Here is a 60,948-nt window from a genome sequence, read left to right as displayed (position 1 = left end):
GCGGCCCACACAACAATTACACTGGGACGCTTCTAGTTGCGACGTCACCTGTCGGAAACACCTGAGTACTCACGAGTACTTTGTTTTCGGACGTCTCCGTAGCTGTTTGCTACGAATGCCGTATACTTTGAAACCGGTCACGGAAGTGCACAAAGTAATCAGGTGGATCATCGGATGGTCACTAACAGACTAAATCTAAATAGTTATGATTTTTGTGCGACATGTCCTTTAACTGGAGAAGCAAGTAATCTACCTCTCCCAAAACCAAAGTTAAAGTTCTGAGCTGTAGCTTTGTCTCCATCCATTTGATCAAAAATGTCCAAGAGTTCATTCAACCCCTTTTTCAGAAATATTCAGCAAGATAACAAAATGTCTCTTCCTCTTTAGTAGTACTTCTGCTTTTGAAACAGTTTTTTTTTTTAACATAAATTATTATAAACTTGCATACGACAGCAACTTCAGGTGACCAAACTGACACTGATCCACAACTCCAGGCACCAGGATGGCAATGACAGGGTGGTCTGAAGGAGCGTGGTCTGGATCACGGCACCACTGTAGCCTGTCTGGCCTGACACTATGACTACGTTTACATTCCGTTAATATTCGGGTTAAGGTCAATATTCAGGTTTCTGAATCATTAGGAATAACCTGTTTACATGCTTAAACAGACAGAGTTACTCCTGTCATTGGTATTATTTGGAATATCCCCATCTAAACAGCGACGCATGTCTTCCATTGGTGCTTGATTTGGTCTGGCGTTCATGCAAATCCTGCTTCGTGTAAAACCCCTCACTACACACTTTTCTCAAACAGGCATTAACATTTTCTCACTTTTCTCTCCTGCGGGCTGCCTCCGCAGCAAAGCAGCGAGCGTAGTCTCTGGACCTGTTGCCAGATTTGGCGCAGCTCTGCACAGCGGGTGTGTGTGTGTGTGTGAGTGGCCCGCTGCGGTGTTTACCGAGCCCGCAGACTCAGTAAGCGCATTGGAGGCAGTGAGAGCAATCGTGGTGATGCCGACCAGTGCCGCGACCGGCCCGCCTGATAAGGACGCAGAATACAATGCGCTGTTTATCTCTGCTTCTGTGGTGTCCGGTGGGCTGCGCACGCCACATACAAGTAGTTGCCGTACTCAAAAGACCAAGATTCCTTGCGGATAGGACATGTGCGGAACACAAAATAATGTTCCTTTCTATGGGGATATCCCGATGCACGTTTATATGACCTGATATTTGGGTTAGACAAGGAGTAACCCAGGGGTCTTATGCGGGTTTTTAAAAACCGGAATATGAGCATATTCGGGTTTTTGCGGGCGTTTACATGGCCGTGCGCAACCGGGTTATTGCTAATATTCCGGTTATGAAAGGGTTATTGGCTGCATGTAAACGTAGTCTATGTCTGCTGCTAAGATACTCTCTGTGCTTTGTGTTGTGTCGATGGATCAGACGGTAACCAGGGGGTTCTTGTCACTGGAGTAGGTTTATCTTGACAGCCAGTCTGCACAAAGTAAAACAATTTTCAGTACAGCAACTTCATGCATCAGCTCTACCTGTAAACCTCTCCTCATCACAGCCTCAGGGCTTCTGAGGAGGGTGGGGCAAAACCACAGGAAAAGACTCTCTTCATGTGACTGCCAAAATAAAACAAAAATAAAGAAATAAGTAAAAATATATGCAATATTAGTAGTCAAACACATACCAAAAATAATATAACATAACTAACAACTGAGGATGGACTTTTGGTGAATTATAAATCCACATTTTAACACACCCGTTACACACACACACACACACACACACACACACACACACACACATATATATATTTCATAAAGCGGTCTAATCTTTTAGTCTACTAAACTCACGTATTCGATTAAGGTTAGTTGCCCAACATTAGCCATCTAATCTCATCTAACTGACTGCTACATTTGTAGATTAGCCGTCTAACATTAGTCAACAATTTTCACGGGCATAAGCGGCCTCGCGAGTACACCTACAAAGAAAAATCCCCAATGTGTGGTGAGAGCTTAATTACTTCCGTGTTGGTCGTCTCCTACGAACATGTCTGAGTCCACCGCACCTGAGGAGATGCACCCGACCTCGCGGTGACCGTAACCATCTCAAATGCATTATTCCGGTCCTGGTACACCTGCTCTCGCTACAAGGCTCTCCTTCCTTCCTGCTCCATGGAGTGGTGGTACGTAATAACTGCCATAATTGAGGTCAGGCACTGAAGTTTTGTCGACTAAAATAAGATTAGCCTCATCTGTAGCAAGCTAAAAACTTTAGCCGACTAAGCGGTTTGTGCAACGACTAACATCAAAACATTACTTGACTGAGCTGAGTCGACTAAACAAGACTAGACCGCTTTATGAAACCGGGCCATGTGCGTGATGGTGGTTGCTGTAAATCCTCCGGTCCTGTAGGTGGCAGTAATGCATTAACCTGGATGTTCAGCTTTTGTTACCACGCACGCTGTGCATTTCTTGCTCATTGTAAGTTCTTTACATTAATAATAACTATTTTACCAGATAAATGATAGCTGTTTTTATTTGGTATGTGGAGTCGTATTTTGTTGTTATATGTCGGGATCTTGGACATTTTCAATGTGAAATGAATCAAAGCTACGAATTAGCAGAAAGCTAACATTAGCTTGACGAGTGACGGATTGATTGAACGATTTCTGTATAAACCATTTTATCTTAAACTAACATTTGTATAAAGTTGGAACGTCAAAATATGAAGGAAGCGGTTTAATGGGACGTTTGGTGGTCTCACATGTTCGTGTTGTGTTGGATAAATGGTTCCGTTTTGTTTGAGGCCTGCTGGTTTGGAGGCTAACTGTGCTAACCATCAGCACCAGCAGGCAGACGGTTTGGATCGGCGGCAGTGACTAATACGCAGTTGTCTAAAGTACGATTTCTTGACAAAACAGACTTTCACTGTAAACTAAATAAACATAAACGGATTCTGCCGCTTCACACGGCGTCCAATAAGAAACCGTCGTGAGCATCACGTGATGAAGACGGCGGACATTCTGCGGGGTTCGGGTTCGGTTGTGTGTGAACCCTGCCGTTGGGGTAGGTCACTGGGTGCCATACTAATAGTAAGTTGCGGTTTGCGTCGGATACCTTATCAATAAGAATGATATTCATGGATATGAGTCTGGATGGTGAAACAGATCTGGTGCTTAACATCATTTCAAGGAAGATTAGTTCTAGTTATTGTTACGACATGGGAGGTTCTGGTGCTGATTTTGGACTTTGAAGTGTGCTGTCCTCACCTTCTTACAGAGTTCCCAGTGATTCTGTTTATATGTGTAAAATGATTGGACATGATGCTGTCAGCGTGCACGTGTCTGTACACAGGACGCGATGTTCATGTTTGAGTGCATATGATGATGATGATCCTGCTGAAGTGAAGATGGTGTGTACCCCACCCCCGGAACCTGAATGTAACTTTAAATGATTTCAAACATTTTGCTGGTTTTGTTCCCGGACTACATTCAGATTAGAGTCCAGAGGAGGAACGTGCTCCAGCTGTAGGTCCACCATGGCGGACATCAAGAACTTTCTGTACGCATGGTGTGGGAAAAAGAAACTGACGCCCAACTACGACATTCGAACTGCAGGAAACAAGAACAGGCAGAAGTTCACGTGTGAGGTGAGTCGCATGTCAGAGTGTTCTCATTGGCTGACTGAAACCTGGACTTGCTGGAACATGTGGATGGTTGTCACACTTCTAAACTGGAGCTCGGCTCTTTGCAGGTCCGTGTTGATGGCTTCAACTACACAGGAATGGGCAACTCCACCAACAAAAAGGACGCCCAGAGCAACGCTGCCAGGGACTTTGTCAATTATCTAGTCCGACTTGGAGAGATGAACGCAGCTGAGGTCCCATCAGTTGGGGTTAGAAAACCACTCACCTTTCTTTCAAAAATGACAGTGCTGAATAAGATGCCGATTAGGCCTTCAGCTAGCAGTTAATGTTTTCAGAAATTGTAAAAAGAAAAAAAAAAAGGTACTGTTCCGTGTCTAAATTGGATATTTGTCACAGCATAGTAGAGTTAAAACAAACAAACACTTTTTCTTGTAGTTCAGTTTGCTGACTTTATTTTCAGGGTGATGAGAGCAAAGTTGTCATCCCTGTTTTTAAGTAACCAAACATAACTGACCAGTGGTCTGGTCAGATTTTTATTTTGTGAAGCTGCCTTTGTTCCACTCCGACATGAATCAGCATTTTATGTGCAGTTTTTCCAGTCACAGCCACTGAAGCTTGTAACACCTCCAGAGTTGTGTTGTGACATTTGTTTCCAGGTGAGTTTTCCAGCTGCGTCAGACCAGCCTGATGGCGAGGGAACAGGCAGAGACGAATTTGGAAACCTCCCTTCTGGCGGCCCTCTGCCGCCTCATCTGGTGGTCAAAGCGGAGAAAGGTGAGACTACAGGCGTCTTCATGTCAGGGTCGGCAGGCTTTTCAAAACTCCTTAAATTTGTTAAATTAAGAATTTTTGTTTTTCTCTTGAGCGATCTCCTGAGCTCAGCAGCAGGAATAGTTGTTTTCAGCAGCAGGAACTTCATCATTCTCATGTTTAGTGACATGCATCGGAACAAATATCAGATTAAACACACCAACACACGTCTGTTGAATATCCAAACTAAAACCACCGCAGAGCACCACAACACAGCTTTAACACATTGCTTTGTTTTTTTGTTGTTTTGTTCACTTTGCACTTTGGGCAGCACGGTGGCTTAGTGATTAGCACTGTTGCCTCACAGTAAGAAGGTCGTGGGTTCGATTCCATCCTGTGGAACTTGCATGTCTCCCTTCTTAAAGTTTTTGTACAAATTTACATTTTTACCCAAATGTTTGTATACATGTAGCTGCTTCAATGTTAAAAAATGATTCTGTATGACAGTTTTCATCAAATAATTTTAGTCACTCTGTCATTTTAAAAAACCTCTTCTTTTACGCTGAGGGGATGAAATGAATAAAGCGGACTGCTGACGATGTGTCTGTGCTTTGGTCGTTGGCAGAGGAGGAAAATGGGCTGGTTCCAGGAGTGACTGGACTGGGTTACTCAGGAAGAGCAAATGCTTCATGGGGCGGGAGAGGAGGAGGAGCAGCAGGAGCAGACTGGGACCGAGGGGCCAATCTGAAGGAGTACTACGCCAGGAGAGATGAGCAAGAAGCCCAGGCGGTAAGACGTAGGGGTTACACCTCCCAGAATCCAGTCTCGGGGTTCTGTTGAACTGCACAGGCTTGGGCCGTTTCAGCACATCCACAAAGAAAGCCATTAATGTTTGGGGAGAGGAAACTATAAACTGCAAATTCAGCTCAGTGGTCTGTTCTGCACCAAATATAATCGTAGTGAAATGTGATGCCTTCTGTGTGTGTGAGACGGCTCTGTGGACGGAGAAAATGACATCAGCTCCAGCAGCAGAGAAAAAACAAGCTGAAGTTATATTTGACTCTCTGGTCGTCCTCAGCGTGGTGATGGAGCGTGTGCTGCCAGTACCAACACCTCAAAAACCACCACTATCAGCCCTGATTCTCTTAAGGAATCAGAATTTGGCACGTGCCTAATGATTACTGGCAGATTGGAGCCCACGTGGGTCAAACCCACCTCAGATTTCTCAGGTCATCATGGCTTTGATTTAAAAAAAAAAAAAAGTACCAAGTACATGGGACCGTCCAAAATCCTCAAGCTGTATTCTAAATACTTTTTAAAACTTGCAGTTTGAATCAGAGTTAAACTTAATCTTTTTAAAAATCATTTATCTTAATTTATTTATTTTTTTCCAGAGGTGAAGTGTGACTTTTACCAAAACACAAAATAAGATCTCACTTTTTTTATTTCACAATGAAAAAAAAAAAAAATCTGATTCATTAATTATTATTATAATCATACTTTCACTGGATCCTCTTTCACATTTTGTCTTCTCATTTCAAAGGCAGGCATTTGTACTCTTGACTTCAAGGGTTTCTGTCTGAGATACTTTTGAACTTTTTTTTTCCCTTTCTTTAAATTATTAGGTTTAGGAATTTTGCAAGTAGGAGCTTGTACTGACGGGATGATGTTGGCATCTGTCAGGACAAAATATTAGGTCATTCGCTCAGTACACATCTTCTGGAATTTCCCACTTTCTTGAGTTAATTTCTGACATCAGTGAGCAGCATTAGTACAACAAACTCAACTAAAACAAGTCTGGGCTAATCCCACCTAGATTACACCATACCCACATCTTTTGTATCCAAAAGTTCAGTCAGCTCTCTGTCGTACAAAGCAAAGTGTGTGTTGTGATCTTCTGAAATGCGTTTTTGCATTATGTTGATGAGGCACAAGCACATACAGGAAGCACTGGGGCTCTAAAGACTTGGACATTCATTCTCTTGCAAAGATATTGGCATGAAGAAAAACCTTCCACCCATGACTCCATTAGATCTTCCCAGATGTTGCTCGGTTCATTGTGTTCCCAGGAGTGTATTTAACAATTCTGATTGATTAGCCACATGAAATTACATTGTGGTGGGAGCTGTTTTTTGTGATGTTGGCCCTTGAAGATAAAATAGGGTGCACATAAAGTACTAACATGCTTTTAAAAGTTGAATATTACACCCCTAGTAAAGACATACAAGAAAATTCAGTTTTTAAAGGAGAGTACCACATCATTTGACAGGTTACTATGGCGGCTAATTTATCATATTTGCAAGATATTCCATCAAGAATAAATAGACCTATTTTGGTGCCGCTAGCCACACTGGCGGAGTTGTTACAGGGGAACCCTATAATGGGCCGTGTCATTTTGGTGGACATTTTGAAAAAAGGCTGGCTAATTAATCAGATTTGCAAAGTATGCCTTAGACATCATTTATGCCACATTTGGCCCTTTAATCAAGATTTGCATGATTTTTCTGTTATCTACTGCACCAGATACACTTCTGAGGGACGAGTCCGGGAAGTTGTTAAAAGCCTAGATCTTAATGTGAATCCAAGACAACCTCAAACCCAGAAAGACTCACTCATCGTCCACAAAGTCATTAAGCCTTTCCTCACCAACAGTGCCCAAGTTGCTGATTTCTACAACCTGACCCAACAACACCCAGTCCAAGCAAGAACTGAACAGTGCAGAAGCCGGAACACCAGTTTTCACTGAATAAACTCTGTCTGCCTTTGTACATCACTCACAGTATCTGTGTCCAGGCTTGAATTTCCCTGAATAAACATGTCCTCCTCTTACGTGGATCCTTTCCTCCCTGTAGACTCTGGAGTCGGAGGAGGTTGACCTCAATGCCAATCTTCATGGTAACTGGACCCTCGAGAACGCCAAGGCTCGTCTGAACCAGTTCTTCCAGAAGGAGAAAACGAATGCTGAGTATAAATACAGCCAAGTGGGACCGGACCACAACAGGTCTGGATCAGGAGACCTGGAGGAGTTTAGGCTGACGGGAATCCAGTCTGACATGTTCACACTTCCAGAACGTGATAGACAGGGTGATGTCTTCCGGTCACTCTGGTCCCTTCTTCTGCTTTCAGCTCCATTATTCTCATTGTTAATTTTTTTTAATCATCTGAGAAAGATTGACAAGATGCATCTCACAGCTTCCAAGAATCCAAAATCCACATTTTAGTGACATGAATGTTTCAGAAGAAGTTGAACATGTCTGTCTGGATTTTGTGCACCTTTTAAAGTTGTGAACTCGGTCCTTAAAGCAGTGGTGTCACACAGACTGAGGGGGGTTTAGAGGGAGGATGATGTCACTGACAAACTCCTGGACTGATAAAGGTCCTGGTGGGTTCTGGGGCTGTATCAGTTTGAGTCACTGCCTTCAGGCCCATCGTTCTGCTGTTGGAGAGAGACACACACACACTCACTCTGTGTTCAGCATGTTTCCTCGTCATTGTGATCCTCTTTATGTTGTTACTGAGGTCTTGCGTTTGAGCCCAGATCCTCTTGGTTTGGCTCAAGTTTACCGTGCCCCTGGAAGTCGTGTTGCCAGATCTTTAGAGAAGCGACAGAGGCTGAATGTGAAACCAAAAGCTCAAAATCGGCACCAATCCTAAAACTGTTGAATTTGACTAATTTATTAATGTTTGTTTTTGTACGTACACATACTACTACTACTAATAATATGTTTTCTACAGTTACTGTTGAATTGGACTGGCCATGTGTTTCAGGTACAAATAATAAAATGGGGAGGGGGGATTACCCATCATGCTCTTACCACAGCAAAATTGACCAATCAGGACAGGAGACTAGCACAGCTGTTGAAGTGTTACAGTCACCATATTGTTGTTTGTCAGCACCGGCAGTGGTTCATCAGGTGTTTGGGGGCCTTTGAGAGTCTCTGAGGAAGCATGCAGGGGTTGGAGGGTTGTTGGTTGAGATCCCATGTTTTGAACGTTGCTGTATGTTTTTCTGCTGGACTGCTGTAAACGCAGAGACCTCCGAGGTGTGTTTGCTACACCATGGAGAACTCACAGTTCCAAAGGCTGACGTCTTCAAAAACTGATTAGACCACAGCAGGGAGGTGAGCGCGGACACCGGCTAAATCCTGGTTCCATATAAGGACTGACCATATTGTCCCAGAGTATAAATCACAGCTTTGTTTTTTTTTTTTTTTTTTTTTTTTTTTTTTTAAATTCTGATGGAGGTTTGTGCTCCTTGAAGGCACCTGCTCCTGTTAGGATGACTGAGAATAATGATCAGATTTTTCCTAAAATATGGAGTGAAGGTTGATTTAAAAACTGAAGAAGACCTCGACTTTATCTGGTTTGCTTTGGGACTGGGCCTTTGGAGGGGGAAAAAACAAAACTGATGGATCTAAGAATTTGGATCTAAGTTTTCCGCTCTCCAATCAACATTTTAATCAAACTACGCTGTTCTTCTGAACAATGTCTTGAACGTCCCATTTTCCTCAGGCTTTCAAAGAGAAAAGCATGTTCAACAGGTGCTGGCTTCATCCTTAAATAGGGGACACCTGATTCATACCTGTTTGTTCCACAAAATTGATGAACTCACTGACTGAATGCCACACTCCTATTATTGTGAACACCCCCTTTTCTACTTTTTTTTTTTTTACTAATAGCCCAATTTCATAGCCTTAAGAGTGTGCATATCATGAATGCTTGGTCTTGTTGGATTTGTGAGAATCTACTGACTCTACTGGTACCTTGTTTCCCATGTAACAATAAGAAATATACTCAAAACCTGGATTAATCTTTTTAGTCACATAGCACTACTATTATTCTGAACACTATATGAAATGATTTGAATAGAGTGATCAGTAATTGAGTGCAGTTGCTCTGCTGCTCTGCTCACATCCACTGCTGACAGCGCTGCAGATTATCTGCACTAAATTTTGATTTTAGCCTAAACGGTTTGCGCCCAAAATATGTGCTTTCATTTACGTGACACACAGCCAATTTTGAAATGACCTGTAGACATTTGACATCATACGGGCAAAGGTAGCTGACAGCTAGTGAGCTTGTTCAAAAATAAATAAATGAATATCAGGTTTAGTTGAGTCAGGATTTGGCCGGTGAAACGGGCCAACAGTAAATGTATCGTGGAACAATGAACCAATGCCAGAAGTCACAACCCGACTGAAGGACGACATGGGACCGGATTTAGGTGCACTAAAGCGGTCCCATGGGTGCAGGCTCAGGGCTCAGTGGGGTTTGGTTGTGATTTCTGGTGTTGCTGTTCCACCACAGGGCAGACAGCAGGTGTGAGGGTCCAGACTCACAGCTACTGATTGGTGTTTTTTAAGTCTGGCAGAAAAACATACAGGCTTCGCTGTGAGGACACAGCAGGTAAGCTCACGTCCACTCTGTGTTCTGGCTTTTATTCTGGAAGACGGGAGTGAAGCTGTTTGTTTGTGCCTGCAGGAGTTTCATCGCAGAGATGCAGCTGTTTGTGAAGCAGCTCGGCAGAAGTAAGACTCTTTAAAGTCACTTTAATCTGGAACAGAATAAACTCATGAACTAACTCGTCACCTGAGAAATCAGCTCCATGTTTCAAGTGAGGGCAAAGGTCACAGCTGGTCCTTATGTATGTGTGTGTCGCAGAGATCACGGCTCGCGAGCACGGCTCCAACAAGAAGCTGGCGGCTCAGTCCTGCGCGCTGTCTCTGATCCGGCAGCTGTACCACCTGGGTGTCATCGAGGCGTACTCTGGTGTCACCAAGAAGAAAGAAGGAGAAACCGTACGTTCACCACACTGCACTGGGCCATGGCCTCAGTCTGTCCGTGTCTGCGGCACCTCTGTAAACGCTCAGCTAGCTCACTTTGGATCAGCTCCGCCTGTTATCAGAAGACCATAAGTAACACCTTTAATAGTTAAAGTTGTCTGAAGTCTGACACCTTTAACATGCTCGCAGTTTTCTCAGGCCTGTTTTGGTTTTAGATTCAGTTTGTTTGTGGTGATTTTGTGTTTTGTTTCCAGCTGGAGGTGTTTGACGTGAACATTTCCCCAGACCTGCACCAGCAGGTAGCCAATGTGGTCCAGGAAATCAACGTCCACATCCCCCCACCCGTAAGTCCCCTGATGTTAGTCCTACCAGGGTTTATCAGCCACGCTGATGTCACTGCTCTCACTCTGCACCGCTGAACACAGACCGTCCATGTTGGTGGACGTTTGAAGACGCTGAGTCTTTGCTGCTCCATTCGGCTTGTAAAGCTTGAGATGTGTCTCTGTGCTCACACAGACTGATTTCTTCTGTAACACAGCATCAGTGCTACTTTCTGTCTCAACAAAAAAAATTTTTCTTTAAACGTTGGTTGATCCAGAACATTCTGCCATGTGACTGACAGCTGAGCAAAGATCTAAAGCTGTGAGGATGTTTGTCTTGTGCTTTGATTCTGTTGTGGTCACAGACCAATAGGACCATCAGTATCCACCACACTTTATGATGTCATAGAGCATGTACAGGAGTGGTGGCGGACGCCTCATCACCTTATCTCTCTGTGCGTGTGGACTGACTGTTGGTTTGTTTGGCTTCGCCCACAACGACCTCAACAAACCAGCTCTGTTCTCTTCATCGGTGGTTGACGCCCCCCAGTCCCTGATTGGTTGAACAGACATGACCCTGTTAACGAGTGCTCTAATCAGTGTCGTGAAAGAAAAAAGGCTTTGTGGTAAAAATCTGAGCTGAGAACTGAGAGGGTTTTTTTGTTTTGTTTGTTTTTTAAATGAGTGAATAATTAAGGTGTCTCTGAGTGGTGAGTAAAATGACTCGTCTTCTCTCCTCCAGCCTTTGGACCACAGCACCCCGGTGTCTCTGGTTCAAGGTAAGATGGCAGTGTTTGAGCCATCCCAGCGGCAGAGCGTTGCTGGCGTGGTTCCCTGGTCACCGCCTCAGGTCAACTGGAACCCCTGGACCAGCAGCAACATTGACGAGGGGCCGCTGGCCTACGTAAGTACTTCAGGGTCACGAGGGGCCAACAATAAGACTAGTAATTATTTTAATATAATTTTATATATAAAGTGCTGCACAAAATAAAATACAGCGAGTGGGCTTTATAGTAAAGAACACTGAATTTGGTTTTATTAAGTCATAAAAACATCTGTGTGTCTGTATTTTTGGAACTTCGGCTTTGAGTTTACAGACATGATTGACTGAAACTGTCGACAGAATTTTTTTTTTATGTCTAGTGACCTTGGCTTTGTGTTCGATGGGTTGTAGATTTTGACATCCGGTAACTCGGCTGTCATTAGATACAGGAGGAGTCAAAGACTCTAATCCATGCTTTGGAGATGACCTCCAGCACCAGTGGACTTCAGGACCAAGAGGATTTCCTTAAAATATTTAAGTTAACATTCATTTGTGATTATTACAGAAGAAAAATCAGATGAGTTTTTTTTTTTTTTTTTTTTTTTTATGAAGTGGAAACGTGTTTTTGATCTGGGGACAGTGTCCTGCTGGTGTGTTGTGTCTGATCTCACCGGCGGAGTTTGTGTTGCGTGTTTGTTTGCAGTGCACTCCGGAGCAGATCAGCGGGGACCTGAAGAACGAGCTGATGTACCAGCTGGATCATGATGAAAATCTGCAGAAGGTGAAGCTGCTCTTTATTGATGTTTGTGTTTGATAGACATTTTAAATATTTCACAAAATCCATTTCTCTAAAAATAAAATTAAAAGACCAAATGAATACAAACATGGTTTTGACTGATGTGTGTATTTATACTTTGTTTGGTTTCTGAACACTTTGTTTATGAGATTTAAATATTTTGTTCACAACTTGTGTTGAATTTTATTTCTTCAGTCCTGACTTGTAATGATTTAGAATTGAGTTGAGGCATGAGGGGACACTTGACCAATCAGTGGTCAGCGGTACTTTGTCACCTTTTGGTGTGGCCTCACCTCACCTGGAACCTTGATGGAGGTGATGCCTAATCAATATTACAGCTATCAGCTTTGCACAGTAGAAAACCAGGCCTTTGTGAAGGGCCATTACTGATCATCTGAAATAGACTTAGTGCGCATTTAAAGCGAAGCAGTGTGGTTATCTATTTTTTAAAAAACACACGGTCTGCTCTACGTGCAGAGGGACTATTGACCCGGTGGCCGGCTGCTGTCTCTCTCGCTCTGCTCACAGCTCTGTCCCCGGTTACATTGACAAACAGCAGAAGTCCACTCTTTCTTCTGTGTTTCCCTCAGACTCACACTGAGTGTTTTACTTTTTTAATTTTTGCTTTTTTGGGCAACACACAAGACACGATAACTTAAATAAAAAAAAACTGTGAGGCTGCATGTTCAACCTCCAGCTGAAATGCATCTGGTGAATTGCAGAGAAAGAGGAATTAAAAAAATCACGCAGGGACCCAGTCCATCAACCTTTATAAAAAAACAAACAAAAAAAACTTAAGAATGGTTGCATTTTACAAGTTGGAGAAAACAAAACAGAAAGCCACATCCAATTGCCATTTTAGCAAAATGTCAACACTTTGGCACAGAGACATTGTGCCATTGCTTAGGGAGAGCCCTGGAGTATTGATGTTGTTTAAAAACGCAGAAGTACTTTTTATCCGATTACTCGATTAATCGCCAGAATAATTGATAGAATACTTGATTACTGTTTTGGGGTTTTGGAGTGTTGAGTAACTGGTGGAACTTCTCCATCGTTCAGATGCTGTCGGAACGTGACCAGCTGCCTGTCAAACATTTTGAGGAGGAGATCATGGCGGCCATTGATCAAAGTCCGGTGGTGATCATCAGAGGAGCCACGGGCTGCGGCAAAACCACGCAGGTTCCTCAGTACATCTTGGACCGCTTCATCAAGGCCGGCCAGGCGTCTGACTGCAACATCGTGGTCACCCAGGTTTGTGCACTCAGACTGGTGTCCTGTAAGTCTGAGCCTGGTGGGGTGTTAGGGGGTCCCGCTCACTCTCCTCCTCCTCCTCCCAGCCCAGGCGGATCAGCGCTGTGTCCGTGGCTGAGCGAGTCGCCTTTGAGAGGGGAGAGGATATTGGAAAGAGCTGTGGCTACAGCGTGCGCTTCGAGTCCATCCTCCCTCGTCCCCACGCCAGCATCCTCTTCTGCACCGTCGGTATGTAAACGTCCTCGGCTGAGGGTGCAGTATTACCTCATCCTGTCCCAGTCTGGGACCCCTTCAGTGAGACAGCAGCCAAGACTTCAGTGACAAAGTTAACAGAGTGACTCAGCTCAACTTGCCAGAATAAAAAGTAGAATGATTTACCTGCCTGTTCTTCCAGTGGGAGGGGAAACAGTAACTGAGCCCTGATGGCATTCAGACCAAAAAGGTTATCTGATCAGTGGAGGATCTTTGGGTCCCGTTGGAATGACTGTATGTCAAATGAGCGGTTACTTAGTGAGACTTGGGTGAGGAGGATCACTGACACTGTGAGGGAACATTAGAGCCCACATTTAGTGAGTTTCTGTGGACATGGTCCTCCATACGGGTGTCTCAGTGTGGAGGACAGTAGATGGTTACTTTCAGTGGGTGGAGCTGAATCTGTCCATCTCCTGGATGGGTTACACCTCATGTCCACATAATGTATGTGTACGTATTCATGACAACCGTTGACTTCTTCATTTCTGTGGACAATAGCGTGCGAAGCTCCTTCCTTTCTTTCCTGGTCCAGGTCTTGCCTCGGGTGTGTAGAACATAAATCTTTGCTGTGGATGTTAGACTTGTTTGGCAGGAAGCTACCTTTGGACAGCTAACACGCTCCTTTGAGTGGTTTAACGTGGATGTTCAAAGTGTAGTTAAAAAGAAAATAGTTCAGCGACTTAATCTCCTTGTGAATGTTTGGTATTTTTGTGGCACTAAAAGGTGAATTTGTTGTCTCTTGTTTTTGTCTCTGGTGTTCTGTGCACAAATTGCAAAGTACCAGATGATGAAAACCGCTGCTCCTCCCTGCTGTGGCCTCTGTAATGAAATGTATTTCTGCATAGTAGAGAAGCTTGAATCTTCGACTGGACTGGGTTGCTTGATGTGAGACCCAGTCTCGCATCGAGCAACCCAGTCCAGTAGAAGAAAGCACCTGGACAACTGAGAACCTTCACAGCCGTATTTCTGCATGTTGGACACTAGATGGCAGCATTAGTGATAAGTCCTGACTTTGAATCCTGGTCAAAGCCGCCCGGGCTCCATTCTTCATAAAAATAAAAACACAAGATAACAAAGATAAGCAGCCGTGTTCACGTCCCGACTCATGGGTTGGTTGGTTGGTTTGTTTTTTCAGGTGTGCTGCTCAGGAAGCTGGAAGCCGGTATCAGAGGCATCAGTCATGTTATTGTTGATGAGATCCACGAGAGAGACATCAATGTGAGTTCATCACTTCCAGCTTCAAATTCATGCTTTCCTGTAGCGACTTTAATTCAAAGTCTAAATGAATCTGGACAGGAAGTGACTGTTCTACTGGACCCACCTTAAAGTGTCTTAAACTGAATTAATGAATTCACCCCCAGACAGTTAAACTAACTACAGAGACCAAAGCTGTCATACCTGCTCTAAACATCTTTATTTCCACTTAATGTTTGAGGACTTTAATAATGAGGGTGTATGTGGAGGGACTCTCATTTAGAGTCCCCCTCAAGTGGCCATTCAAGGTACTGCAGTTTTTTGTGCAAATTATAAGTGGGGCGGGGGAGGTGGTGACTGTTTGATTAAGGAAGCCAGATCTAAAATAAGGGAACATCAGCTATACCATACCATACCCTTTATATATAGCACATTTCACAAACATAGTTTCCAAAGTGCTGTACAAGAAAACACACAGACATTTTGTCCATGTGGTGTGTGTCTCTGGATGTGATTCAGCACATAGGTGTCTCAGTGAGGACGCCAGAGACTGGAGGAGGTTGAGGACACACCCATGTCTCACCTGGCTACAGCAGGTAGATGGTAATTTTAGAGAGGTGGGAATGGACCAGTTGTCTGCCTGGGTGGTTGCCATCCAGAGGTCAGGGTGGTTCTGTTGTATGGTGGATGCAGCACTGGCACATGATCCCAGACTTGACCTAAGACACCGATGATGTCATTCATGGATACATCAGTTAAACCAGTAAAGTGTGTTGGTGTTTTAAATCTCTGAGAGGGTTATTGACCTTTGACCTCTGAACCCTGCACCTGCTGGGAGGTTAGACCCCACAGTGTCCTGGTCATCTTGAAACCTTTAGCTGTGCAATCAGTTAATAAGTACATCGAAAGAAAACATCTGAATAATCATCATTTCTTAGAACAAAAAGTCAACAGCTTGTGTGACCTTTGACCTGCTGAGTGGTTGCAGTCCAGGACTTGAGATGGTTCAATTCTGTGGTGGATGTGTTGCATACAGATCTGATTAGAAGTTCTGATTCCACTTTTTGTTTTTGAGTGACATCACACGTGTGGCTGTTTAGGACGTGTTTGTCTCTTCAAAGAAAGAGGCGTGGTTTTGGACCCTGCTTTGTTGTGTGTGAACAGACGGACTTCCTGATGGTGGTTCTGAGAGACGTGGTCCAGGCCTACCCAGAGGTCCGTGTCATCCTGATGTCAGCTACCATCGACACCACCATGTTCAGAGAGTACTACTTCAACTGCCCCATCATCGAGGTCTACGGGCGAACCTTCCCCGTTGAAGGTACCGTCGTTCAGCACCTCCACTGACGGGTGTTTCACTGTGTGATGTTGAGGGAGGGGTCTTCTGTTGTCGTCGCCACAGCGACACAGTATGACGTTTGTGTTGTGGAGTGACATATCTGCTCTTCTCCCAGCAGTCCACTGTGACTGTCAAAGACACTTTTACGTTTACTGATTTCATCAAAGCGCTGATCTCTCTTTGTTTGCAGAATATTTCCTGGAAGACTGCATCCAGATGACTAACTTTGTCCCTCCACCGATGGACCGCAAGAGGAAAGACAAAGACGAGGAGGGAGGAGAGGAAGAGGTCAGGAACCAAAGCCCGACTTCAGCAGCTTTGGAAGCACAGGGGACTTGACGATGAGGATCTGGTTCTGTTCGGCTCCGCTGTGAGATTCTGGTGTTTTCTCTTTGCAGACAAACTGTAATGTGATCTGTGGCACCGAGTATACGGCGGAAACGAAGCGCTCCATGGCTCAGATCAACGAGAAGGAGACGTCCTTTGAGCTGGTGGAGGCTCTTCTGAAATACATCGAGACGCTGCAGGTGGCCGGTGCCGTGCTGGTCTTCCTGCCCGGCTGGAACCTGATCTACTCCATGCAGAGGCACCTGGAGTGTAACCCACATTTTGGTACGCATTGCACCATGCGTCCAGCATGAGTTAGGATTTTTCAGTACAGAAAAATCAAGCTGCCATCAAACATCTAAGCCACAAACGCCCTCTGGAGGCCAAAAGCTTTAAAACAAGCTGCTGCTGCGGTCTGCTACCTGCTCTGAAGTGTTGCGTAAAAGCTCACTTACTCGACCGTCACGTTACCTACAAATGAGGACAACATGGACGTGGTATTTGTTACTTGATGGCTGTGGTCAGGCTCGTGGTTACTCGGCATTAACATTCACAGTGGTGGATTATCAAGACGGGAAAATCAATCAATTTTATTTATATAGCGCCAGATCACAACAAACAGTTGCCCCAAGGCGCTTTATATTGTAAGGCAAGGCCATACAATAATTACGTAAAAACCCCAACAGTCAAAACGACCCCCTGTGAGCAAGCACTTGGCGACAGTGGGAAGGAAAAACTCCCTTTTAACAGGAAGAAACCTCCAGCAGAACCAGGCTCAGGGAGGGGCAGTCTTCTGCTGGGAGTGGTTGGGGCTGAGGGAGAGAACCAGGAAAAAGACATGCTGTGGAGGGGAGCAGAGATCAATCACTAATGATTAAATGCAGAGTAGTACATACAGAGCAAAAAGAGAAAGAAACAATCAGTGCATCATGGGAACCCCCCAGCAGTCTAAGTCTATAGCAGCATAACTAAGGGATGGTTCAGGGTCACCTGATCCAGCCCTAACTATAAGCTTTAGCAAAAAGGAAACCTTATACCTTATAAGTAAGAAGAAGAATTTTAAATTCTATTCTAGAATTAACAGGAAGCCAATGAAGAGAGGCCAGTTTAGCTAATTGGTGTGTGTCCTCTGGCTTCATGGATAGATAAAGCTGGGTATCATCTGCGTAACAATGAAAATTTAAGCAATGCCGTCTAATAATACTGCCTAAGGGAAGCATGTATAAAGTGAATAAAATTGGTCCTAGCACAGAACCTTGTGGAACTCCATAATTAACCTTAGTCTGTGAAGAAGATTCCCCATTTACATGAACAAATTGTAATCTATTAGATAAATATGATTCAAACCACCACAGCGCAGTGCCTTTAATACCTATGGCATGCTCTAATCTCTGTAATAAAATTTTATGGTCAACAGTATCAAAAGCAGCACTGAGGTCTAACAGAACAAGCACAGAGATGAGTCCACTGTCTGAGGCCATAAGAAGATCATTTGTAACCTTCACTAATGCTGTTTCTGTACTATGATTAATTCTAAAACCTGACTGAAACTCTTCAAATAGACCATTCCTCTGCAGATGATCAGTTAGCTGTTTTACAACTACCCTTTCAAGAATTTTTGAGAGAAAAGGAAGGTTGGAGATTGGCCTATAATTAGCTAAGATAGCTGGGTCAAGTGATGGCTTTTTAAGTAATGGTTTAATTACTGCCACCTTAAAAGCCGGTGTTACATAGCCAACTAATAAAGATAGATTGATCATATTTAAGATCGAAGCATTAAATAATGGTAGGGCTTCCTTGAGCAGCCTCGTAGGAATGGGGTCTAATAGACATGTTGATGGTTTGGATGAAGTAACTAATGAAAATAACTCAGACAGAACAATTGGAGAGAGAGAGTCTAACCAAATACCGGCATCACTGAAAGCAGCCAAAGATAACGATACGTCTTTGGGATGGTTATGAGTAAGTTTTTCTCTAATAGTTAAAATTTTATTAGCAAAGAAAAGTCATGAAGTCATTACTAGTTAAAGTTAAAGGAATACTCGGCTCAATAGAGCTCTGACTCTTTGTCAGCCTGGCTACAGTGCTGAAAAGAAACCTGGGGTTGTTCTTATTTTCTTCAATTAGTGATGAGTAGAAAGATGTCCTAGCTTTACGGAGGGCTTTTTTATAGAGCAACAGACTCTTTTTCCAGGCTAAGTAAAGATCTTCTAAATTAGTGAGATGCCATTTCCTCTCCAACTTACGGGTTATCTGCTTTAAGCTGCGAGTTTGTGAGTTATACCACAGAGTCAGGCACTTCTGATTTAAAGCTCTCTTTTTCAGAGGAGCTACAGCATCCAAAGTTGTCTTCAATGAGGATGTAAAACTATTGACGAGATACTCTATCTCACTTACAGAGTTTAGGTAGCTACTCTGCACTGTGTTGGTATATGGCATTAGAGAACATAAAGAAGGAACCATATCCTTAAACCTAGTTACAGTGCTTTCTGAAAGACTTCTAGTGTAATGAAACTTATTCCCCACTGCTGGGTAGTCCATCAGAGTAAATGTTAAGAAATGATCAGACAGAAGGGAGTTTTCATGGAATACTGTTAAGTCTTCAATTTCCATACCATAAGTCAGAACAAGATCTAAGATATGATTAAAGTGGTGGGTGGAGTCATTTACATTTTGAGCAAAGCCAATAGAGTCTAATAATAGATTAAATGCAGTGTTGAGGCTGTCATTCTCAGCATCTGTGTGGATGTTAAAATCGCCCACTATAATTATCTTATCTGAGCTAAGCACTAAGTCAGACAAAAGGTCTGAAAATTCACAGAGAAACTCACAGTAACGACCAGGTGGACGATAGATAATAACAAAACTGGTTTTTGGGACTTCCAATTTGGATGGACAAGACTAAGAGTCAAGCTTTCAAATGAATTAAAGCTCTGTCTGAGTTTTTGATTAATTAATAAGCTGGAGTGGAAGATTGCTGCTAATCCTCCGCCTCGGCCGAGCATTCTGACAGTTAGTGTGACTCGGGGGTGTTGACTCATTTAAACTAACATATTCATCCTGCTGTAACCAGGTGTCTGTAAGGCAGAATAAATCAATATGTTGATCAATTATTATATCATTTACTAACAGGGACTTAGAAGAGAGAGACCTAATGTTTAATAGACCACATTTAACTGTTTTAGTCTGTGGTGCAGTTGAAGGTGCTATATTATTTTTTCTTCTTGAATTTTTATGCTTAAATAGATTTTTGCTGGTTATTGGTAGTCTGGGAGCAGGCACCGTCTCTACGGGGATGGGGTAATGAGGGGATGGCAGGGGGAGAGAAGCTGCAGAGAGGTGTGTAAGACTACAACTCTGCTTCCTGGTCCCAACCCTGGATAGTCACGGTTTGGAGGGTTTAAGAAAATTGGCCAGATTTCTAGAAATGAGAGCTGCTCCATCCAAAGTGGGATGGATGCCGTCTCTCCTAACAAGACCAGGTTTTCCCCAGAAGCTTTGCCAATTATCTATGAAGCCCACCTCATTTTTTGGACACCACTCAGACAGCCAGCAATTCAAGGAGAACGTGTGGCTAAACATGTCACTCCCGGTCCGATTGGGGAGGGGCCCAGAGAAAACTACAGAGTCCGACATTGTTTTTGCACCCGATTGGCGTAACCGGGTGTCATTACTGCCGACGTGAATTACAATCTTACCAAATTTACGGTTAGCCTTAGCCAGCAGTTTCAAATTTCCTTCAGTGTTGCCTGCTCTGGCCCCCGGAAGACAATTGACTATGGTTGCTGGTGTCGCTAACTTCACATTTCTCAAAACAGAGTCGCCAATAACCAGAGTTTGATCCTCGGCAGGTGTGTCGTCGAGTGGGGAAAAACGGTTAGAAATGTGAACGGGTTTGCGGTGTACACGGGGCTTCTGTTTAGGACTACGATTCCTCCTCACAGTCACCCAGTCGGCCTGCTTTCCCGGCTGCTTGAGATCTGCCAGAGGGAAACTAACGGCGGCTAAGCTACCTTGGTCCGCACCGACTACAGGGGCCTGGCTAGCTGTAGAATTTTCCACGGTGCGGAACCGAGTCTCCAATTTGCCCAGCCTGGCCTCCAAAGCTACGAATAAGCTACACTTATTACAAGTACCATTACTGCTAAAGGAGGCCGAGGAATAACTAAACATTTCACACCCAGAGCAGAAAAGTGCGGGAGAGACAGGAGAAGCTGCCATGCTAAACCGGCTAAGAGCTAGTAGCTGCGCTAAGCTAGCGGATTCCTAAAAACACACAAAGTGAATAACGTGTAAATAATTTAGAGGTGATTCAGCAGAGGGAGTGCTTTAGTTAAGGCACGTGAAGATTACACTGTGAAACAAATCGTTATCTCGTTAACTAGATTAATCTAACTGCGCAGATTAAACAGCTAACAGATACAGAAAAACACCGCTGTGCTCCGGAACAGGAAGTGATACAATACCGTAGTGAGAGCCAACCACCAGTAGAGGCAAGCAAGAGAAAACCCGACGCTCACTGAGTTTCTACTTCATGTTTGACCTCTTAATGGAACCAAAGTTCATTTGACACTGTGATGTTCCTGTATTGCATGTTGGAGTGAAGACTGAAGTGATGGTTCTTGGTCCAGTGAGACATCAGCATCAGTTTGACCAGTTAACGCTTAAGCCTGGTTCACGTGGTAGGATTTTAAAATTATCTGTAGGTTTCCAAAACCTGAGACCACACACGTGGAGATAAAAAAAAAAAAAATAGATCCAACAGGTTTAGTGGTACAGTGTGTGGTGTTCAGTCACACGGTGAAAACAACACACCACACACGAACAGATAAGAAATCTCACAAAATCTCTTGAGATTAAACGTGACTTCAGAGTAAACAAACAAAGATACTTTGTGGACTATTTACAACAGAGGAAAAAACTATAGAAAAAGAAAAGGCGTTCTTTAAAGGAGTGGAGACAGCGTGACCACTGGACTTTCTGGTAAGTCAGAACAGCTGTTTTGATTTTAGATTTCGCTCCGTGTGTCCGTCACCTCGCTTTCTGATTGGCTGCACGTCACATTCAGCAGGCTGCGTGCTCGTTTTGGTCGGAGGACAAAACACGCGCTGCGATATCGGGCCAAGAAAATACATGTTGAATATCCCCGATTTGCGATCGGAGCGCTCCTGACGTCCTTCCGAGCAGATCAGAGTCCTCTTAGCACACCACACACGACAGGAATATCTGATAAGATTATCTTTAGTGTCATCACGATTGTCGGGGCGTGCTTAAGATTGTCGGAAGTGGAAGATCGAGTCCGATATCGGCCTAATTATCCTGCCGTGTGAACCCGGCCTTAGTGTGTGTGTGTGTGTGTGTGTGTGTGTGTGAGAGGCCGTAAATGCTGTGAGCTCAGCAGCAGCACACAGTCACAAAAGTGAGGTGCTCGGTGGCTGACAGTTTGTGACATCACAACTTTACACATGCGTTTATTGACAAATACCAAACACAAGGAGACAATTGGGGACCTGTTAAGAATCAGCAGCTATAGTTTCTCCATCAAGAAAAAACATTAATAATAGTAACAAAACATATTTGAATGTGCACGTCCAAATGTGCCCGCGCTGGTTTAATTCAGAACAGTTACACAAACTATTCACACAGCAAGCAGCAATCCATTGTGCGCCATGCCAGCCTCCAGCCTGATGGGCATTTGCACGTCACATATAATTTGAACGTTGATGAAATGAAAATGATTTCTATTAACAAAAACAAATTCATCATGTGATGGTGCCTTTATAGCAATATGTGTGCAGTCAATCGCTCCGGTTACATTCGGGAAACCAACTCTCACTGCAAATTGCACTTTAATGTTGGAATGTGATGTGTCTGGATGACATTAGGATAATTGTGTTCCACACAGCTGGCCTGGCTCAGCTCAAGGTCAACTGACACACTCCTGACTGATTGGCCGGCTAAAATGGTAAATGGACTGCATTTATATCACGCTTTTCCATCCTCATCAGACGCTCAAAGCGCTTTACAACAATAATGCCTCACATTCACCCCGATGTCAGGCTGCTGCTATACAAGGCACCCACTACACACTGGGAGCAACTAGGGGATTAAGGACCTTGCCCAAAGACCCTTAGTGATTTTCTTGTCAGGCTGGGATTTGAACTGAGGATCCTCTGGTCTCAAACCCAACACTTAACCACTAGACCATCATCTCCCCTCTGCTCCTGCTGCAATGTCTGCGTTGCCAGGAAGCCCAGTGTGGTCAGCATCTGTGTGGGCACAGACAACCCCTGGCTCCTCATCGTATTGTACTCTGGGGCAACTGCACTTCTGTGAGCAACTCCACTAACAGTGGTCTTGGTAATTGAAATCAGTTTGAGACAATTATTGTCATTTGCTAGTAAATGCAATACACGCTCACGACGGATTGCACCATTTGCAAGGTCCTCTAACAACACTAACGTAGCCACTGTTAGCACCATTTTACGCATCACTTTGCGCATGTGTTTATATCGACCCATATAATTACAGACGTGTGTGTGTGTGTGTTAGTTGTTCATCAGTGTGTCTCTGATGTGCTCATCACTCTGATGACTTCAGGTTTTCACATTAGTAAAGGTTCCCAGCATCACCTCTACGTGTCAGCAGAGGAACAATATCTGTAGAAACGTGCGTTTGCCAGCCATGAACTTGGCATGATCCACCGCACATTTCCACCCTCACGTCACCTATGATCCATCTGAACATTAACGTGGAGACGGACGTACGCCACATTTTTGTGTGTATGCAGTCTTTGTACATGAGGCCCCTGGCTTTTTTTTTTTGTTTTGTTTTTTTTTAGTCACACTTCAGATGAGCTCTGTGGTCCGAGGGCATTTTTTGGGCAGCTCACTCGCCTGGCATAAATGTTTTATTATTGCTGTTAACAGCTCTCCCTGCATCCCACAATCAAGTTTTATGTCTCTTTTTTTCAGGACAACCTGTGCTTTCAGAATATATATGTTTTTGTTGTGTTTTATAAGTGTAATAAAGGTTTACAATCAAAAATAGGGAAGGAAAAAATAAAGCGAAAAATAATTTTCCACACATTTATTCAAAACACACAGGAAACTATAATAAACTGTTTTGACACTTTAGAAAGATAATTTGAGGACTTGTGTGAAAGACTGTACAACAAAAAGGTTCAAATAAACAAATGCACGTTTTGAACAATATATACAAAATGGTCCATGCGTTTTGTTGTCCACTGATATGGTAAACCGTGCTTTACGCAAAGAAAGCAACAGAGTTATCCAGTAACATTCACATGCAAACTAGTGGAGCAATCCTGATAGTTACATACTCTTTGTTTGAGCACGTGAGATTGTCATCAGAGGCTCTCTGTCTGCTCCTGCTTTCACTGATCGTTGTGCGTAATGGCGCAGGGCGCACTGACTATGTACTAATAGTATGTACTCATTGGAGCACCCAGGGGGCTATTCAGACGGGCCAACTAGTAACATAGCACTCCTGAAAACGATCTTTGGTTTTTCACGTGAGGTAAATCTGCCCTACGATTGGATTTTGGAAAACCATGTGATAGTGAACCAATTCCGATTGGACACTCACATTGTGCACGTCATCACACAGCTTCTATGAGGAGTACAAAGATGGCCGATGGCTGGCTCGAACGTCCGCAGAGTTAACTTTTCAGCAAAAAAAGTAAGTTTCTATCTCATATCATTCAAAAGTTAATTATAATTTAGTAAAGCTTGGTTTTAGCCGTTGTATACGACGGCGTCGGCCGCAGGGGGTTAATGTTCTTTAGGTCAGCAGTGGGTTTATTTTTTTTGTCTTCACTTCTGGCACTGATCCCGAATCGGCAGCTATCGAACAGCACCACAGCTTGTGTTCTACTGCATGAGGTTTTGTGGAGATGCTGTTAAAACATGTCAGACTAAAAGAATGTTAATTTTTCAGGATGAGCTGTAACTTGTGACAGATCTGCAGTAGTTTCATGATACTCTGAAATCTGCTGTGATGGGGTTTTTTTTCTGTCTTCTTTCCAGGAAGTAATCGGTACAGGATCCTGCCACTCCACTCCCAGATTCCCAGAGAGGAGCAGAGAAGAGTTTTTGAACCCGTTCCTGAAAACATTATCAAGGTCAGTGATGCTGGAACAAAATAAATAAGATTATCTGCAAAGTGGAGCCACAACCCCCATCTGGAGATGCTCATCTCAGGATGGGATCTGAGGTGTGGCACTGTGGATCTGGGTTGGACCTTCTCTGGACCCGTTGTTGATATGCAGTGTGAGCGTATTCCACACAGCTGGATTTCCATGTTTAGAGGAAATCTGGAGTTTTTGTGTGTGTGTCTTTTGTTGTAAAACTTATAAAATGTAAAACAGCTGTTGACTTGATGTGAGTTTATTTGTTTGACGTCCGGCTGATGTTTACATCTGTCCCTGCGGTGCCACGCCCCGACAGTCGCCCACACGTTGCGCCCCCTTCTGTGCTCATTGTGTTAAGTTGGTGTGTGAATTCATTGTCCTCAGCGTGTTCGTTGATGTTTCAGGTGATTTTGTCCACAAACATCGCAGAGACGAGCATCACCATCAATGACGTCGTCTATGTCATCGACTCCTGCAAGTACGTGGAAATGGTCCTTTTCTTGCATGCGTCATGTGACTGAACACTTGTTGCTGTTGTGGGATCTGTTCTGATCACACTGCGTGTGTTTATTGTCCTGGCAGGCAGAAGGTGAAGCTTTTCACCTCCCACAACAACATGACCAACTACGCCACTGTCTGGGCCTCCAAGACCAACCTGGAGCAGAGGAAAGGGCGAGCGGGTCGGGTGCGACCTGGGTTCTGTTTCCACCTCTGCAGTCGTGCCAGATTCGACAGGTACGATGTCACAGCTGCTTGGACTCCGTTGGAAATCCCCGAAAATATACTGAAAATACACATAATACATTAATGAAGTGTATATCAACCAGTCAACATTTATTTATAAAGCACCTTACAGCACTGACTGGTGTCCAAAGTGCTTAACATTAAAAACACAAATTCACAAAAATAAAACACATAGAATAAAATTTTAAAACAACACAAAAAAGAACATAAAAATAACAGAACATGTCACCTCCCCACTAAGTGTTAAAAGCCAGTTTAACTAAATAAGTCTTTAACTTAGATTTAAAACGTGCTCAGTCAGGAATAGTACGTAACTCCAGAGGTAGCTCATTCCACAGTCTGGGGCCAGCTACCGCGAAAGCATGATCACCCCAGCGTTTATATCTTGACCTTGGAACATCTAAGTAAAGCTGGCCAGACGCCCTTAATGTCCTACTGTAGGTGCGCAAAGTTAAAATTTCAGACAAGTAGGGAGGTGCAAGGCCATAAATAGCTTTAAAAACAAACATTAAAATTTTAAAATCAATTCTAAAACGAACTGGAAGCCAGTGGAGTGAGTACAGGATGTTGGGTATTTTCTCCTCCAAACATTCTTAAAACCTTTGATAAGACAGAGTCAAGAAACACCAGTGAGACAGAAAGTCAAATTAATCACGCGCGGAGTGCGGCCAGGCTGTACACCAAGGCTACACTAAAGTCTGGCCTGTTCTCCCGCTCTTTTTATTAGAGAAGCCCTCATTACATCATGAAACTTGTCCTAAGGGGGGGGGGGGGGACAACGCGAGACAAGTTTCTTCCCGTAACATAAACACATACGTCAATAAGTGCAGCTGTAAGGAAAAACAGTTTCTTTCTTTTACTCTTATCGTCGAAGGTCAGCACATCCCGTTCGTCTGTTGCAGTTATCAGCTGTTGTGCATCTGCCTGGAGTGTCCTGGTCTTCACCCTAAGCATCACATCACAACAGTCAAATCAACCTTCAGTTCTCTTACTCCCAGTTTAGCCTGACCCCGTCATGCTTCACTCCCAGTCGTTAGTGGCTACGAAAACAAGTTGTATAATAATAATAATAAGTACATCCAGCTCTTCATTCCCAGTTCAGATTGACCCCAGCATGCTAAAACAAGGTTGAATAACACATACATTCTCGGGGTTAGGTGCAAACAGCACAACACTGTTTTCATAAGAAAGAAGATGAAGGTACAAATGTTTAACAGTGATAACATACATATATATATATATATATAAAATCCTTAACACAGGACAGGCGTAATATGCTCACATCTAAAAGTGTTTGTTAAAAGACGAGCGGCAGCATTCTGCACCAACTGGAGACGTGCAAGAGACGACTGATTAATGCCAGAATAAAGTGCATTACAATAATCAAGTCTAGATCTGATGAAATGGATGAATGGCGTCTCAAGATCACGTCTGCTGAGAAAGTGCTTTATTTTAGCCTAAAGGCGAAGTTGGAAAAAAACTAGCTTTGACAACAGAATTTATCTGTTGATCGAACCTCAAACAGCTGTCAAATATCACTCCCAAATTCTTGACAGCTGGTTTTACATAGTTAGCCAAAGCACCAAAATATATAAAATCTCCCAAATAGTAGTTGTAAATAGCTGTTAGTTTCTTTAAAGTATTGATGAAATACTTGTATGAGCTGATAAAATCCTTTTTTATAATCAATAATTTGGGTGTAATCTGTTGAATTATTTGTCTTTTCTTTAACTATTGTGAAAGTACTGAGAAACATGTTCCAGGGTGTTTGTAAATTAGTGCTCTTACGGTCTTTAGCGCCTCCATGACGACAGCATTTATGTGCTCAAAAATACACGCTGCTAACATCAGCCTGCTAGCATTGAGTTAGCATGAAAACCTGCTCACTTGAAACAGTAGTGCCATCACGGAACCCGTGATGGAACCCGTCCTGCCAGTGGGCGGCTGTTTGATTTCCGTTTCTCGTCCTTGCTGTGTCGCTGCAGGTTGGAGACTCACATGACTCCAGAGATCTTCAGGACTCCGCTCCATGAAGTTGCTCTGAGCATCAAACTGCTGAGGCTGGGCGGCATCGGTCACTTTTTGTCCAAGGCCATCGAGCCGCCACCGCTGGATGCCGTCATCGAGGCTGAGCACACGTTGAGAGGTGCGAGGCGCACAAACCTGCATGTGTCTGTATTTAGTGAGCCTGCCATCGACACCAGCCAGGTTTAAAATGCAGAGTTGCACAAAGGTTGAGAGATATTTTCACAATGTCGACAAAACGCAACACTGAAATGACGGCATTTCCTTTAACTGATGTAACGTGGCCGCTGGGTTTGGCCTCTTGCGAAAGCTGGAATTCTAATAGCTCGTTGTTTTTGTGTTTACTTTCTTTTTCCCCCAAATTCAGTATTGCTTTAATTCTCAACAAGCTCTTTTCTTCTATCCTCATGGGAAAAGTGTTTCTGTCATTTTGTGAAATCAGACATTTTCAAATCACCTGAAAAACCACATTATGAATGTGTAAATTTATTTTGGCCATGTTTGAGTTTTTCTAAATACACGTGTTTCCATTAAGTGTATTTTCAGTTTGCTACTTCAGCTTACTCAGTTTGGAGGGTAATGGAAACCCACCAAGACACATAATTAGATTTTCAGCTTTCTCTTTGTTTTGAAACAAACAAACAAAAAAAAAATATTTGTTTCAAATTGTTGCACACAATGATGGACGAAATCAATTTTTGAAAAATTGTTCTGACATGTTTGATATAGTTTGAAACCAGATTGTGATTTGTTTTGTACTGCCTGTGAAATGTTTGAAAACATTTAAATATTTCTGAAGGAAGGATACTACTGCTTCTTTTGTGTTTTAATGGGAATGTAAGACGCAGTGAAAAATAATCCCAAACTGGCCAAGAGGTGCAGTGGAAAGTGAAAACAAATAAAGGACCTAAAACAGAACCCTGAGGTACTCTGGATTTCACCAAGGATTTGAAGTGGTGTTGGAGTGCAGAACACGTTCTGATCATTTGGGTAAATTTCCCACAATTCAGGATCACAGCTGTTTCCTAAGAAGAGTTTAATTACTGCATTTTTAAATTTTTTTTATTTTTTTTTTATAGAACTTGACAGAAAAGTGGGTCCAAATGAAGGCCACAAATCCTGAAATGGTTTAGTTTGGTGGTGGATTGAAAGTGAAATCCCGCTTTTAGCAGTAAACTGGTTTCAAACGGTGGTCCATGTTGTCTTTGATACGGTGACTCACCTGCACCTGTACCTGTCTGTTGTGCTGCCCTGCAGAGCTGGACGCTCTGGACTCGAACGACGAGCTGACCCCTCTGGGAAGGATCCTGGCTCGGCTCCCCATCGAACCTCGCCTGGGAAAGATGATGATCATGGGCTGCATTTTCCAGTCAGTTCTGCACTGCAACCAGTCTGAATTGACCCCAATGTGGAAAACTGAGGCATGTTTCCATAAATATTTCTCTCTTGTCCTCTAGTGTTGGAGATGCATTGTGCACCATCTCAGCTGCGTCTTGTTTCCCAGAACCCTTCATCAGTGAGGGGAAGCGCCTCGGCTTTGTCCACAGGAACTTTGCTGGCAGTCGTTTCTCCGACCACGTGGCTCTGCTCTCCGTCTTCCAGACCTGGGATGATGTCAGGTTGTTGGTTGGGGGCGTGGCCAAAGAATACTTTTTATTTATTTATTTTTTTTTTTCCCCCATGTCCCTCCACAAACATAATTTAACATTTTATTGATCAAATTATTAAATATTTTGTGGATTAAAATCTTGTTTTTATGTTCATTCTGTATAAACAGAATTGGAGGTTGGGAAGATTCTGATGCTTTCAGGTGATATTCTTCTCTCAGGCTGTTGACAGTCCCTCTGTGATGTCACTGCAGGGTCAACGGCGAGGATGCAGAAAATAACTTCTGTGAGCACAAACGTCTCAACATGTCCACACTCAGGATGACCTGGGAGGCCAAAGTCCAGCTGAAGGAGATTTTGGTCAACTCTGGATTCCCAGAAGGTAAGACGTGTGGAATCCAGTTTGTTGTCATTTAAGACCATAGTAGAGAAGCTTGAATCTTCGACTGGACTGGGTTGCTTGACGCAAGGTCGTTTCGCTTAGCGGAACGTCCTCGCGTCAAGCAACCCAGTCCAGTCGAAGATTCAGGCTTCTCTACTATGGAAACCACCTGGACAACTGAGAGCCTACACAGTCATTTAAGACCGTTTTAACTATATATATTTTTTAGTATACTCCTGAAACTAAAATGTTTCGTTGCTCAGAAAATGTCAGCTGTTTGTGCTTTGAGCTTCCTGTTCTTTGAACTGTTTGAGATAAAATATCATTAGAAATATCCTTGAATTGTGTTAAGAGCATTTTAAGATGTGTGGCGCCGCCCTGCTGGTGTCCGCTGACCGGTGTAACCGCTGTGCAGAGACGCTGCTGACGCAGTCGTTCAGTAACGTCGGCCCGGACAACAACCTGGACGTGGTGGTTTCTCTGCTCACCTTCGGCTTGTACCCCAACGTCTGCTACCACAAGGAGAAGAGGAAGATCCTAACCACCGAGGGGCGCAATGCGCTCATCCACAAATCTTCAGTCAACTGCCCCTTCAGCAACCACGACTTGACGTACCCCTCGCCCTTCTTCGTCTTCAGCGAGAAGGTAGATGCTCTGTGACACACGCAGCACCTCTTTACCTGGAGAAGGTTTTGATTTTTAGTTTTTTTGATGCATTTATTAATGTGGAAAAACCGAGATCCTGATAAGAATCTAACTTAGTGACAAAGACGGAGACATTTCAGTCAGGTTTGAAACAAGTCGTCTGCACGTTTGTTTAAGCAGTTTTAAAATGTAACATTTAAGTTTGAGCTGCTTTTCCATAGGCACATTATGACCCTAGTAAGCCCCGCCCTCTCGGTTTGAAGCTTCCCAGCTGCATTAACCAAGTCGGGCAGCAGCGGCTTGTAGCTGGGAGGTTTCCTTCAGACGGCGTCTTGCTGCTGCTGTTCTGACGACTGTGAGGCAGGTTGTTAGTGTTTTGTGACTGCCCCATCGACTCAGTCGCTCCTTTGGCTGTTCGAGGTCATGTGATGATATACATACCGGGTTAATTTGTGCACTTCCGTGTCCCGTCTTTAAGCATACGCCAGTCAAAACAAACAGCTACGGAAACTGCTGAAAACAAAGTATGTGTTTTTGCGAGTGTTTCTGAAAGTGTTTACGTTACTCTGCGAGCTGTTGAATGGATTGTAGACTGCTGCTTACATTAAGAACAGAGCCGTGAATTAATTACAAAGTTTGCACAAGTGTGTCTCAGTGTCACTTTGACTCATTTTTAAAGGGATAACTGTTCGTTTTGGTAGTCGTGGTAACAGAGCAATCGCGCTCTCCGCTGTGAGGCGACAGGCTGAACGCGCGTGTTGACCAGTCATGAACGCAGCCTGTTAAAAACAGCTGGGCACACAGCTGATGCAGTAACTGTGAAAAGTCTGTGTGTCAGAAATACAGCTGCGTGTTCAGGCAGATGGTTGCAAGTTCAATCCCTCAGTCAGACTGAAAAGTGTAGATGGGGAAGTTTTCCACTGCTGAGGTGATCTTGAGCCAGGTCCCCTTGAGCCAGGTCCCTGATCTCTGAACTGCTCCTGGTGTGCATGAGGCACCTTGGTCATGTGTTGTAAAGAAGTACAATTAAAGCTCTGAGTTCAGGTCACAGTGAGGGTGAAGGTTTTGCTGCAGCGTCGAGTCGGACTGCACAGTTCTTTGCTTTTGTTTTTCAGATTCGAACCAGAGCGATCTCGGCTAAAGGGATGACTCTGGTCAGCCCCCTGCAGCTGCTGCTGTTCGCCTCTAAGAAGATCATGTCCGATGGAGACGTCGTGGAGCTGGACGAGTGGTGAGAGTCCACACCCAACCTGAGCTCAGAAAACAGGAAAAATAATCAGTTGATCATCAGTCAGTTGTCCAAACAGTGACGTGCATCTCATTTTTTTTCTGTCACTGTGTGACTGCTTTGTACTTTTCAAATCAAAGTATTTCTAATCATCCATAATGAATTTCTGTCCATTTCATTCTGAAACAGCTCAGCCATGTTTTTACCCGTGTGACTCTCGTGCACTGATTGTAAAACTCAGGGGGGCTGTTGAGGTGATCAGCCATGATCCCAGACCAAGACTCTGTTGATTCTGTATTCACTGTTCATGAAACAACAGACTGAGTCTGTTTTCAGCGGAATTGTTAACTGCTGACGGACTGCTAAAGGAAAGAGTGGAGATTTTCTTGAGTGGCGCCCCGTTGTGTAACTCTTTCATTTGGTTTTCTAGATTGTGAAGTAAAAAAACTGTTTAGGCAGACCCAGAATTTAAAGCTGGACGCTTCTTGTCCTGTGGTGTCACATATCGAGGGTGTGTCTTTACTTTAGAGGTGCAGTGCACAAGCAACTTTACTTCAGAGGTTGGGTGTGCTACCACTGAAGTAAACGCGCCTGATTATTTTGCACAGGATTAAAGTGACCACAGTTTTCTGTATCCAGGATTAAACTGAGGATTCCCCATGAGGTTGCCGGTGGCATCGCTGCGCTGCGAGCCGGTCTGGAGGCTCTGGTGGTGGAAGTGACCAAAGACCCAGAGTACATCAGGCAGATGGATTCTGTCAACGAGCATCTCCTCAACCTCATCCGACACATCTCCAAACCTTCCACAGCTGGAATCAACCTGATGGCCAACAACCAGCGGTACGCACAAGCACGCTGTCGGGTCTTCAAACTACACGGGCGTGTGAACGTCCCTGTTAGATAGTAAAATTAAAAATACTATACGGAGGAACAAGAAACAACTGCATTGCCAATTGACATCATGTGGTAATCGCTTGATAGTTGCGGTGTAGGTCCCCTCTGTGGAGCCAAAGCCATAATGAGAATTTAGGGTCATTTCAATGTGGTTTCCAGTCCATCTATATATTTTTTTTTTCTCTTCTCTTTTTTTCTTTTGTTCAGCCAACGAAAACTAGCTTTTTACTTAGTTTTGATTGTTGTTTTACTTAATAGGTGAACATTAAATTTTGATAACCTCAGAACAGCCCCCTCTGGTCTTGGGCACCCTTTAGGAGGGTGCCCAAGACCAGAGGTTGGGAACCAGGAGTCCAGTTCATGTATTTGCATATTTATGCAGGTGAAGTGCAACAGAACGGTTTCTGATAATTATTCAGAATGTGAGTTATTATTGGTTCCACCCCCAACCCCCACCCAACCCACTCACCTGCATGTCCTCCCTCAGCACATCCATAAACCTCCTCTTTGGCCTCCCTCTTCTCCTCCTGCCTGGTGTCTCCATCCTCAGCATCCTTCTCCCTATATACCCTGGGTCCCCCCCTCTGCACATGTCCAAACCATCTGTCTCACCTCTCTGAATTTGTCTCCAAAACGTCCCACCTGAGTTGTCACTCTATGTTCATTCCTTGTCACTTCCAAAGAGAATCTCAACATCTTCAGCTCTGTTTCCTGTCTTTTTGTTAGTGCCACCGTCTCTAATCCGTCCAACATACGAGGGTAGGCTGAAAAGTTCTAAGGCTCACTATAATGCAGTTAATGCATTACTCCTTCATGGGGAGCCTTAGAACTTTTCAGCCTACCCTCGTAGCTGGTCTCACTACTGTCTTGTAAACTTTCCTCTTCACTCTTGCTGATATTCTTCGGTCACAAATCACTCCTGCCACCTTTCTCCACCCACTCCACCCTGCCTGCACTACCTCTCCAACACACTTTATTAGTTGGACAGTTGACCTCAAGTATTTAAACTCATCTACTTTCACCACTTCTACTCCTTGTAACTGCACTATTCCACTAGGCTCCCTCCCATTCACACACATGGACTCAGTCCAACTGCTACTGACTTTCATTCCCCTTCTCTCCAGAGCATATCTCCACCTCTCCAGGCTGGACTCACCCTGCTCTCTACTCTCACTACAGATCACAGTGTCATCTGCAAACTTAGTCCATGGAGTCTACTGTCTGATGTCATCTGTCAACCTGTTCACCATTGTGGGCAAGAAAGGACTCAGATCTTCGCCTCCTTTGTAACCCTAGCTTCTACAACTTTCCCATAACGTCAAGTTGTGATTAAACTTTATGCTTTTGAAGGTGCTGATTCTGCATCCTCAAAATTCCTTCTCTTCTTCACTGGGGAGAAAATATTTTTCTCATTTGTTTTCTGTGGTCTTTGAAACCTCGTCAGTCGGATCAGGTCTGTGATCACATACTGCTTAATCCACCACACTATGGAATTGTCTTGAGTCCTGGATGGCAAGCGCTGAAAGCAAACAAGGACTTGGCCACACCTGTTGTTTTACAGTTTTTGTGTTTATCTTGTTTGGTGCTTTCAGGCTGATGGCTCTCTTCAGACCTACTTCTTCTGTTATACAGCACAGTATCATCTGCAAATCAAATCAAATCAATTTTATTTATATAGCGCCAAATCACAACAAACAGTTGCCCCAAGGCGCTTTATATTGTAAGGCAAACCCATACAATAATTACGGAAAAACCCCAACGGTCAAAACGACCCCCTGTGAGCAAGCACTTGGCAACAGTGGGAAGGAAAAACTCCCTTTTAACAGGAAGAAACCTCCAGCAGAACCAGGCTCAGGGAGGGGCAGTCGTCTGCTGGGACTGGTTGGGGCTGAGGGAGAGAACCAGGAAAAAGACATGCTGTGGAGGGGAGCAGAGATCAATCACTAATGATTAAATGCAGAGTGGTGCATACAGAGCAGATACCATGAACCAGGGGCTAACCTGCACACGTCACAGGCTGTTTCTGTTTTCTCTCTGTAGGTTTGGAGATGGTCCTCGCCCTCCAAAGATGGCTCGCTTTGACGGAGAAGGTGGAGGTAGAGGAGGCTACCGAGGTGGTGGCTACCGGGGTGGATATGGGGGAGGAGGGGGCTATAGGGGTGGTGGTGGTGGTGGAGGAGGAGGAGGATATCGAGGAGGTGGCGGCTACGGAGGAGGACGAGGTGGCGGTGGCTACAGAGGCAGTGGTGGCTGTGGAGGAGGCCGAGGGGGCGGCGGCTATGGAGGGGGTGGTAGCTATGGAGGAGGACGAGGCGGTGGCGGCTACGGAGGGGGTGGCGGCTATGGAGGAGGGCGTGGCGGTAGCTATGGTGGAGGCGGCTATGGAAGAGGAGAAGGAGGCTACAGAGGAGGTGGAGGAGGTGACAGGTACTGAGGTTGATGTGATGGTCCACATCCCTTTGTCTGATAAACTGGATCTTAAAGGTTTCATCCACTTTGATTTGCAACGAAACTGATTAAAGTTGTGTGTTGAAATGTAGCTGTTATAAAGTAACTTTGTTTATGTGGCAAAATTGCAGAGGGTTATGTTCCTGTTTAAGTATTTTGGTGGTTTTGGGGGGGGGTTAGATTTTGTTGATGATGAAGCGCGTGTCCACGATATAAAATTCATCCTGCAGTAATTGTAAACAGATTTGTTGACTTATACGTCAGAGTATATTAGATGAAGCTGTAATTTAAAAACGTTGTATGTCCGCTGCCTCGCGCTGGTGAAGTGGGTAAACGTGTCCTTAGAACCCTCAACACTCTGGACCTGCCAGTGCTGTCTTTCCTCTCCAGCAGATATCCTGAAAACTTCCATGTGAAATATTTCCAGATTTTAATGCTGATTTTATTTTTGGGGGGGGGGGGGGTTGCACTTGCTCACAACACCAAAGTTTTCCAGTGCAAGACCCTCCATGACTCCATGTAAATGTGGCGTTCATCCGGCGTAAAACATGTACCACAGTGAACATGCAGACTGATTTGATCTGCTGTGGTGACGCCAAACCAGAAAAAGGGGGTGAAGACACTAGAACACTTTCTTCTCCTTCCACGTGGACGCCTGTTTAATACCCGAGTCTGTCGCTTTCTTTCTGTTTCTGGTGTTGTTTGTGGCGCTTTCAGGCACAGCTGAAGGTCCAGTGGCCCCTCCCACATCACCTATGCGTAATCTATGACACCACAGAAGGTGTCTGTGTCTTCTTGCTCCATTTAAGCCACGTGGGACAAAGTTGGATGGGCAGGGGGTATAATTAATTTTCTATACCTGCTTATTCTGACTCAGGATGGGGGGTGGAGCCTATTCCAAGATCGATTTTATGACTTGTAAAATTAAAGAACATCAAAGGGGACTAAACATTTAAAATTTCAAAGACAGAAACTGTAGATTTTTTTTTTATCAGCTGCAGGGCTTAAAAACACAGTCTCAGAAAATGTTTTAGTCAAAAAGTCAACTTGTTTGTTTGAAAATCTATACAGTTGTGATGACGTTTAAATAAGTTTCGTCTTTGTCACGGACTGTACCTCAAACCACCAGCAGGGGGCGGAAAATGTATAACTCATACCCAGGTTAAACTTTAAATGGCATTTTATGTGTTAATGGTATTTACTAGTTTATCCATTTGATTTGATGTATGACGTCATCCAACCAACGATGAATACTTGATTTAATTCATTATGATGTGTGATTGTATAAAACAGAACTGTGTGATAATAAAGAGAAACGCAAAGCAGTTGTGTCCACTGTGGTTTGTGAAGGTCCACCTAAACAGCTGTTTGGATCCAAAGCCGCGTGAACTCTGAACCCGCACATGGGTCTCAGCTGCTCTGGTTTTTGATTTCTGTCTAAATGCGACCGGCGGAGTCTAAACCAGCACTGGTATGGTTTCTGAGTTGGTCATTCAGCCCGCCTGGAACCAGCTCGGACCATCATTGAATCAGCATTCTTGGAGGCACATTTTGGACAAACCGTAAAGTTTTAAAGTGTAATTTTCATGAAATCTTTGTAAATTATTATTAATTTGCCTGTTCATGTTAGTATTTTTTTAATTGTATTTCTTAAAACAACTCTTAAATTTACTGGTGGCCTGGATTACCAGCTATCTCACAGGCTGCACACAGTATGTGAGACTTATATATATATATATATATATATATATATATATATATATATATATATATATATATATATATATATATATATATATATATATATATATATATATATATATATATATGATTAATTCAGGTTTTGAGTATATTTCTTATTGTTACATGGGAAACAAGGTACCAGTAGATTCTCACAAATCCAACAAGACCAAGCATTCATGATATGCACACTCTTAAGGCTATGAAACTGGGCTATTAGTAAAAAAAAAAAGTAGAAAAGGGGGTGTTCACAATAATAGTAGTGTGACATTCAGTCACTGAGTTCGTCAGTTTTGTGTAACAAACAGGTGTGAATCAGGTGTCCCCTATTTAAGGATGAAGCCAGCACCTGTTGAACATGCTTTTCTCTTTGAAAGCCTGAGGAAAATGGGACGTTCAAGACATTGTTCAGAAGAACAGCGTAATTTGATTAAAAAGTTGATTGGAGAGGGGAAAACTTATACGCAGGTGCAAAAAATTATAGGCTGTTCATCTACAATGATCTCCAGTGCTTTAAAATGGACCAAAAAACCAGAGACGCATGGAAGAAAATGGAAAATAACCATCAAAATGGATAGAAGAATAACCAGAATGTCAAAGGCTCACCCATTGATCAGCTCCAGGATGATCAAAGACAGTCTGGAGTTACCTGTAAGTGCTGTGACAGAAGACGCCTGTGTGAAGCTAATTTATTTGCACGAATCCCCCGCAAAGTCCCTCTGTTAAATAAAAGACGTGCAGAAGAGGTTACAATTTGCCAAAGAACACATCAACTGGCCTAAAGAGAAATGGAGGAATATTTTGTGGACTGATGAGAGTAAAATTGTTCTTTTTGGGTCCAAGGGCCGCAGACAGTTTGTGAGACGACCCCCAAACTCTGAATTCAAGCCACAGTTCACAGTGAAGACAGTGAAGCATGGTGGTGCAAGCATCATGATATGGGCATGTTTCTCCTACTATGGTGTTGGGCCTATATATCACATACCAGGTATCATGGATCAGTTTGGATATGTCAAAATACTTGAAGAGGTCATGTTGCCTGATGCTGAAGAGGACATGCCCTTGAAATGGGTTTTCAACAAGACAATGACCCCAAGCACACTAGTAAACCAGCAAAATCTTGGTTCCAAACCAACAAAATTAATGCCTCGCAGATGTGAAGAAATCATGAAAAACTGTGGTTATACAACTAAATACTAGTATAGTGATTCACAGGATTGATAAAAAAGCAGTTTGAACATAATAGTTTTGAGTTTGTAGTGTCAACAGCAGATGCTACTATTATTGTGAACACCCCCTTTTCTACTTTTTTTTTTACTAATAGCCCAATTTCATAGCCTTAAGAGTGTGCATATCATGAATGCTTGGTCTTGTTGGATTTGTGAGAATCTACTGAATCTACTGGTACCTTGTTTCCCATGTAACAATAAGAAATATACTCAAAACCTGGATTAATCTTTTTAGTCACATAGCACTATTATTCTGAACACTACTGTGTGTATATATATATATGTATATATATATATATATATATATATATACACACACACACACACACACTGTCTATAAACAATTGTACGTTCATTAATATGCACTGTCCCTGTCAAATAAACCAATAAAATGAAAATGAAATGGTTTCCAGTGTCATCTTCGGTGCTGCAGTGTGCTGGGCAGCAGGCTGAAGGTTGAGAGGCTGAACAAGCTCATCAGGAGGATTGGCTCTGTCCTGGGGTTTGAGCTGGAGTCTGATGAAGGTGTCAGATGGAGGATGCTGAGGAAGCTGCTCAGCACTCTGGCATCCTGTCAAAGCACCTTCAACCCAAGACAGACCACTGAGGAACCAGCACAGAACACCACAGGTCGTACTTTCTACCTGTGGCAATCAGATTGTATAGCTCCTCCCCCTTCTGCAGGATGACTACATGATGAACAGTTATCCAGAGTAAATTTGTCGTACTTATTGTGGAAAAAAAAACCTGTTTACTGTTGTACTTTGGCGAAATCATTTCATCTTATTTTTTTCATGTGGGTCCCTGAAGTTGTCACGTGGTCTTGTAGTACTGCGATTTATTTTTATTTATTTCTAAAATCGGTTCAAAGGTCACTGAGACCACGTGTCGGTTCGGTTCAGTCCAGGAGTCTCCTTCGTGACCAGTAGGGGGCGCTGTTTTACCAAACTTTACAAGGAAAGTAAAAGAAGCTTCTCTATCAAAGTCCTCGCACCAGAGCAGGTTTATGAGAGAAAACTACTTCAATTTTCTCAGTCAGTTTGCAGTGAGAGTTCCATGTTTATTGTTTATTTTATGAACTTATTTTATTACAAAGTGGTCATTTGAGTTTCTATCACAGCGTCACGCACACAAATTGTATATATATATATATATATATATATATATATTGATTGTATTTTATTGATTATGAATTGGTGTAAATGATAAAATCCGTGGCGGTACCGCCGGACTGTTTTCTGCGCATGCGCGCTGGCTGGGTGTAGTCAGGAGCGCGTATTTTTTTTCCCCCCTTTGGGTTTTTTTTTTTTCTTCTTCTTGATGGCGGTGGACACAAAGAGCTGAGGCAGAACTCGGAACCAGGACAACCCGGAGGACGAGCTCTGGTCCCGTCTGCAAACACAGGAAACCCGCCCGGAGCTCCGGACCGAACTTTCCGCATGTTCTCAGGCGTTCGCGCAGGAATCTGTCGGTAACCGCAAAGTTACCGCAAACTTCGGACGAGCTGCTGCGGGAGAGTCGAACCGCGACCGCGAAGACTTTTGTCCCAGAAGGACCTCGAGGACTGAAAATGAGCTGGATCCTGCTGCGGGTTCTGGCTGCGTGGCTGTGCGTGGCGGCGCGTGTCCGCGGGGCCATGGACGAGTGTTCGGACGCGCACGGGCGACCGCATCGCTGCATGCCGGAGTTCGTCAACGCCGCCTTCAACGCCACCGTGGTGGCGACCAACACCTGCGGCTCCCCGCCCGAGGAGTACTGCGTCCAGACCGGGGCCACCGGCGTCACCAAGTCCTGCCACATCTGCGACGCCCGGGACCCCCGGAACCAGCACGGGCCCGTCTACCTGACGGACTACAACAACCAGCAGGACACCACCTGGTGGCAGAGCCAGACCATGCTGGCGGGGATCCAGTACCCGAACACGGTCAACCTGACGCTGCACCTCGGTAAGAGCCGAACCTCCGGGGGGAAACGCGCGCTTTGACTTCTGGACCCGGTTCCTTCGACCGGCTCGGGTTCGACGGCGTGACTGCGGGTGTTTTTAAGAACCGCAAGAAAGTTTTCTTTTATTCGGCAAACACTTCTGTCAACCAACAATCTTTTAATCCGGTAATAATCCGCGATAAGAACCCGACGATGTTTCACATTTTTAACCTCCATCAAACGTCCAAAACAAATTCGGTGTCCAGGCTTTTCCTGATTATTGATTTATTTGAATTTTATATTGGATTCTTAACATTAATGCGATTTAAATTTAATTGCAAATTATTTGCTTTTAAATTGTAACTAGAATTTGACAAAATGTTTTGTTTGCGTTCATGACAGGTGTGTTTGCTTGATGACGTCAGCGGTAATACATCTGATGTTTGTCAACTTTTAAATCGGGTTTGGCTTCTTTAGAGCTTTTTAAATTTTTTTTTATTTTTTTTTATTAATGAGCCTGTAATTAATACAGACCGAACAGAGGAGAACTTCTGCTGTTTTGTCTCTAATTTCTTTGTCATCTTAAATATGTCTGAAAACATGGAGATGGCTGTTTGATGCCACATTATTAGGCACATATGGAATTTTATTTATTTATTTTTAATTTCTTGATTAGTTTTTGTGTGAGCTTCTGCGTTTTAGGGCTGTAAAGAGCCTTTTAAAATGTTTTCTGTTTCAGCTGGAAGCTGCTGACTGATGAAGGACTTGGTCTTGAGAGGTTTTTGCTGGGATGTGGTGGGTTGGTGGGTTTAAACTTTGTCTTTTACCCTTTTTTTTGTGTATCATTTGTGTTGCACTGGGCCCTGATGCTGTGACAGCAGAGGCATCAGAAGGTCTCCAGTCAGCCACTGGAGCTCCCATCCCCTGTAGTGTTGATGTCTTGGTGGCTCCCCTCACTTAGTTTTTGAAGACATCCTGTTTGCGATTGATTTCACTTGACTACAACACAAAGTTCTTAATTCCTGAAATTTTTTTTAGAGGACAGCTGGCTGTGAAGGCATTTTATTCCTTTTTAATCTCTGTTTCACTCTGTGGTTCTTTAAAGTCTTTTTGCGTCCTGTTTGTGGGCGTGTCCTGTGTGGCGAGTCCCGGCTGTGTGTTCTTGGACATTCCCGAGTGCTGCAGTCTGCAGCCTCGGGTAATGAATTCTTTAAATGACACACGGCTTGCTGCCGCCCGGGCTCCTGCAGGAACTGACGTCAGAGTTCCAGCAGACGATTTAGTTTTCAGTTTTGTTGAGAAATGACTCAGGTTTGGAATCAAAATCAGATGAGGATCCGAATATAAAGCCACAAATCCAGATTTAAAAATTCTCATCCCATGTATAAAATTTCAAGTTTGACGTTTGGTTACTCAGATTCAGATAAAACTTAGAATTTCTGAAATTTTCAGATTGTAAAGTAACTGTCTGAGTCCCCTGAAACCCTCCCCCCCCGCAGTAGTCGCCGTGTTGAATTTGCTGCACTGGATTCATGGCTTCAGGTTCAAGTTGTTTCACGTGCGTCCACTCGTTCCTGAGCAGGAAGTGTGAAGGTCTGAGGTTGAACTCATCCTGATCCAGTTCCCACACTGAGCTCTGAGCTTATCCCACAGTCCCCCCCCAACACATGTTGCAGTTGGTGTCATTTTGAACAGCTGGTCACTCTGGATTGTGTGTGTGTGACATTTTCTGGGTGTTTGGGAACACCTGGAGGAACATCAGTTTTCCCACACTGACAAACTTGTTGTCCACTTTGTCTGAAGGGGATTAAAAAAAAAACAAGTCCAACCCTCCACACCATGACCCCAGGTCATGACACCAGAACATGATGTCATACAACAGCGTCAGATGACCCAAGAACACGCTGTGACTCCCTGATGCTCAGACGTGTCGGGACAAATGGAGCCCGACCTAATCCCAGAAAATGACCTCGGAAAACATGTATAGGACCGAGTCTAAGATTTGTGCTCCTGACCCTTGGTGGCCCGTCACTGTACATCCAGACTTCAAGTCCAGCATAGGAGCGTGCACTCATGCTGTGTTTCCCCACAGATCTGCCTTGGATGGCAACCACCCAGGCAGACAACTGGTTCATCTCAACGTCTCCTAAGTAACCATCTGTCTGCTGCTTGTTCGGCTGGCCGGGTGGAAAGGTGGGCGTGTCCTTAATTTAAACCTGGATCCAACAAAAAGAAAAACAAAAGTCTGCATCCCAACAGTCTGTTGGAATTGTCACCTTGATGGCATTAAAGGTATTGAACATATGAACCTCCTGTGGCTGAACCGCTGAAGAGTTGCCCATCACCGTATCAAACCTCTGAATCATGCATCTTCACGTGGATCCAGAATCCTGGGGCCATGTCGGGAATTCAGAGTTTTCCAGAGATGTTTTCTGGTGGCAGCAGCTCCCCCTCTGCTTCAAAGGCAGCTCACTATCGGAGGAGTAGGAGGAGGAGGAGGAGGAGGAGCAGCCCTATCAGCTCATCTCCTGTCTTTGTGGAGGTGGAGGGGGGTCTTCAGGAGCAGGATTAGGCTCTTAGTCCAGACAGGTCTGGACGTGTCTCTCTAACAGTCAAACACTCCACTTGCAGATGTTTTTTCTTTCAGTCTTCTGATCAGATGTTTTTTCTCATTTTCATCTTGATGCTGACGCCACGTTTATTTTGTAGAAAACTTTCAAAGTTGTTTAAAAAAAAAAACAGGAAAAATTTGGTGTTGTGATGTCATAAAGTAGTGACAATAAAAGCCTTTAAGTCCTTCAGCTGCTTCCTTATTTTCACTGGGGGGTCGTCAGAGCAGATCTGAGGCAGGTCTGCAGGTTGAAATCTCCAAAACTCACATGTTTTAGACGATGCATCTGTGGTTCATACGTTTGATACGTTTGTGGACGAAGCTTCAGTGGTCCAGCAGTGTTGGAGGTGGACCTCCAGAGGGATGTGCATCTTTGTAGTCAGCCTGTGAACCTTTTCAGTGACCCTCGAGTCTCACGCACGCACACACACAGAGAGACGGGTTATGAGGGAAGACGTGGACGAGTTGTTACTGAAGGTCGGTGTCACTGAAAACTGAAGCTGTTTGAACTCGAGGAAGCTCCAGACTGGACCTGCTTTTGTCCATGTCTCTGTCCCTGTAAGAAAGTAGAAGTGAACACGGGGGGCGTGGCTGTGCACGGGGTTGTGTAAGGCGTCAGGTGCTGTGATTGACAGCGTGACGTTTGCGTTGCTGTCAACACGCTAACATCTGGATTTCCTCTGATTACAGCTTCGTGTGTGCAAATAAACACGGTCTCTCCTCCGGATCTGTGCTGGCGACGCCGTAGCTGCACATTAGTGCTCTCGCCGCACCGACTCGTTTGTTCCACCCCTGAGGGCTGTGTCGTGGTTTCAGCTGTTTATGGCACATGTTAGAGTTGACGGTTTGTATTCTGCTGCAGACTGTGTTTTAATTTGAGGCTTATTAAGTTTTCATGTGCGGTTCCTGTTTTTAGGTGCCCGCTGAGCCATTTCCTGTCCAGGTGTGTTATTTCATTGACGGCTCTGCTGGCGTATCTCATTAAGAGTCAGCACGGTGCTCAGAGGCACATCAGCAGGAACTGTTCAGGTGAAAGCAGCTAGACATGCAGACGGCGTGTTGTCCACCCGTCAGCGCTAATGGGAACTGTTTGATGTGCGCGGTACACAAAGTGCAGAATCTTAACATTTTTAACGGAGCAGAAAAATCTGGTTTCAGAGCAGCGGCCGTTACCTGGGTTACAAATAGGCCACAAACACACATGTTGTTAGTGCGAATCTGATTTATTACTGTGTGTGTGTGTGTGTGTGTGTGTGTGTGTGTGTGTGTGTGTGTGTGTGTGTGTGTGTGTGTGTGTGTGTGTGTGTGTGTGTGTGTGTGTGTGTGTGTGTGTGTGTAAGATAACTCGTAACCAGATGGACGTATTTCCTTTGAACTTGGTTTGGCTGTTACTCAGACAGATGGTGAGAGGTGATCAGATTTTGGAGCAGTTTGGTCAAAGGTCAGAGGAAACATGGTACAAAAACTTTTTCTTTTTTTTTTTTGGTATCTCAACAAAGAAGTCCAGATGGATGATCTAAAGCAGTGGTGTCCAAACTGTTCCAGAAAGTGCCGAGAGGATGCATGTTTTTTTTTTCCAGCCACTGACTCCAGCAGGTGATTTGACTGATGATGTCATCCCACCTACTCAAAGTGATGTTAATCAGTCAAATCACCTGCTGGAGTCAGTGGCTGGAAAAAAAAAACATGCATCCTCTCGGCACTTTCTGGAACAGTTTGGACACCACTGATCTAAAGTGTATATATTGATCAGCAGGATGTTTTTGATTGATTATTGTGAACACTGTCATGATGTGGTCTGAAACATGGTTCCAGGTCGATGGTTACGTGTCTGTTGTTATCGCAGCGTACAGCGTGTGGTCTGAATCAGCCCCCCCAACGACTTTCTTTTGACCTTTTCTTTCATCATTCTGAGGGCTGACGTGGACTCGTTTCATGTTGGCTTAGACTAAACATGTCTGTGATCCCATCTGCTGGTCTTGAAGTGGGGGGGGGGGGGCCCTCTTATCTGCTTCCATGAGTTTAATCTGGTTTCTTCACTCAGGATGAGTCTCTGGTTTCAGCGGCGGAAAGTTTATTAATGCTAAGAAATCAAGGTCCAGGATTGCACCAGAACTAAAGCTGGCACTGGACACGAGCACGATTGTGGATCCGGTTGTCTGCAGTTCTCACTTTCAGAACCTTTTTTGTCGTTTTGAAGAGAACTTATACTCATAATTCTCTGGTTCATCCAGTTATTAAAAAACAAATGTTTTTACTTCCTGTTTTGTTGTTGATGTCATCAAACTCAATTTTTAAGTTTTCTGTTAAAAGTCTCTCTGACTCGGGGTCTCATTTATGATGTCACATCTTTGTGGAGGTTAACTCGACTATCCAGCTCTGTTTGACCTTTGACCTCTCAGCAGATTCTCAGAGTAAAGTGTTTCTTCTGTGCCACGGATCAGGATGCCGCTGTGGGAACTTGGACCCGAGCGGTTCCTGAAGGTGATGTTTGTCCAGATTCTGATTTGCTGAGTCCAGGAAGTAAGTCATTGCCCCGGGTGACGGGGGAGGGGCCTTTTTTACCCCCCATTATAGATGGCGTTGAGACTGAAAGCATAGCGACTCATTACACTGACAAGCAGATGCATGCAGGGTAATTTTAGTTCATCTGGTCTCTGTGGTTGAGGAAGAGTAAAAAGTGGTTTGTTTGAAAGCTGCGAGAAGGTAAACGACTAATTACAGAGGGCATGATGACTGATGTGTGCACGCTGCTTCCAGTGTGATCATTGGCCCTGTGTTCAGAGTTTCCACCTGAGCCTGATAATTGTACGGGTGAGGCGGCCCTCCAGTCCACCACCATCACGTCTGTGCACGGTTCCCAGATCAGGCGCCACCCACTCTGACACCTCTACCTCCTGTGGCCTCCGAGTGACTGTTGGGTTCCTCTGAATGGGTCGGGTTCCTCCAGTGTTCACACAAACTAATGGTGGATTCAATCGCTTCTCTTCTCCTCTGGAAATCTAGACATCGAGTTCAACATAATGCCATTTTCAGTTTGTAGATTTGCAGTGTTTGCTGCGTTTACGTTCTGCCTCCGCCAGACGTCACGCAGCAGCAACGACTATTAAAGTTGATTTTATTTTTATTGATTTGGTGTTTAGCTTGTCAGAAGTGACCAAACTAATGATGCATTTAAACATTTGCCAACAGAACATCCAGAATTTAATCCAACTTTGTGTTTAAAAACACAAAAAATTGTCCAATCTGTAGAAACACGTTTGTGTTTTTTTTTTTTTTTTTTTTTTTTTTCAGCATGAAACTTCAGTAGGAAGAACATCCTGTTCTTGAAAACATCTGGGAATGTCGTTTGGAAAGGTTTAAACAAAACATTCAGCTCGGCCGTCTGCCGTCAGACAAAAACCTGAACCTTGACGTTCAGAGAGACGAACACGGTCAAAGAATGAAGTTACTATGTGAATGTTTGTAGACGCTTTGTGGAACTAAAGAGATCTTGGGTCCAAACTGTAATCTGTCCCGGTTGTCAGTCTGACTGCAGGGAAAAAACATCAGATTGTCCAAAAATGCAGAACAGCTGCGCGGCGTCTTCCTGATACCGAGCCAATGCTCGTATCCGGTCCGCTGGTCCCCCCACCAGCTTCAGGGAGTCCAGTCCTCAGCGTGGGACTCGAACACATCGTGGAAAATAAACAGTTAAAAAAAAAAAAAAAAAAAAAAAAGGAACTTCATCTGTTTCAAACTTCATGAGTTGCTGGACAACGAGACGCTTCGTATCTTTGTCTGAACGTTGGCCGTCATCCACGATGGACCGAACACAATTCACGTTGTCTTCACATTTTGCAGCTCAAAATAACGGGACAGTTGATGGACTTTTGTAAATCCTTCACAGTGCAGATGGACAGTGGTTCAAACCATGCTGGGAAATGAACTTAAGACTTTTTGAAAGTGAACAAGCAACGTGTTCTAAAATCAAAAACTTGATGTGAATCACATTTCGCTGGTGGACAAAACTGAGGCCAGTTGCGGGGACGTTCTCTGCACACCATGTGGTCAAACGGTCCTTGCTGGTGTTCCCTCACAAAGTTGTATTCCTAATCAGAATCTCACTAAGTAACCATTTGACACAATCATTCCAGTGAGATGGGGAGGTCCTCCATGGAGACATGGGTCATCCGGTGTTAATCACTTAAAATTAATTAAGCAACTTTTGTCTCTGGAAAAACTAGGGTTGTCTTTCATTCAGGCTCTAGACTTATACATATATACATCTGCAATAGTAGGTGGCTCCAAAGACCTGTGACATGAGCTCCCTTCAGTACTGAAGGACCTGCCCCTCTAACTGGTTTACAGTACTGCATGACTGAAGGACAAAGTGATCCTCCTGAAAAGAGCATGACTCCCAAGTTGCGTATGTTAATCAGTAACTGAGACGATTCAAACTTTAAGCTTGTGTTGATAAATGCAGGAGGGTCATCAAACAACTTTCAAGCAGCCAGGAAATACAGTGCAGTGTTAGATGGTAAGCCCTGCTCATGAAAGTGGCCTTTTTCAAAAGAGATTGACAGGTGCGATTATAGGTCACAAATCTGTGCTGTTATTAGCTCTGCCAGTGAAGTTCGAGGAGGTTATGTTTTCACTTGTTTGTTTGTCTGTTTGTGAACAGCCTGGAGCCCACAATTTTTCATATATTGTTAGGAAATTTTTACAGAAGATTCTTATCCTGATAGGCAAGAATTGATTACATTTTCAAGGTCATAGGTCAAAAGTCAGTCAGGAAAAATCCCTGTCCTCTAACATTGAATGAATTTTTAAAATTTCATAACTGTCAAAAGATCAAATTTCTTTCATATTTGAGAGTGTTATGTAAGATGGTATCTTTATCAAGTGAGAGTTTGATCCGGTGTCACCGACCGAATGGCTCCCCCCTAAAAATCAGTCTGCCCTGTCTTCACTGCGCATGCCTCATTAGCCGCGGTTGACTGATTATCACCTCGTTTCTGCTTCAAACTGCCTCCAGTCATCATCTGTCTCAGCCACAGAAATCTGAAGCTTTTGTACAACAATCATTTCCACATAAATTCAGCATTATTTCATTATAAAAGATGGAGGAAGCGATCAGAGCTACATGAGCTGCTAACTGATGCTTTCACTGTGTGTCCGTTATTTTAAAGCTCACAGGGTATCATCTCGTTTCTGCTTAAAACTGACTTTAGGATGAATTAAGAGGTTTTACTTTGTCATCTGATGGTTAATAATCACATTATTCCATTTGATTGCTTTGGGTGAAGAGACTCTTTCTCAGATGAGCTGCTGAGCTCTGAAATGACACGTGCAGTGGAGGCAGGGTGGACTGATTTTTGGGGGGGGGGGGGGACCATTTGGTCAGCAAAAACTTTTTGAATGTCACTGTGACATTTGTAAATTTTTGTGTCGTTGCATTAGCAGATTTAGCTAGCATGAGGACATTGTTAGCTTGAGTCGCTCTCCGTTATTGTTTGTTGTCAAACATGTGACAATCGGTGCTTCTCAATGACGAGTGGCAAAACGTCCTTCAGTTAGCCAACATTCAGCGACACACTGACTTCACAATAAAAGTCTTGGCTGTGCAGCACCTGTTGCTTTGACACAAAGATGCTTTTATTTTGAAATGCAGTACACAAAACGTCAGTTAGCAGCAGAAGCGTAATATTACAGGTTTCACTTGCTGCCTGTAGCAGAAACAAATAACACAATGCCACGACAACCTCTAAGCTAATATGTAGCAGTGCTGCTACGCTTTACATTGGGGTTAGCTTTACCTGTTGTTCTAGTTGAGGTGGGTTAGCTTGAGTTTGCTGTTAGCGGGATGTTGACCGTGGCATTAGCAGCAGCAAACTTCATCACTAAAGGGTTAATGTGAGCGTTGACAACTATCGCTAAGGACGTATCAGAAGTGTGTCGCCGTGGAGACGGAGCTGGTCTGGGATCAGCTCTGACGCTGTGGTTTTGGACCAGCTGGGTCTTTTGTTAGCAGCTCTTTGTTTGTTCCTGACTCCCGCGATGCAGCGACACCTTCTCGTCTTTGGCGGCCTGGGCTCTTAAGTCCTGAACAAACACACAGATGTTTGTGGGCGGACGCGGCTCCATCTGGTATCTGGGACTCTGTGAAGTCTGTGGCTGCTGGAGGTGCGACTTCGAACCCGGTCACACTGATCCAGGCTCACGTTGTTACCGCTCTGTTTGGCAGCTGTGCAGAGAAGAAGAAAAAAAAATCACAAATGATGTATACAACAGGAAACATTTCAATATAACAAGATCGTTGTTGTTTGTGGGAGGACATTTGAAGGGTCAGAAATAAATCTGACAATTTAATGTTTGATTTACAGAAAAGCTCTATAAAAGAAAAAGACCAAATAATAAAAGCACGAGTCTTTAATCTGCTTAATGCCACTTTATTAATCTGTAGAGACTTTATTGCTGTGGTGACCAAAAACAAAGGCAGTGTGCAACAAATGTGGCCCATGGGCCACACTTTGGGAAACAGTGGTTTCATCTGTGAACTGGTTAAAACCATTTTATGTGAAAGATGACAAAAACTGTTTGTGAAGCTGAAGGGAGTCTGAAGTATCCTGATAAGTGACTCATAAACGTGGGATTCATTTGTTTTCTACCACGTATCCACTTTGGGGGGGGGGGGGGGGGGGCAGCAGATGCTGCAGCTCATCCTACACTTCCCCATCCTTGTCCTCTGACTCTTCATGAGCTTCCCAAGCCAGCTGGGAACTGTAATCCTTCCAGTGTGTCCTGGGTCTTCCCGGGGCTTCCTCCTAGTTGGTTGTGCCTGGAAGAGACTGCCAGCGGCCACCATCACCGGAAGGCCACACCCCCTCAGCTGCCTCCTTTTGATGTGAAGAAGCAGTGGCTCTACTCAGAGTCCCTCCTGGATGTTCGAGTGTAATGCCGCGTTCACACCGGGCGCGATCAGACGCTACAAATTTGCGGGGGTCGCGCGCCTCCTTCACCTGGTGTGTCGCTCTGCCTGGGTGGACTTTCGCTGCGAAAATTTGCCCCGGTGAGTCATCAAATAGGAGGAACTTCCATTCTGCTTGGCGTCAAGTCATCATGACGGACCTTTCACACGGAGCAAGTTGTTGTGAAAAGCTCCCAATACAGAGTATCATTATTTGCTGCAGGAGCTGCGTCTGGATGACGGCCGCTTTCAGCGGTCCTTCCGCCTCTGCGGGACCCAGTTTGAGGACCAACTGTCCCATTCACGCACGCACATGTAAACAATAAAAAAAAAAGAAACTCCACTGCTTGCTGCAGCTCGCTGTTCCCCTAAAAAACTCTCATAATTGTGTTTAGAAACCAGTCACCATTTGCTTTATTATACATCTGTGTAGTTAATTAATAAAATATTCTCCACACAGACGATTTGCTCGCGCGCGCACGTAAAAAAAAAAGAAAGAAACTCCGCTGCTTGCTGCTCCTCGCTCTTTCCCAAAAAACCTGTCATAATTGTCTTTAGAAACCAGTCACCGTTTGCTTTATTAAAACATCTGTGTAGTTAATAAGTAAAATAATCTAAATGGATGATTCCCTCTCGTGCGCCTGTAAAAAAAATAAAAAAAATAAAAAAAATAAAATGAAACTCCACTCCCGCTGCTGTTTGCTCCAAAAACTGTCATAATTATGAAATAAAGGACAAAAGAGACATAAGTCCTGCTGCTACCAGAGACAGGACATGTTCACATCTTCAGTCAAACTCCAGACATCTCCACGTCACTACATATTCGGTCCCTGATTGTCATCGCGACGAGACGAAAAAGTTCAGATTTTTCAACTTGGGGAGGAGGGCAACACGATGTGACGCGACGCAATATCGTGCCACAAATGCACAAAACGCTCAGTCGTTTCACTTGTGTCGCTTCACTCGCATCGCGCTGCACGGTTTGGCGCCAAAACGCGTCCTTACATAGGGATTACATGGCAACCTGTGGCTGCAGTCGCTCGTGTCGCGCCCGGTGTGAATGCGGCTTAAGACCAGATACCTGAGGAGGACTCTCATTTCTGCTGCTTCTATCCCTGACCTTATTTTCTCTGTCATTACCCAAAATTCATGAGCACAGGTGAGGACAGGAGCCTAACTCCTTCTGGTTCAGCTCCTTCATCACCACAGTGGTCTGGTCCAGTGTCCATAAAACTTCAGATGACGCCAAAATCAGTCTATTTATCCTACACTCCAACTTACCCCCACTTGAGCACAAGACTCCAAAATACTTAACTCCTCCACTGGGGGCAGTAACTCTCCCCTGACCCAGAGGGGACAATGCACCATTTTTCCACCGTGGGGACCCCCTCCCCATGCGGGCGGACCACGGTTTGAGGTAAAGGTGATTGATTGTTCCCGTGTGGAGGAGTGGCAGGGGAACTAAGGGGCGGGTAAGGAGCTTGTCAGTAACCCTGATAAGAGGCTGAGGTGCGTTCAAACGCCAACATTCCTGCACGGCAGCAGCTTAGACATTAACTCACCGCCTCTGACCCAGAAACACGACAGGAAGTGACCTCAGCCGCTGCTGTGTGCAGGTAAATGCACAGGTTGAGAGCTGGGGGAGGAGCTGAGGTCACATGGTTGCTCCTGTTAAGTTCTCTGGACTGGACTTTGATGTTGGGGTTCTTTGATCCTGGCTCAGCGCTGGATGAAGATGAGATGATCTCTGTATCACCAAAAAGTTGCTTAAATTTCGGTTCCTCTGACGAGTTGCTTTTATTTATTTCTTTAAGTTAAATCTTCCTTTGAGCTTGTCTCTCTTACGAGATACACTTTATTGTCCCTTCCGGGAAATTTGTCTTTGACTTCAAGAGCTGCACAAATAAAGCTGCCATGACATAATTACATAACTCATGCATGTTACTTTATGATCTCACAGAGATCTAAAATTCATCCACATCCTGTGTGAAGGTTAAAGTCTGCACTAAACCCACATGGGCGTGATGGGAAAAAAAGATCCACAATCCCAGTGTGGACTCGTGTGTCGAATTCCAGAGACCTGAATTGGAATCTCACGGACAACACGCCCACTCAGACGTTGTCTTTGTGGTTTTTAGAAATCGGTGATTTGTTTTTTGACTGTTTTCTCTATTAAACATTTTAAAATGGATTCTGTCACATGTGGATGAAATAATTTCACTGTAACGCCGCGGCGACGAGCTCATCGACTGAAACTGGAAATCTGAAGGATTTCACCGGGAACAGCAGTTCCTGACACGGTGACCTTTGACCCCTGCAGGGAGTTTTGCCTCTGTTGGATGTGTCTGTGACCATTCCTCAATCCTGAAGAACGGAACTACATTCCTCACATCACCCCCCCCCCCCCCCCCCGACTGTGTATTTTTATTTTTATTTTTTTAATTACCCATTTATTTAGTGTGTGTGTGTGTGTGTGGACACACATTGTTCTAAACGTGAGGACTCCTTAAACACTTTCTGGACCAGTGACTTTTTATGTTCATTCAGCTGTTTGAGCTTCAAAGTGCTCTCTGTAGTGGCACCTTTACACTTGCACACATTTAACCCCTGCACTGCCGCACACTTCATCATGCCAGTGTGACCCGCTTTGTCCCATTGGATGCTGCGTTATATAAAATAATTATTTTGTAGCAGATTAATCATTTGCTCTCAGAATTTGGCTGATGAAACCACCTCTATTCACTCCTGAATCACAGAGGAATTTTCTACAGCTGCAGCTGTTCTCTTCCGCTTCATGATGTGCAAAACGCATTTGGAATCATCTCAAAGGTAATTATTTGTTGTAATAACTTGGCGAAACAGTTGCATTTTCATTCCTTATGTAAAATTATGTTTATTATAGATTTTTAATCGTAATCATTCCGATGTGCTGCGCTGACAAAATGACTTGCAGTGGCACAAAGTGTTTTTGAATTGTTCATGTAATGTTCACGTAGTTCACAAAATGAATGTGTTCCAGAAATTTTGAACATCTCGAAATTTTCTTTGCACATGTGCACGCAGCTGCGCACAGTTTACAACAACCTTACTCACTGGCACGGCAGATTGCGTGCCAGTGAGCCAATCAAATTCAAGGTACCTTCAGAATCCGATAAGAACTCTGTGTCAGCTCAAGACCTGATCGGGACATCCCTGTTGAAAGTCTGTGAAGTTTTCAGAAAGGTGTTGTTGTCACTGTAGTGTCTTGCCTCGATCATGGAAGGAGAGACTCGTTTTTGACGTCTCTGTCGGCTGATTTGTCACTTAAAATGTTACAATAGAAACAAAAAAACCTTTGTCCATGACAGCAGATTGGACAGATGCTGTGTTCGTGCTGAGGGTGAGCGCTTTTATCACTCTACACATAAGTTAGTCATTCAGTGTTTACTGTTGTCAGTTATATAATTGGTGTGATTTGTCTGTTGGTTTAAGGCAGATAAATGTTAACATTTTATTATTTGTTTTAAATAAAGTATTCTGAAGTTCAAATAATAAACCTTCTGGTTTCTGTACTTTTCAAACTGACAGTGTTAAACTATCGTAATCAATATCAAAATCGACCAGTGTGGGGAGGATCCACCCCAGCAGACAGATGGTTCCTTTGGAGTGGTGGGGATGGTCTGGTTGCCTGCCTGGGTGGTTGTTGTCCAGTAGTGTGGTGGAGCTCTGGTTCTTGGTTTCAGTCCTGACCTCAGGCAGTTCTGATGTCATTCATTGTTCCGCTGGTAAACCATGTGAAGTGTGTCACATACTTTGTGGAGGAGTTTATTAAATCTCTGAGGAGCTTATTGACCTCTGACCCCACAGAGTCCTGGTCCAGGTCATCTTGAAATCTTGGGTTGGACATTTGAATAATCATCATTTACCATCAGAAAGTCAAAAGTCAGTAAACCGAAGAATTCCATCTCGCCTGAAGTGTGTCTGAGGCCTGTGCAACCTCTGACCTTTGCCCCAATGGGTGCTGGTGGTTTGTGGCGTCATGTTTTCAGTGACATACGTCAGCCTTTGTGCGAATCTGCAACACAGAAAAGAGGCTGAAGTTCAGCCACGCCCACACGTTAAAAAGTCACAGCAAGCGGTCAAAGTGGTTTTTGTTCATTTCGATGCACAAGAATGCGATGAGCTCATGGGAGGAAATTTAATTGGACCGTGTGACAGAACACACACACACACACACACACACACACACACAACTGTGGCCCCTCCCCCTCAGGTCCATCTGAGGCTCCGCTCAGCCGGCTGGAAGGAGATCCAGAGGACCGCACTGCAAAAAAATATGTCTGTCAAAACGGGACACGTTTAAGGTAAAAACAAGTGACGGGAGACGCTGCAAAACACGTGTCTGTCAAAACGGGATGCGCTAAAAGTAATAAAAATGAAAAGTGCTAGTTCCCTCATGAAGCAGTACCATAAAGTACTGGTGTGCTCACTGAGCTGCACCGTGAGGTTGTAACTCTCTGGGTTTCAGGAAGCTGTTTGGTGGTTCTGGTCGCTGACTGCAGCTTGTTGATCTGCACATTGAGTTTTTTTTTTTTTTTTTGTCGTTTCCTGAAGGACGGCTCGTTATCTGGAATTCTGTGGCGTCTTCCTCCTCCGTCCTAATCTGTCCGACTCAAGGACGTCGTAATTCTCTAGGAAAAGGGACATCTGTTTGTCTGACAGCTGGTGAACACTGAAACCTGAAAGCAGTAGTTTGGACCCATGGTGCCGCTCCCATGGCTCCTCCTCCTGCATCAGTTTGATTTTATTTTAAACATAAATCTCACTTTAATGAGGCATTAGGACCCCTTTAACATCATTCATTCATTTCTTCCATTTGTTTGTTTTATGTGAAATATGTCAGTTTTTTTTTTCTTTTTAAGTACCTGTTTTATGAATAAATGTGGTTTTAAAATGTAAATATTTTTCTCCCTCTGCACGAGGGACTTTATGATGTCATAACTTCTTATGAACATAACTCTGAAAGAATGTGTGATTGGCTGATTGGATTTTGGGGGTGTTTTGTGAATAAATTTGCATATTAATCAGGATGAAGAGATTTAATGGCAACTAGTGTTTTTCGAAGATGAACTTATATTAACGTAAATGTTTTTTTGTTGTTTGTTTTTTACAGTTTATTTTAGCCACACAGGCGTGACAACAAAAATGAATCATTCCGACCTGAAAGGTTTTGGTCACATTTGAAACGTTTTCTTACGTGCTTCATCTTCATTCCATTATTCATGTTCAGAGTGATGGACAAAAAAATTCCAAAAAAGTCTTCATGGAACCTAGTTTAGAGGCGGGGTGAAGGCCAGTGATGTCATAAAGCTTTGGATCTGGATGAAGGGGTGTGGTCTGTGCTGTTGGGAGGTGATGGTGTTATGAAGCAGTGTTCATTAAACCAGCTGAGTGGTTTGTTGCTTTGTTTGGCGGCTCTGTCAACTGAGTTCCGACTCTACATTTGTATGATTTTGTTTTTTTCTTGGCGAGTGGGCGTGTCCGGGGGTGGGGGGTGAGGTGGGGGTGTTGATATGGACCTGAAGCAGAAAAACAAACTTCAGCTTTTTTGTAACCTGTTTTCCTGTAAATCCAGGATCTGCTGTCTGTAATGCATTCCTGGTTTTGAATCTGGATCCTCGTGCCCGGCCTCCCGCGCCCCCGCCCCTGTTATCGCTTTATCCTTTCTGTAGGATTCCATATCTGGAACGGAAAAACTCCCAGCAGCCCCGTCTACGTCTTGCTTCTCTGCGTGAGGGGCCTGTGGCGGGATTTGCTCACCCGCCATCTCTCTGCTCTGCAGAAACACCTTCCAGCCGTCACTGTGCTCACCCTGAAGGAGGGCGGGCCCTCTTCATGTCCAGACCTGATCCGGGCCCCTGAGGAGGGTCCGCGCTCCACAATAGCAGCATTAGCGACGCTTAAAGCGCTGTCCGCCTTAAAGGTTTATGAAGCGACGTGCCCTCAGACGCAGAGCTGTGATGTCACATTACGTGTGCGAGCGCCGACCGTTCAGGTGGCCTTTAACCAAGGAAGCTTCAGGGCCGGTGTGTCATAGGTTTGATCCCCAGCGTGTTCCCAGAGTGCATTTCAGTATCTGCTCCAGAAATCAAACCAGGTTACCAGTTAACCAGATAGTTTACTGTTGGTTTAGTTAGAAAAAATTCTTAAAATGGGACATATTGTTGAAAGATTTTTTTTTCTTTTGTAACCTGTTTTTACCATTTCATAACTAGTTTTTCTTTCTAGTCCAGTGTTAAGCTGTATTTGACCTCTGACCCCTGCACCCACTGAGTCTGAATTTTATTTTATTTTTTATCAGTTTTAATGTCTGCGGGGCCGCTCTGAACCTGGCGGGGCCCCAGAATGAGTCACACAGATTTAAGATTATATCGTGTTTTTTCGTGTGGTATTTTTGGCGATAAGGATGTAGGTGATGGTTTGTAAATGGGTCCATTCATCCACCGGTGGTCAAGGTCCACTGGACCCCCTGAGGAGTTTGTGTGATGTGGAGATGAGCATTTCCATGTTTGAAGTCCTCAGTGGGATCCAGGGGTGGAAGTGGTGGTGGTGGTGGTGGTGGGGGGTTCCTTTTTAAAGGAGCAGACTTCCAAAATGCACTTGATGACATTCACAGCTCAGGAAGTGATGAATAAAAATATATAAATGACAGAACATGTGAACACACGATGTGTCCTGCACTTTAATTTAGTTTGATTAATTAGCTGTCCTCCCCTTAAATGAGGCCTGCCCACCGGGATACACATTTAGTCACGTCCCTCGTGATGCGAAGCAAGGCGGGGGTGTTGATCTTTTTTTGTAAATCTATGTTTAGTCTGTTAGCTGTGGGGGTCACAAATATAACTCGTTTGAACATCTGATTCTCTGCTCTGCTCAGGATATTACACATTGCCAAGGTTAGAAGAATAAAAATCAGCCATATTACTTTGTCACTGTGTATATAGGCCTCCTGGCCCATATTCTGAATTCTTAGATGAATTTGGTGTGTTCATCTCTAACTTGTCAACTAGTGCAGATAACATTCTGATCATTGGTGACTTTAATGTTCATATAAATAAGCCTTCTGATCCCCTCTGCAAATCATTTATGGAAATTTTGGATGCATTAGGATTTCAGCAATGCATTTGGGACTTAATGCACATTAGTGGAAATACCCTGGATTTGGTTCTCGCACGTGGTATTGCTGTCACGAATATTGATATCATGCCTCTTACATCAGTGGTCTCTGATCACTCACTTATTAGGTTTGCAGTTTCACTACTGTTTAGTGGAACAACAACCTTATATATCATTACGGCGATGCATCAACTCCTCAGCTGACTGAACTTGAAGCTAAACTGCCTGATGTCTTAGCTTCACATTTGACAAATACCCAGTCAGTAGACAGACTTGTGGATAGTTTAAACTCAGTGCTCAAAACTACACTCGACATGATTGCACCACCTGTGTTAAAACCTCACCCACCCAAAAACGCAATGACCTTGTTTGAATAATTACCTGCGTGACCTCAAGCATAAGGCTCGAGGTCTAGAACGGAAATGGCGTACTTCAAAATTAGAAGTATTCCACCTTGCGTGGCGTGATGCTGTCTAGACTATAAGCATGCATTACTGGCTACAAAGCAGACTTACTGCTCTGATTTGATCAACAAAAACAAGCATAACTCAAAGTTCTTGTTCGACACGGTGGCAACACTTATTCATGGGCAACCACCTGTAGTTCGCTCTCCTTTTACAGCACAAGATTTCCTGGATTACTTTGGGAAGAAAATAGAAGACATCAGGTTAAACATATCCCAGCATGTCTTAACCCAGCCACTACACCCTGATATTGAGGTGGGCACCACTACTGAGGTATTACCTAGATTTACAGAATTTGATAGTATCTCACTAGGCATGCTGACGAAACTTGTAATGTCAACAAAAAGTACAACCTGTTTATTTGATCCTATACCAACAAAACTGTTTAAGGACCTGTGGCCCACTCTTGGGCCGACTGTGCTGGAAATTATTAATCTTTCTTTAACTTCTGGATCTGTTCCTAAATGTTTCAAACCATTACTTAAGAAATCTAATCTCTGATCTCTTTGAGCCACTGCAGTCTGCTTTTAGAAAATATCATTCCACAGAGACGGCTCTCACTAAAGTGGTGAATGATCTTCTGCTTACAATGGATTCAGACACCACTACGGTTCTGTTGCTGTTAGATCTCAGTGTTGCATTTGATACAGTGGATCATCATATTCTACTTGATAGGCTGGAAAATCATTTTGGGATTACTGGGAGTGTCCTTGCATGGCTGACGTCATACTTGACCAGTCGTTCTCACTGTTTTGTACAGTAACACTACCTCTAACCTTAGGGGTTCCACAGGGGTCTTTCTCCAATTGGTTCAAAATGCTGCTGGCAGACTTGACAGGAATCAGAAAGTTTGACCACATTACCCCCATTTTGGCGTCTCTTCACTGGCTTCCTGTCCCAGTAAGATCAGAATTTAAGGTTCTGCTATTAACCTATAAAATTGTTCACAGACTGGCCCCTCCCTGTTAGCTGACGTAATTAAACCCTATGTACCTGCCCAGGCCTTGCATTCTCAGGGTGCAGGACTACTTTGTGTCCCTAGGGTGAATAAGAAGTCTGTGGGTCACAGAGCTTTCTCTTATCGTGCCCCTGTTCTGTGGAATGATCTCCCCGCGTCAGTTAAACAGTCAGATTTTGTAGAGACTTTCAAGTCCAGACTGAAGACGCAGTCATTTTCCCTTTCGTATGACTAGCATCAGTGGCGGCTGGTGCTAAAAAAAAAAATTTTTTGGGGGGGGGGGGCACATCTGGAGGAAACAAAATAAAAAAGCACTTCATATGGGGGCAACAAATGAACAGACTAAAGTCGAATCAAAGTTGCAACACAACCTACTTTATTGCTGCTCAACACCATTCAGAGACACGATTTCAACATAAATTTTTCCCTCTTTTCTTTCTGGACTGGAAATTTCTCAATGACCCTCTGATGAAAGTCTGTCATCTCCGTCTGCAGTTTCTTTTCTGTTGACAGCATGTCCACTGCATTCAGCCTGTCCTGGTTCATGGTGTTTCTGAGAAACGTTTTGATTCTTTTCAAGGTGGAGAAGCACCTCTCAGCTTCTGCAGTGGTCATGAGTCTGGTGTGAGGATCTTGAGGAGAGTAACAGTCTCTGAAAAGACCTCTCCAAGATTATTTTTCATGAGCAGCTGAAAAAGGTCCACAGCACCACAGCAGGCCTTCAACTTCTCCTCGCTGTGGTAGTGCAGCAGATAACTGAAACAATCCTTCAAATGGTGATAGAAGCACCAAATTTGGCACAAATACTCCTTAGACATTAACTCTTTGGAAAAAACAGATTGGTCACTTGAATTTTCAATAGACAGCCAGGGGTCAATTGAAGAATTACACAGGGGTCAAAATTTAAAAATGCTCCAATCAGATTGAAAATTACACCACATTATTTGTCTGATCTTAAAGATTCCAAAAAAGTATAGTTTGGACTATCTGTGACTGAATGTTCAGGAGTTATGGGATAAAAACAGCAAGAATGGTGATAAAGGTCAGTTTCAGTTTGTACAGGGGTCAAAGGTTAGGGCCCTTCACACATGGTGCGAATTTGGTCGAAGTGCGCGTGAAGCAGCAATCGTACACAAAACGTGTAAATTTGTAGCTGCCTCAGACGTGTCGTACTCCTGTTGTTACAGCTGTTTGGACACACCAGCAGCTGAACGACAGACTGCGCTCATTCATGTCACTCGTTTATGACTGTACATCTGTGAGCATGGCTCATCTACAGAGGAACACACAGTTCACACTTGGGGTGTGTGTGTGTGTGTGTGTTTGTATTGTTTTGTTTTAAATACAGCCATCTTATTGTTGATTTCAGACACTTTCCTGCACCATTTACAGGCCAGCGACTGTACGTTAAGGTTTCGGGCTGGCAGTCAGTAAAGTGCAGGTTCAAATCCTGTGGGTGGCACGTACCAGCTGTTTTTTTATTTTTTAGTTATTCCACAGCAGTGGCTCGATGTGGTTCCGCACGTGCCAGCTGGTTTTTTATTTTTTAGTTATTCCACAGCAGTGGCTCGATGTGGTTCCGCACGTGCCAGCTGGTTTTTTATTTTGTAGTTATTCCACAGCAGTGGCTCGATGTGGTTCCGCACGTGCCAGCTGGTTTTTTATTTTGTAGTTATTCCACAGCAGTGGCTCGATGTGGTTCCGCACGTGCCAGCTGGTTTTTTATTTTGTAGTTATTCCACAGCAGTGGCTCGATGTGGTTCCGCACGTGCCAGCTGGTTTTTTATTTTGTAGTTATTCCACAGCAGTGGCTCGATGTGGTTCCGCACGTACCAGTTGCTCGCAGTGAGTTCATGCATGAGCGTGCATGAAACCTTTGCAGTTGGATCGTACACGCCTGCCCATTGCTGCCCCTGGTTCAGTAGATCGAACTGTTTTGTGCTGTTTCACCGTAATTCAACCAAATTTGTGCTATGTGTGAAGGAGCCCTTCAGGTTGCTGCAATTTAGGTAAAAAGTGATGCAAATTATTGATTGTGCTAATAGGATTAATAAATGGAAAAGTTGTAACTGTGTTGAATGTTTGGTTTCCAAAGAAAAGTTCAAAGAATGTCAACGTCGATTGGATTCTATGACATGTGACATATGTTACCCTGTAACTTAATAACTAAGCATGATACATGGCCCAAACTATTCCTTTTTAAAGCCCTAACTCATAATTTGCATCACTTTTTACCAAAATTGGAGCAACTTTAATTTTTGACCCCTGTACAAACTGAAACTGACCTTTGTCACCATTCTTGCTGTTTTTATCCCATAACTCCAGAACATTCAGTCACAGATAGTCCAAACTATACCTTTTTAGAATCTTTATGATCAGACAAATAATATGGTGTAGTTTTCAATATGATTGGAGCATCTTTTAATATTGACCCCGACCTGACCACCGAGTGAAAATGCAAGTGGCCAATCGTTTTTTTTCCCTAAGGAGTATTTGTGCTGAATTTGATGCTGCATTTGCAGGATTTCACTCTAAATATTCTCTTATCTGCTGCACTATAGATGAGACTGAGGTCTATCTTCAGCTTGGTTCCACAGATCATCAGGTCGGCCTTCAAGGTGCTGCTGAGGGCATCGTCCCAAAATGTGGTGTGTTACTGTGTGAACTGATCTCCCTGCAGCAGAGTGGCACTGATGAGATGGTTGGTGAAGGAGAATCATTCCCTTGTGTGTTCTAATGTGGTGTCGCAGACCTACAGAGAGAAGAATAAAACAAACAACACAACCAGAGTTCAACCTGATGCCATAAAATAAAGCTTTACTTTGTCATTTCCACCATTTTAAAATAATTTCTTGTGTCAACTAAACAGCATCCTGTTTTACAAGTGATGTCTCATGGATCAAGACTCTAAGCACAAATACATCTTACCCACAATTACAATGATGCATTAAACCTAAAGGTAAAACTATACAATCCATTTTTGTATAGATTTTTTGTATGAGTAGCTACCTAAACTCTGTAAGGGAGATAGAGTATCTCGTCAATAGTTTTACATCCTCATTGAAGACAGCTTTGGATGCTGTAGCTCCTCTGAAAAAGAGAGCTTTAAATCAGAAGTGTCTGACTCCATGGTATAACTCTCAAACTCGTAGCTTAAAGCAGATAACCCGTAAGTTGGAGAGGAAATGGCGTCTCACTAATTTAGAAGATCTTCACTTAGCCTGGAAAAAGAGTCTGTTGCTCTATAAAAAAGCCCTCCGTAAAGCTAGGACATCTTTCTACTCATCACTAATTGAAGAAAATAAGAACAACCCCAGGTTTCTTTTCAGCACTGTAGCCAGGCTGACAAAGAGTCAGAGCTCT

At 43.8% G+C, this 60,948-nt stretch overlaps 2 protein-coding genes and 1 long non-coding RNA gene across 3 annotated transcripts in view; 2 read left to right on the top strand and 1 right to left on the bottom strand.

Annotated features, from left to right (window-relative positions):
* Positions 1–2,440: 2,440 nt before the first annotated feature.
* Positions 2,441–35,881, top strand: dhx9 (DEAH (Asp-Glu-Ala-His) box helicase 9). Its single transcript, XM_034183470.1, has 28 exons — positions 2,441–2,491; positions 3,506–3,659; positions 3,764–3,904; positions 4,313–4,430; positions 5,032–5,195; positions 7,259–7,407; positions 9,888–9,934; positions 10,068–10,204; positions 10,444–10,533; positions 11,252–11,413; positions 11,976–12,053; positions 13,128–13,319; positions 13,406–13,547; positions 14,707–14,789; positions 15,930–16,086; positions 16,295–16,392; positions 16,503–16,716; positions 24,480–24,574; positions 24,988–25,061; positions 25,166–25,318; positions 27,313–27,473; positions 28,610–28,721; positions 28,810–28,971; positions 29,214–29,341; positions 29,757–29,986; positions 31,102–31,217; positions 31,854–32,054; positions 34,149–35,881. Exons 2-28 carry the CDS (start codon positions 3,549–3,551, stop codon positions 34,540–34,542), a joined length of 3,909 nt encoding a protein of 1,302 aa, XP_034039361.1. The 5' UTR covers positions 2,441–2,491; positions 3,506–3,548; the 3' UTR covers positions 34,543–35,881.
* A 3,210-nt stretch (positions 35,882–39,091) lies between these two features.
* lamc1 (laminin, gamma 1) overlaps positions 39,092–60,948 on the top strand; it is a 76,497-nt gene continuing 54,640 nt past the window's right edge. Inside the window, exon 1 of the mRNA XM_034183469.1 lies at positions 39,092–39,471. Within this exon, the coding sequence (XP_034039360.1) occupies positions 39,096–39,471 (376 nt within the window). The 5' untranslated portion in view covers positions 39,092–39,095. The remainder of the gene's footprint in view (positions 39,472–60,948) is intronic.
* The window catches only part of LOC117522096, a 23,549-nt gene continuing 7,440 nt past the window's right edge, over positions 44,840–60,948 (bottom strand). The window contains exons 2-3 of the long non-coding RNA XR_004564143.1: positions 51,614–51,620; positions 44,840–44,852 (exon numbers count right to left, since the gene is read on the bottom strand). This is a non-coding gene — a long non-coding RNA (uncharacterized LOC117522096). The remainder of the gene's footprint in view (positions 44,853–51,613; positions 51,621–60,948) is intronic.

Source organism: Thalassophryne amazonica, chromosome 12, assembly GCF_902500255.1.
Source record: "Thalassophryne amazonica chromosome 12, fThaAma1.1, whole genome shotgun sequence".
NCBI classification, from domain to species: domain Eukaryota; kingdom Metazoa; phylum Chordata; class Actinopteri; order Batrachoidiformes; family Batrachoididae; genus Thalassophryne; species Thalassophryne amazonica.
Note: the sequence above shows the minus strand (reverse complement) of the source record. Positions and strands in the feature narration are given on the sequence as shown.

What these genes read in the sequence shown, in the direction of transcription:
- dhx9 (XM_034183470.1), top strand. Translation starts at nt 3,549, where the DNA reads ATGGCGGACATCAAGAACTTTCTGTACGCATGGTGTGGGAAAAAGAAA. An exon ending in AGTCGTGCCAGATTCGACAG is followed by an intron (nt 25,319 to 27,312) that starts GTACGATGTCAC and finishes GTGTCGCTGCAG; the next exon opens with GTTGGAGACTCACATGACTC. An exon ending in GGCTGAGCACACGTTGAGAG is followed by an intron (nt 27,474 to 28,609) that starts GTGCGAGGCGCA and finishes GCTGCCCTGCAG; the next exon opens with AGCTGGACGCTCTGGACTCG.